The sequence below is a fragment of the Leptidea sinapis genome, chromosome 13 (assembly GCF_905404315.1).
Source record: "Leptidea sinapis chromosome 13, ilLepSina1.1, whole genome shotgun sequence".
NCBI lineage: Eukaryota > Metazoa > Arthropoda > Insecta > Lepidoptera > Pieridae > Leptidea > Leptidea sinapis.
Window position 1 is genome coordinate 9,515,956 of NC_066277.1, and position 72,089 is coordinate 9,588,044.

Sequence of the window (72,089 nt, forward strand, 5' to 3'; positions counted from 1 at the left end):
TTTGGCGGCTTAGGTTGCATTTTCTTCTTTTTTGTAGTATAACTTTAAAATATATTGAATTTCTAGTTTAGAATCATATCATTAATAAAAAAACAAGTGCAAATAAGCTGGAAACCTTAGATCATTAATACGTATAGATAGACTATGACAGCTGTGAAAACGACGAAAAAAATTAAGTTTAGTGTTAACCTCTATTTCGAACAATGCACGCACACAAACATAAATTGACATACAAATCGCGAGTGTAAGATTTACCTTGTCGCGCACACAAAAGTATAAAACCTGGCCTGTTTTCATCGTTTGTCTAACAGCAAGAGACTCCATCTAGACGTATAAATTATCAAAGCTGAAAACCGCATTTTATAATTTTTTTATTTTTCCCTAGTGTAACCTTTTTAATGTCATCAAAACCAGCTAGTACAAATAGTATTTACAAAGATTGTAATAAAATCTTTAAGTTTATACATAGAATATGCGAAAATACTTTTTCTTCGTCTATTATTCACTGCGAACAGGCAGCCGCATCTAAGTCGTCGATTTTCACAATAATAATTATTCTCACTAGGCCACTATACCCATTACTATAAATGACCAATACTTTACTTAACGATATAATCCCAAGTAATACTCCACAGTCATTAGTTTTGATATTAAACGCAGGTGCTACAACTAGAGTTTGATGACAAAATGGTTACTGGGCGTGAAGACTCGATTGATAGCTCAAACTTATGTCATTAACCTTGCACCATTAAGTTCTTTGTTAATCAATGTTTTTATGCCACTGTCTGATAGCTGATAATAAAATTGATTATTATATCAAACATGGGGCTTTCTTGATGTAAGATAAAAATTTTAATAAAAAAACAACCGACTTCAAAAACACTATTCCAAAACAATAGATATAATGCACTAATCTAATTCTAGTAACGATTATTGTTATTTTTGTAATCGGTGTCCTCCCGCCGCGGCCTGCTCTCGCCTCTCGCCTCCTCACGTCGCGTGTGCAACTCAAGCACATCTCGCCTATAACTATGTATGTATTACAAACCTACCTTGGCTGACACCGACTCCATTAAAATACGAAAAATTAATATTTTTAGTTGTAATTATTTTAGATTTTATTTTTATTTTAAAGGCATACAAGGGATTTATTTTCTTAAAATTGATTCCTTTAGTGAATACTATTTTTGAGGTCAGTTCAAACACTACCACCGCTTTGGAAACAAATGGCGCTCTGAGAGAGAAGAAACGGTGCAAGAAAATCTCAATGCATTGTACTGTCATTGTTATTGCTATAGACTAATCATAATCTAGTCCCAGGCTGTGGCTTAGATATTCAGCTGTGGAGAAGTAGGATTTACGACAGAGTTTTTTTAATAAAACATTTAAATTTATTTATATATGCCTGAACAGTGACAAGGACTTTATTATAAAAGTTTATATGTCGCAAGTATATTGTTAAAGCCGTGATATTATAATAACCCGGTAGATTGTCAATCGACTTCATTTCTTACATTTAAATTGTAAACCCAGGTTTTGGTATAGAAATATTATAATATATATAAATGTATCACAAATGAAGTTAGCAGTGTGAGACGTCGGGCGTTCTGATTGGTCAATATTTTTTCAAAACAATACAAAGTTTGAAAAGAATAATAGTAAGCAATGGAGCGTGTATGTAATTTTACAACTGAAATAGTAATGGACAAGATCCGATTCGGTTCTGGCACTTGCTCGGCTCGTGCGTTGTGATTAACAGTGTAACAACTCCCTCAACATTCATGTAAAATATTTTTTATCAATAAAACAGATACCTGCAGATTTAAGGCGAAGAGTAAGCAGAAAACACGCAAACATGGTGTTTTTAGACAAGTTTTGTGGTGAAAGTATAGCATTTCGAGCAATGAACATCACTTAATCCTGTTACACATATCCTTAACTCTTATTTGTAGGTTGCTAATGCTTGTTGTTGGTTATAGTTAACACTACCGAGCCTTTTTGAACTACCACATTTTTTAAAGTTAAACAAATTTTTTTGCCATGGCGTAACGCATTTTTTGGTACTTCTCTCGGAAAAGTTATTCTTATAGCTTATATATACTTTTTTGTGTAGGTTCATTTATTCAGATTAGTAGTGAATAACGAGGATTGTAAGCATATAAACTGTTTTCCACGCAAGAATTTTGAATATATTGGCTTTGTTACATAGTTGGCGGGCCGGCAGCCATGAACTCATATCTCTCAAGGTCGCTGGCATTTAGTGTCGCCTTAAGCAGTGGGATCTTAGGATACAATGACATTTCAGGAATCATAAAAACACAATAGTGAGAAATAAGTTTGTATACTTTATTTAGAATCACACATTTTAAACATTCAGTACAAATATTACCAAAAAATGTAATTATATTCAGATATGATGGCGTAATTATAAGAAGATATTTAATTACATACCTACTACACATATACTACGAAGTACGAACATATCAAATCTCTTTGTGCACAGCAGATTTTTAATACAGTGTGGGGCAACAATGGCGACTTTAAATGCACATACGGGTAGAACCAATTAACCGTAATCATAAAAAAAATATTCAAAAATAAAAATACATAATTCATCTATATAAATCAACTTTTCATAAAATCATTTCGGAACACCTGTAAGTAATATACTAGCCGCGAGCTAGCGTAGTCAACACCTACTACTTCGTAGCCGCGCGTAGCCGTCAGAAATCGTAGCACCCGCGTGAGGGTGATTACATTTTTGTTTTCGAATTGTACAATTTCTTTGAATGAAAATTTCAAATTTTTTAATACTTAAATTTTTGAATATTTTTTTTTATGATTAAGGCTTAGTAGCTCGACCCTTGTGTTCACTTAGTGTCGCCAATGTAGCGCCACGTATATTTCACACGAATTTAATAGAGGACATCTATAATACAGGAATACTAAACATTTTTTGTGTTACTCATGTGTAAGTACAACATATAAAAGTTTATATGTTCTTTTATACAAGAGAACCATAATTTAAGCATTAAAAAACAGTTATCTTCGTTCGTATTATAACTCTGTTTGACGTAGAGCTCTTAATCAAAAAGTGTAGCCAAACAAAATATAAAAACACTTAAATTTGTGATAATACACATATATTTATGGATAATTTATATATATGTTCGCTTCCCTTCAATATACTTATAAGCTTACAAACACATTGTTTTTGGGACAGAATGCTATAATTGGCACTCTTCTTAAATTGTAATTATTTTTCTTAGCTATACAAATACACGTAATAAGTCATTAATAACGCCATCCATATCATCAAACCATCACGACCACATAAAACATTTTTATATTGATAGCTTAGATGCTTTATGCGTCCAGATAGACTGCGACAGCTGTAAACGCGTCGAAAGAAAATAGCGGTGAACAGTTAACCTCTCTTTTCAGCAACGTACGCATACTAAAGTAATAAAACTGGCCTGTAGCCAAGCGTTGCTTTATCTAAGGCTATAAGCATACCTACAATTGATAGAGAGATAGATATATGTATAACTTTCTCAATAATATATGTACTTAGGTTGAAATAATTTATCGAATATAGACGCTACGATAAAACCTCATTTTTCAATACATATAGAGAAAAATAGCAATAGAATTATTTAGGTAAAAATTAAATTCATATTATAAATATTATGCTACAGAATATTGATTTTATGAATTGTTAAATTTATTTTTACTATATCTAGAAAAATTATACTACAACTCAACTTACTGACAAATTACTTTTATTTTCATATTATCTTTACAAAAATACTTACGAATATTTTTCATAAAATAGCTTAAAGAAAGTAAATTTGGGATTAATATAACTACACGGGTTTGTGATAAAATAAAAGCTAACTTTAAGGAACTAAGATTCTAATTTTAAAAAAAAAGGCACATTTAAACACCTGATGAATAACTTACATTAAAAAAAATGGAATAATGTACAAATATGTAATTTTAAAAGATTTTATCATTTTATTATATTAAGTTACGACTTATGACATGAAATAATACACCTAAACCGAATCCCCAAATATTTTATCAAATTTAGCGGCATTTCCCTGTTTTATTAATTAATTATTACTGATAGAAAAACCTGTTCAGAAGTACAGCTGCTCTGAATAATAATAATAATCATTTATTCAACTAATAATATGTGGTACAAAATGTTTTGTGCCCTACCCTCTGCGATAGGATACTCTGAGTTGCAGAGGCTAGGTCCCTCCGAAAGGCTGTACATTATTAAACATAATTAGCAAACTCACTAAAAAGAGGTATGTAACAGACACACGCACACATACACACACACGCACACAGCGTGTGTGTGTATGTGTGCGTGTGTGTGTAAGTGTGTGTGTGTATTTGCGTGTGTGTGTGTCTGTTTTATTTATTTTTATTAAGTCTTTGTTAGTATGTCAAACTGTGCATAAGATTAAATAAATGTTAGTAATTGAATATTAAGTTTTAATTTTAAGAACGTTTTCTGTGTCGTCGTATTTTAATACTACTAGCCATGATTTTAAAGATTTTGTTAAAGAGTATTTATTTATTTTATGCTTATGTTTATATATATTATTATATGTAAACCCTTCTGGGTTTACATATACGCTTCTGCGTTAACTGTGAAACCTATAATCATACTAGATTCATTCAATTTGATTTAATTCTTCTCCGAAAATACCAAATGATGGTCCTATATTATTTCTAGTCATTATTCTCATTCATAGTACATAATTCACATTGTATAAGTTGAGGAGTCGAGGGGTTGACATGTTGTGGTCGGTGTAAATTTCAGTAAATTAATTACACTTCACGCCCACGTGAATCCGAATTTTCGAGCCATAGTCTACCCCTGGGTATGGGACCGCGGTTAATTTGATTTGATTGATATTCTTTATAAATGAAGGATTTTAAAATTGTAATTTAATTTTATATATATTTATATTCTTTTGCTGATTTGTTTATGTTATGTAATGAAATGTCGGCTGAAGGTATAGTTTTAAATTGATGACTAAGAAAATATGAGTAATTTTAGTGCAGCCAATATTTCGCAATTAAGATCAATATATCAATATAGCGTATGTAATTGAAGAACTTATTACTAGTCCTAAACGTAAAGAACCATGTGACAATCTTGATAGAATGAATCAATTAAGTTCAGCCAATTATTCACAATGTTTAAGATCAATATAGTATAGGTATACCTATGCGTATGTAATTCAAGACCTCATTACCAGCTCAAAACGTAAAGAACCATGTGACAACCTTGGAAGATCTGAGTCAAATTATCCAATATTTCACAATTATTAAGATCAATATAGCTTAGATATACCTATACGTATGTAATTTAAGAACTTATTACTAGTCCAAAACGTAAAAAACCATGTCAGGCTCTTGGTAGAATGAATCAATTAAGTTCAGCCAATATTTCACAATGTTTAAGATCAATATAGCTTGGATATACCTATGCGTATGTAATTGAAGAACTTATTACTAGTCCAAAACGTAAAGAACCATGTGGCAATCTTGAAATGTTTGAGTCAAATGAGTACATCAAATATTTCACTAGATTCATTAGATATATCTATGTGTATGTAATTGAAGAGTTTTCACTAGCTCAAAACGTATTTCTTGTATTGTCTACTTGTGAATTAAATTGATTGAAAAAGTTAATATTTATAACTGTAATGTTATTATTATTATGTTTTAAGAGGAAGTCTAATTGGAAGTCAAGAGTTTACAATATTTAGAGCAGACGTGTCCGAATTTATTGAATGAATTTTTTCATCTCATTTGTTTTGAATTATTATAATTATGTAACTATGTTGTAACCATCACCATAGTAAAGGTTTCATCTCATTCAAAATTCCTAGAATAAATCCATTTAAAAGCAGTCAATACTCAATAGTATTTCATGTACTTTATTATTAAATTTTTGTAACAATCATAATCATAATATTTTCTATGTATAATTTAAGTATTGAGAACTGCCTACAAATTGTTTATTTTCTTCAATATTCAACGGACTGGGCTATAAATTTCTCATCCTGTTTTGGGATCCAAAGGTAGGGAGGGTGGAGCACATCATACAATCACATTTCAGCTTCTATTTCCCTCATATTAATTTTGATATTACATTATTCTTTCTTTAGTATAGGTACCAAATTAATTAAATATTTAAAAAACTTGATTAATCCCAATTGTTAGCGATAAAAGGAATTGTAATGATTAATTATTCCGGATTATGACAGATATCAAATTATATTAGATTGTCAATAGTTCAAATAACGAAAGCATCAGCTGCTAGATTCGAATAAGTGTTCTTTTATTTATTTGTTTTTCCTACACAATCAATTCCTCTCCAGAATCTCATTTTTGGTACTGATCAAAAAGCATCTGCAGATAATATTAGTATGGACTCAATTCCCTCTAAATAATGTGTGAATAACTCTTTGAATTTGAATCAAGGTATATACAAAGCACTTACCTTAAAATATTTAAAAAACTGAATGACGAGAACAAATTGTCATATATATAATACATAATATTACGTAATAATGATATATTTCAAAAACAGGAACAGTCTCACCCACCAAATCTATTTTTCTCGAATTGAAGATTTTTTCAAATTAAACTTAGGCATACTAATAAAAGGGTGGTTTACCCTTTCTACTCAATTGAACGTCCAGTAAAAATGAAGAGAATTATTATAACGCATGTGTAATCTATATATGTATATAAACGTAAAAGTCCTGACTGACTGACTGATTCACTCACTAACGAAAGTGTGGATACTTTAAGAAGGGATTTTTGAAAATTCCACCCTTAAAGGTTGAAATTTTGTATGGAGATTGAGTAAAATTTTACGTAAGAGACTTGAAACTTTGCGAACTCCTTATTACAAAACAAGAAAATGGATTTCAGCATTTTGAAAAAATTCACCCCTAAAGGGGTTAAAAAGGGGTGCAAAGTTTGTATGTTATATTTTGATGCTGATTGTAAACAATGACATTAACCTTAGCTATTATTTTGCCATGGTTCTGTTTTGTCTCATATAAAAATACTTTTATTTTTATTCCAATGCTGTATTTGTTGCGGCAAAGCGCATGTTAAATAATCAAATTACTGATTAATATTAATATGATGAAAACGTGACTACAAATCTAATTACACCAATCTCCATATTCAGTATTACATTGGTACTAATAGTTGAAAATTGTAAAATATGTCTTTCTTAATGTTTAAATTATTTAATTTCGTCCCGATAGGAATGAAGGATTGGTTTTTTTATTATCAACATCTTGATGAGGTTTTCTTATTATTAATTAATAATTATACGGAAGAATATATTTTAGACATTTTTAGACATATTATTAAATTTACTGACTACATTATGACCTCTTTGAATATAGTAAGATCTCTTTGGAAGATTAATAAAATATTTCTACTACATATAGATTTGCTTAAGAAATGATACAAGAGTTTCGTTTGCTGCCGGCGTGTCGCTCACGTATTTGTTGTAAATGGGCTAATTGTGCTGGGGAGGGAACGTGTGGAGCATTTGAAGGGCTGGAGGCAGTAGAAGACCCTGGTGGTCCCTGAGGACCCGTCGGCAAGGATTGGCGTCGTCTACGTCGAAGGGCCGGGGATAAATTGTACTTCACTTTCGCTTGCGCCAACAGCTCCTTAAATATCTGTGATACGTTGATGTTTTCCTTTGCTGAAGCTTCTACGAATCCATTCTCCCAGTCAACAGTAACCACTGATTCCGTTGTGTGAAAATCAACCTGAAATCAAAATTACTTTAGCCTATAAAAAAAAGATAAATGTAATTGATTTATTTAGTAGTTATATTATAAGTATATATATGTCAGAGGGATATGTTTAAAACAGTGATTTGGTCATGTCTCGGAGGTTGTTAAAATAACAACACGGTTTTATAATATCTCGAAACAAATCTAGTGATTAAACCAAAACTAACCAACTCTGGCAGGTTCCGTGAAATGACAAAAAATATTTTCTTTGCTATTTAAAAGGTTTATTTGGTAAGACTTAGACATAATTTTGGTAAGAATATAGTATCGTGTCGCAGGTGGAGGGGGTGAGAGGGGAAGGGGAGGAAGGGAGATGTTCTCTGTCCCCTGGCTCACTCTCATGAAAAGGTTTCGCACCATTCTCTTAAAAATCAAATTAATGTAATCTTACCTCAAAACAGGTAAAAGTTTCTCTAAAGGCCAAGTAGAAGCCCCGGTTCACTACTAACTAAATAATACTACTAACGACAAAATTAAATAGTGAACCACTTTAATGTCATTTTTCTACAGTCATAATAAACAAGTATTCGCATGAACATGCATTTCCAAAGTAACTGTTATCATTTTATTAGACATTGACAGTCCGCCAAATGTCATACAAACGTTTACGTGCAAATATAAACCTAATTGTTTTTATGATTTAAAAATATTTATCAGCTATCGGCCGTTTTCAATAATCTATCTACCCTTAGTTTAACTTCCGGATACATTGCTGTCACCGTTTAATGACAAGATCTTATCCTATCCTATCCATAGTTATGTCCAATGCTATCTGTCAATAGGTTATTGAAATGTGAGTAAGCGTAAAAGGATAGATTTGTCTACGTTTAGTAAGTTAAACTAAGGATAGATAGGTTATTGAATATATGAATCAATTGTGTCGATGGTACATGTGAAAAGAAATTATAGGTTCAAGAAATTAGAGATTGTTATAAGTAACATAAATAAAATAATAATTTATTCCAAATAAAACAAATGTAAAAGTCTAACTACCATCTACTAAAGTTGTTAGAGAGTTGAATTTTACAATTTCTTTATCACTTCAATAATTCAACAAGATTCGATTAAGATGGTCTCGATTAGATTAAAAAAAGATGGAAGACCATTTAATTGCCACAATAGAGTTGTTTACATTGAATTTTATCGTGTTTTTAAATATTATTGCAGAAGTTTCTTTATGAAATGGATTAGAATGCAATACGGTAGAAGAGAGAAGTCCTTAGAAGGTTTTGGATGAAATTTATTCAGATTTAAACTAAGATATCTCGAAATAAATAACCGTAAAGATCTCACACAATTTACTTCAGGGAAGCTCACAGCTATATGAAACAGCTAACGTCCATGTAACATTTCCGGCATAAAACGGAAATTAAATGTATGAATGAACACTCTAGAAGTTATAAATAGCTGCGCTATTTTCAATGCTTTTGTGGTATTCATGAGATTGCAAAGCGGTGAAAAGAAGTAGATCTCATTAGACCTTACACTGAAGATACTCGTAATATTTGGCGATCATAGAATATAATAGAAGTAGTTTAAAAAAACTAACAAACACGCTTTGGTTGAAAAGATAACTGTTGAAATTTAAAATGAACATCAATTCCTGCCTTATCTACGATATATGAAGAAATTATATAAATTAACAAAAATCTTATTCTTCAAATTGAGAAATGGAATAATTTTATCAAATTAATGTATTGTCATTGGTGCTCGATAAATCTACGAAGTTTGAACGAAATCTGGCCGTTTAAAGTGGATCAAAATCGCACCCAAATGAGTCGGTTACAAACAAACCCACATACAGGTGAAGCTAATAAAAAGCTCGTAAACAGAAAATAGAACATAAGAAATACAATTGTATTAATTGACTACTTCGTAATCTTTTCCGAAAGTTCAGAATTTTTTTATGACAATAAGGGTCGAGGCGATCAGGTAATTCAGCTGATGGTAATTGATACACCCTGCCAATTACAATGCAGTGCCACTCAGGATTCTTGGAAAAGCCAGAAGTTCTGAGCGGCACTACAATTGCGTTCGTCACCTTGAGACGTAAGATGTTAAGTCTCATTTGCCCGGTAATTTCACTAGTTAGGGCGCCCTTCAGAGTTCAGACCGAAACACAATAATGCTTACACATTACTGTTTCACGACGTTTGTGCTTGACCAATGAAATAATACTGGAGTGGGGTTATGTATCCCAACTTCGAAAACTTAAAGAAAAGTTTGTTCAAAGATTAAGGGTGCGTATTCGATTTTGCGGGTCAGGCACGAACTGATCGGCAAATGGTGGCGTGCGAGCATTTGTAACGTTTTTAATCAATAAAAAAATTGTAATTGTATAAAATAAATGGGTTTATAAAATTGACTGAAAAAAAAACTGTTTACTACACAATACTTTATGTACCTACATAAAATAAATATTTAAGTTATGTTTCCATTCAAATACTGGTAAAAAAATGTTAAAGTGAATCAATTCTGATTTTTTTTAATATTGCTTTTTTAATATATAGTGGCCATATTTTCGTTATTGGGCTCTGTACTGAACTTCAAGACTATATGTTCCGCTGGACAAACGCATAAAATATAACAATATAGTTCTATTCGTCCTGAAAGACAACTCTGACGTCTAAATATGAAAAGCTACGAAGGGATTGCCTTCTCTTTAAGAAACTGTCATTAAAAATTATATTTTTATGCTATAGTTCACGAAATCAAGACTTAAACATTCTAAAATTGTCGAATCCAATCATCTACTCACTTTATTCCTACATATAAAGATATATCTCAGGAAAAAATATTCATAAACATACGTTTTCGTCGCGAATCGAATACGCGCTCTTAAGGATCTTATTTTATTAGGGGAGGCCGGGGCTGGAAGTTCCCGGGGCACGTTGTTCCGACAGTAATAACTTTCTAAAGAAAAGAGGTAGCAATACACGAGAAGTGCGTCGTTTAAGCATCAGGTGACGCGCCGCGCTGGCGGCCATCTTAGTTGCTCCGACGGCGGCGGAAGAGTGGCTGTGTGCCCAATGCTATTAGAACACCATGTGAGTAAATTTTTTCGTATTTAAACTTTTTGGTCTATTTTTCTTTATTATTGGCCGATTATGTGCATCTTTCCAATTTAAGAGTGGCATTAGTTAGGTATCTTATAGCTTGAATGTTTTTTCAATGGGCTACAAGTTCCCTCCTAAAGGGGCTGGTTGTTCCCCGAAACAACTTACTCCAATCGATCTTTAAATTTTCTATACATTTTTACGGTACATATTTATTATTTTTAGGACGAACCTACAAACGGAAAACTGAGAGAGGGTAAACATCCAAAACGTTTATTGAATTAGGCGTTACTTTGCGGAAATCCATAATTATACAAATGATTTAAGTTTTCTTTAGTGTTAATTCCGCCAATATTTGTTTTGAAAACAATTCGACACGTGTTTCGCCTCTACACGAGGCATCCTCAGGACTTGTTGTCTCGCCAAAATGTGGCACGAGACTGAGTCTCCAACAAATATTGGCGGAATTAATACTAAAGAAAACTTAAATAATTTGTATAATTCAAAACGTTATTATGCCAAGCAGCAAATGCTGTAACGGTAGCCAGAGAACATGACATTACATCGATTTGTAAAAAAAAGAGAGCTGGTATCCTACCGTAGATTATAAAAGCAGATCAGTGTTTACCACGGAACAGGAAAAAGAGCTAGTTAAGTACATTTTAAGTGTTCATCAATATGCTTCGGTTTGCTGCAAGGACAGGTGTGAAAACTTGCGTATAAATGTGCACATAAATTTTCTTTGGAAAACATTCCTTCTACGTGGCATAAAAATCGAGAAGCTGGGGCAGATTGGTTCACTGGATTTATAAAAAGGAATCCACTATTGTCTATGCGAACGAAGTTCAGTTGCGATTGAAATCGATAGCCAGGAGCATCCAATATTCAAATATAACCTCAGATTAATTTGCAGCCGGAATCTATAACCATAAGCACTTCAACATCGGGTCAGATTGGTGAACCACCTCAACAATCTACAACAGATCAGGGTGATGTATCTCAGGCTGCCTTTGCGACCATTAATAGTGACCAAGAACTTCAATTAACATCAGTGAAGACAAAATATGCTTCGGCTGTGTTTAATCCTGAATTTGAAAAGCCTTTACCAAACGCACCTCCGAGATTGCAGACGGCTCGAAAACGCCGTTTAAGAAAGACGGCTGTTTTGACTGAAACGCCTGAAAAAATTGCATTAGCTGAAGAACAGATAAAGAAGAAAGCAATAATTTTTTGTATCCTTAAGAATGTAGGTAGTAAGATTTATAAGCTATTAGATCTCAATTTTTGTAAACCAATACTATGAGTGAATCTAGTTGTAGCTAGTAATGTTTTTCGTTGTTTTTTAAAGTTCATTGTATAACAACTAAATAAATGAACTTAACTATAGAAATTATTTTTTGTTTTATTTAACCAGAGAAACCATACATTATCCTTACACTTTATTAATATTATCTAAGTGGCACAAGTTCCACACATGGACCAACTCGCCCCAAAGTGGGGTTGAATGTTCCCTTCCGAAATTTTGCAAAAATATTCCTGTACAAAAAAAAAATATAGAGAAAATAGCAGAAATGACTTTACTTTTACAGAGACCGATTAAGACTTTTTAATACAATCTAATGTCAATATTGAAATCTTATCATTTTTATCATAAATTTTCATGATACTTGCAAATCGGAACTTTCAGCCCCGGTCTACCCCTGCCTACATAATTTGAACGAGAATCAAGTAAAGAGTACTTTCTTTATGTATCGTTAGTACTTTACCGGTCATACTGTATATTAATATAATATGATACCTTTATTATGACGAATAAGCATTATAAGAAAGAGAAAAATATGAAAATGAATTTCGTTTTTATTTTGATAATGAAATGTATATTATTATCCTTAGAATGGTCGACCTATTCTTGTGATGTATCTTGTTTCGCAGTAATGAGATACACTTGAGTTAGGTTCCTAACATCATTGAAGTTTAACATAAAGTAGCTTCATTATAATAAAATATGAAAAGTGCGAATATTTTCTTTCTTTTTTCGAGGAAGCCACAAGTTTCTCCCGGCACTGCTCGACGATTTCCCGAGAGAGACCTGCATGGCCCGTGTATACGGCATCACCAGTGCTGTCATCTGCATAGCAATGTATGTTGGAGGTGTCCAACATATCATTGATATGCAGAAGAAACAGCGTCGGAGATAGCACACAGCCTTGGGGCACTCCGGCATTCACGGGATTCGGGTTTCACGGCAGAAATAGGCGCGGTTGTGGAATATATTGTAAACTTGTATATAATATTGATTATCATTATGCAACTGACCTGTCTATCACCAGCTTCAGCCAAATCTACCTTGTTACCAACCACCACTATTGGTACGGCCGTGCTGTCTTTTGTTTCATGAATCTGATCTCTCAACTGCCGCACTTCAGCAAAACTGTCTGGATCAGTTATGTCGTACACCAGGATAAAGGCATCCGCCGATTGCATGGATAAGGTGCGCATTGCAGGGAATTCGAATGCTCCTGATGTATCCAAAATATCTAAAGTCAATCTCACTCCGGCGACGTTGAAGTCACCATGGTGCATCTCTTCTATGGTTCTCTTATATTTTGGCGAGAAGGTGTTGTATAGGAATTGGGATATGAGCGAAGATTTTCCTACTTTAGCAGCGCCCATCACAACTATCTTGTGTCGTACAGCATTGTTAGTAAGGTTGCTGTTACTGCCAGGTACAGAATGTTCCGCCTTTTCTGGTCTGTAACAAAAGAAAATATATCAGTATTAATTATAATATAAAGTTTTTAATAAAACTAGTAGTTGCTTTTGCAATTAAAGGATTTATCTAAATAAACTGTTTAAGTAGGGATAACAGAGAGTGTTGTAATACTGAAACATGCAGGGCAAGCCTGTCAGCCATTACGTTGGCATAGTTACATCCCATTTTGCACGGACGCACGCCAAGAAAGGGAAGATATTAAAAGCCCGCTGAGTTTCTTGCGCCCGTTTTTCTCAGGTCTGAGGTATTACATTCCGAATGGGTGGTAGTTTAAGACTTTCAATAAGTGATTTCCTATTTAAAAAATAAATAAATTATGAGATTTTAGTCTCAGGTACAAGTTTCATAATTGAATTTATAAAAATACAAAAATATTAACTTGGAGAAAATTAATTATTAATTAATTAGATTTTATATAAGAACTAGATAATTATAATAATTGCAACAATAATTATACTACCAGTGGGAACCTCCCTTGCGCAGAATGCCGGCTAGATTATAGGTACCACAACGGCGCCTATTTCTGCCGTGAAGCAATTATGTGTAGACATCATTGTATTTCGGTCTGAAGGGCGCCGTAGCTAGTTTAATTTACTGGGCAAATGAGACTTAACACCTTATGTCTCAAGGCGACTAGCGTAATTGTAGTGCCGCTCAAAATTTTTGGGGTTTTTCAAGAATCCTGAGCGGCAGTGCAATGTATTGAGGCAGGGCATATCGATTACCATTAGCTGAATAAAAAAAATACTACATTAAATTAATTATTTTATCAAAAATAATTGATTACTCATAGCCCAGTGATAAGTGACCCTTGCCACTGACCTTGAGCACAAAAATTTGCATGATTCATATTAATATTAAAATTTGTAATCTTTTATATATATTACAAGTGATAACCCGGCCAACGTTGGTTTGCAGGCAACGGTAAATTTCTCATAATATGTCCTGAAATGGCATTGACTGAATTATTTGAATTGTGAATATTTAGGTATTTCCAAGTCAAAAATATAGGTTCCGGATTACCAACAAACATATTATACTAAAACCTTTTCCGAAACATGCTGCATCTTATGGTTAAGTATTATTCCGATCAGTTACTTTTCGCAGTATTACTGAAGAAGCTCTCCAGTTTTAAGTATAAATTTTATTTAAAAGATCGTCGAGGCCTAACTATTCATTATTCGAACCTAGACACTTTGTATGAGTTTTGTCTGGGGCTAAATTACGTGCCAGATCTTGAGTCACTTCTCAAATATATATACCTACACAACTTTTAAATTAATACCAAACAATGAATGAAAATTCATCCCATCCTCAAAAGAAAGAATTAATACTTGTTCATTAGCAAGTAGGGCTACCATTTGTCCGGATTAATACAGACATGTCCGGACTTTTAGACTCTAATCCGGATTTTGTTCGGCTCTCTAACTTCGGATTTTATTTTTAATTAAATGGAATATAGTAATAAAACTACATAATTATTAACTAAAAACTAACTACATAATTATTTACAAATAAGTCTTTAATCTTAACTTATCTTAAGCGAGATTAACTTAAAAGTCCGGATTTTTTTTAATGATATTTTTATGATAATAAGGGACGAGACGAGCAGGACGTTCAGCTGATGGTATTTGATACGTCTTGCCCATTAAAATGCAGTGCCGTTCAGGATTCTCAAAAAACCCAAAAATTCTGAGCGGCACTACAATTGCGCTCGTCACCTTGAGACAAGATGTTAAGCCTCATTTGCCCAGTAATTTCACTAGCTACGGTGCCCTTCAGACCGAAACACAGTAATGCTTACACATTATGCTTCACGGCTGAAATAGGCGCCGCTGTGGTACCCATAATCTAGCCGGCTACCTGTGCAAAGGAGCCTCCCACTGGTAATATCAAAAGACGTTTATCAAAAGACTTCTTCTTTCAAAGTCAGGCTTCAGAACTATCCAAACTACTAAATGATAACCCTAACCAAATGAACCACATTTTTTCATTGAATATTTTAATTTGTATCCGCCATTGCACATGCCTCCTTTGATGTTCTTTGAAGGTCAGAGGGCGGCAGCGTGTCTACACAAGGCGCAATCCATACCATTGGCATCCCAGACAATCAGAAGGAAATACAGATTACATAATCGTAACAGATCATTTACAGTCAATGACCTTTAAAACACATATAAGGACAAAATATCATTCGCAGTCTGATAGCAAAACGGCAAAAGTGTGCTTAAAGATAATGTAGGCACACTTTTCTTCTTATCGTGTGTCAACTGTCACTGTCCGAATCAAACCTGAACTGAAAAAATGTCAAGGCTTATTATGGTGCTATTTGTGGCATGTTCCATATTTCGTCTTTACATAGGTCGTTTATTCGACGTGATTTGTTTAAATATATAGAACGTCATTGTTTACTATTCGATACTATGATGAAACAACGACGCGGAAGATGCGTGTTACAAATTTAACCATCGTATCAAAGTCAAATAAACTTTATTCAATTAGGCTTAAACTAAGTGCTTTTTAATAGTCACTATAAATATTTCTTTTATATTACAAGAAACTCAACTTTTCAATCAAATAGCAGTAGTAGAGTATTTTACAATGGTTGTAATATAAATAACAATATAATTGGTAAGGTGCTGCATCCAATATATTAATAGTGTTTAAATAATTCAAATTATTTCATAAAAAATACTAACGAATAAACTATATAAATTATCGTATATTGGATGCATCAACCTTTAGAGCTTGAATTCATTGTTTGTGCAAGTATGCTTCGTGATTACTGTCATTATTAGTAATAGTAAAACAATCTATTTATTAACTATAAGATGGACCTCTCTATATATCTATATTTCTTTTATATCTATATTGTAAGCTACCTCTAAATGCTGATGCATCATGAAGAAGCATTTCTATGAGAGTCTTACTATCTTAAACTTATATAAAGCGCAGGAAATACTCGTAGAACTGAAACATCAATATCTTCTATTCTGTATCGTGGAAAAAATTTCAAAACATTGTAACATAAGACCTGTTTCAAAATTGTTAGTAGAAACTGAAAACTTGCAATGTTACTAATTATCACTGGCGTAAATAAGTATGTATCGTCACTGTTATCTGATGTTCGCTCGATGGTACCGAGGCTTATCGCTCGGTATATCATACGACGCGCGTTCGATCAATAACGCATCGGCAACGTTACATCGAAGTATTGTTAAATTCATGAAACTTCTACAAGTTTCATTAAAAAATGCAATACAGTATAATAGTAGTAACTGTTATTGATGTACTACAAAACAACTAGACTCTTAACTTATACAGATAACATTAACGAGCGTTCCCAATATACTAACTACAGATAGAGATAAATTACTACCTACTACTGTCAGTAAGAAACTGTCAATAATCTGAAGCTGTCTCAATATACCCGATAAATCATTCTTATCGCCTTATATTGGGACGCGTGAATTGCAATTTCCATACAAACTTCTATCGCTGGTAAGCTATACGTTGTCCCAATGACAGACAGCGTGTACGGATAAGATGAGTGACAGAACAGTCAACGATAGTTACGATTTTTATCTCAAGTAGGCCACAACCGCAGATAAACTGAATATTGGGAATATCCGTAAGACATTCATTCAAATTAACACCTTATATTGTGGCATTAATGTTCAAAGTCTATAGTATACGCTCATTAGAAGCTCGGATGCGAACACGAGGCAAGAACATTTTGTTTTAGCAAAACGTCAAGTTAGTTACAAAATTTTGATAATTTGATCATTTATACGTCCAAATAGTCTATGTCCAATATACACAGCACGAATCTTTCATAAATCATCGAAATACATTGTGTTTAGAACTAACCTCTTTTGAGCACAACACGCACACTAACACAAAGTGTCATAAAATCGCGAGTGTAAGTCGTAGTTTGTCACGCACACTAAACTAATATTCTTGGCCTGTTTTTGTCGGCTCTCTAACATCAAGAGACTCTATCTAGACGTATTAATAATGTAAGCTTATTATGTCATAGAGGTAATAAAAAGGAGAGGGTCCTCCACGGGAAGAACACTATTTAAACTCAAGTGACGGATTTGACTACCGAAGCGAGGGAATCTATCCCTCGCTATTACACCCTGGATTAATAAAAACACTCTTGCCTTAAGAATTATTCTCCCTCGGCAGATAATCTACTATAGAGACGTCACATAATTTTATTTTCTAAAGCACATAAAATGTTAATGTACCTAATTTGTTTAAGGTTTAACTGTGGCGTAAAGCCTTGCTAATTTCATCCTGTTAATTTGCATAGAGTTGATTTATTTTGCTTAAAATTAAATTTTCTTCTGCTTTGGTGACGCATTTAGGTTACTTAAGGCAGTCAGCACAATAAATCTTTTAAGCCATAAACTTTCCTAACAATATATCTTAATGAGTTTTTTAAGTCCTTTGTGCGATTCCGATAGCATAGTAAATACTAACATATTGCTTAGTTGTATTTCATCATTATCATGATCATCAGCCCGAAGACGTCCACTGCTGGACAAAGGATAATTTAAATGTACTTAAAGTTAATTAGATAGGAGCAAATAACGAAAAATTCCACACTAAAATTGTTCTTTTTATAAAAGCAAAAAATAAGGTTCATTGTCCAATGCTTCCGACAATATCATTGAGAACTTCGTCTATAGCACTACGCCATAGCATCATAATATATTAAAATAATTTATTATGAAATCATTTTCCGAATCCGTGGACTAACCTTAAGTTTGTTTATTATTAGATCTTACGTGTTACACTTTATAATTTTCCTTCTTAGTACTGCTATTGTTGGAACGGTACGAAGGGATTTTCACTGGAATATCTATAATTCCCTCTTTGTAGTTTATTATGTTAAATAGCTGTTAATGCAAAACATTTATTTATTTCCAGGAATTTATAATACCTGCCCATCTTAATCCAGGTATCTCTCCCTTTATTCGCATGGACAACATTATTGCGTTTCATTGTTTTTGAACAAACTTTTGATGTAGCAGCAAATCCATTTTCATGTTAATTGACCAGAATTGTAATAACCTAGGTGTATCATACAATAGCAATAATGAGAGAATCTTCAAGATTTATGAGATGACATTTTAATTTTTGAATAGAAAAGTCAATTTCATCAGTCTTTATATAAATGTATGTATAAGAAAAAAACGTTTGTTCGGAAACTGTTGAATAAACTGTCAAGAGCTTGTGGGCAATCAGCCAAGCTGAAAGTTGTGACCGATGACGTTTGTGAGCCGATGGGTCCTCGAATAGCCTCGACAATTATCCAACTTAAGTGTCATCGCTGACAGATACGACAACATCACAGAGGTCATTAGTTAATGGTTATTTTCAAGAATATTAGAAAAATGTTCCCCAAGGCTGTATGTTTGTTTATATATTGGACGCATCCAACATAAATTGGTATGCAGACGACGGTACTGGAGATGCCGTATACACTGGCCATGCAGGTGTCTCAAGGAAAATCAAAATAGTTACATTTTCTCGTACAACTCTGAAGGAGCGGCGATATTGTAGCACGAATCTTTCATAAATCACGTTTTTTGTTTATTTTAAACCAAGCTTGTTTATCTAGCAACCCGTAACATAAACCGCATAATGATACCTCGACTATTGTAAAAACAAGTGCAAATGATGCTGCTAGACATGGTGAAGGCTTTTGATCGCGCATGACGCAGGAATCGAGAGAATATTGGAAATTAAGAATATAATATTAATAATAACAAAGTTGCGATCCAATGTAAGTTAGCAAAGACATCATTAGACCTACATTGAGCGAAGAAGAACCGGGCTATAGGGTTCAGACCTGAAACCCTCTTCCCGCCTCAACCGACAAAGACCGAACTGAAAAACCGAGAAGACAAATCGACCAGCTGATCTTCATTCTTTACATCTCTTCGAAAAAGATGATAATTATTAAGGTATCTAGTTTCCACAAAAAATATTGAAAATTCAAATTGACTTCTGTTTAAATTGATGTTACCATTATCATTTTTAAGTTTGGATATGCTGTTTTTATAATACATTTTTACTGAACACTGTCATCGCGTGGTCTTGTATTTAAAGCGTGGTCGAAACACAACTTAACAAAAACTCTGCCACTAGGTAGAACCTACGCATACGAAGGCTATCTTATTAGATGAATATTTTTGAGCGTTGTTTATTGTACATCAATAGATATTACTGTACTTAAAAAGTCAATTGAAACATTTTTTAAGACCATTGATTTCAGTGAAACCCAGGAATAATGCAAATGACCTCGCGTTGAAACTCGAGAATTCAGCAAAATAATCTATTCACAAGAACGTGAGTTATGAAGAACAATTGAATAATGCCTATACTTAAAATCACTAAACGTGTTCCCGCTCTATTTGAATTCATGGAATGAGGTTTTATTATTCTCTCTCGAAACGTAGTTGCACGATACAGATTTATCGTGTCTCATGTTTTTATAGTTGAGGGACTACAAACGTTCAATTTATGCGGTCAGTTGCTTGTGATAGAACTCAGTTTATGAAGAACACAATTCGTGCGCCACCGTTTTACCCATGTATATAAATACCTCTTGCGGCACATTTTTAGGACTTATAGAATTATTTATCAATGATAAAAAGGCTTGGGTATGAATTGCCCTTAAGTGTTTGAGCTTTTAATTTTGAATTATATGCAAATGTACACAAAATGATGGAATTATTGTAAGTAGAGGTATTTAGTCAGAATTGCATAATTTGTAAATCGGTTTCGGTTCTCGGCAGGTTTCATCATGCTCGCTTAAATACCACTACTTGTGGCGGAGTCGAGCCATTCCTTAAAATATGGTCGAGGATGGCGATAGCTGATCCATGCGTCATGCTTGAACGTACGCTACGTGTGGTGGCTAGATAATAATAATAATGACACACTCTTACACCAATTATCATGCCCCAAACTAGGCATAGCCTGTACTATGGGTGCAAGACTACGATAAATTTAATACAATATACTTACTTAATCATACATAAATACAAATAAACATCCATGACTCGTAAACAAACATTGACATTCATCATATAAATGATTGCACCTACCGGGATTCGAATCCGGGACCTATATCTCAGTAGGCAGGGTCACTAACCACTGGGTTATTAAGGGGTCATCAATAGAATAATAATACTAGTTACCAGCGGAAATCGTAAAACCAAAAGGCGTGCATGCTTACCAATCAACCTATAGGCTCCTCAGAAGATATTCACCTACAATCATTTAAGGCGAAGAGTAAGCAGAAAACACGCAAACATGGTGTTTTTAAACAAGTTTTGTGGTGAAAGTATAACATTTCGAGCTATGAACACTATTAAATCCTGTTACACATATCCTTAAGTCTTATTTGTAGGTTGCTAATGCTTGCTATTTGTTATAGTTAACACTACCGAGCCTTTTTGAACTACCACATTTCTTTGAAGTTAAAAAAGTTTTTTGGCATGACGTGACGCATTTTTTTGGTACTTCTCTCAGAAAAATTATTCTTATAGCTTGTACTTTTTTGTGTAGGTTCATTTATTCAGATAAGTAGTGAATAACGAGGATTGTAAGCATATAAACTGTTTTCCACGCAAGAATTTTGAAAATATTGGCTTTGTTACATTGATGGCGGGCCGGCAGCCGTGAACTCATATCGCTCAAGGTCGCTGGCATTTAGTGTCGCCTTAAGCTCTTCTGTAACATTTCAAACAAAATTGCTAGTTTGCTATTTCAATTTGTATTTAATTAAATTAGTTATCATAAAATATTGGTTATATTTTGCAATCACTAATTTAGGGAGATTGATTGAGTAGTTCTAATTTATTAGAAAGTAAGTGAAGTTTTCAATTAAGGCCAATGTCTTAAGATAGGTTTTCTTGAAACACATCAGATACGGCCACATCTAATTTATTGTATGAAAGCTTGTCTATGTTTGTATAAGGTTCTTTATATACAAAACATATAAATGCTATAGAAAGTGTACAAAATAAATTTATTAAAAGATTAAATTATAAGTTTCAAACTTGTAACACTCCGTTACCGTAAAATTTAATTATCTATCTTTACAACTGCGTAGAGAATGAGATCAAGTTTTCCTTTCCATGACTTAATTGATTCCAATCGTATTTTAAGTAACATTAAACTGTCCAAAACATTATACACGTTCTATAGATACATTCTTTATCCCTGTTCGTAGAACTAATTATACTAGCAATTGTTTTATTATAAGAGCATGCAACACTTATAATAATAATTATAGTCACTTAGACATTTTTCATAGCAGCTATCGAACTTATACTAAAAAAATTAAAGAATATCTTAAACATCCTTAAAATATGACCAACGGATAAATTTGATAAATTTTGTTTCATTTGTATTTTTGTGTACTTTTTTCGCCTTATGTTTAATTGTATATAAAATCGTTATATTTTGTATTATATTCACTCCTACTTTGATTATATTTAAGTGGAAACTTTATTGGCTTGTGTAATATAAATTATGTGTTACAATGTGTATTTAATTTTAGCTGTTTGTTTTTCAATAAATAAATAGCATATTTTCGTTCTTTTTAAGATATTCTGCAAGTCGTAATGTTTGAATGTTTGAATATGGAAACACAAATTTTAAACTAATTTTCTTATCATTTTTTCCCATTAACGCTTGACTTTTCTAAGTAATGGTAAATGGATTATTTAGAACTACGTTACTTTTAAACTTTATGAATGATATCTTTTAATAAATATATAAATAATTATAATTTTTTCGATTTTTATTTTATGAGATCTCTTATTTCTATCACATAAATAGCTTAAACACGATCACTCTATCGTCATCAATTAAGTTCAAATAAACTTCAAAAAATAATATCTTTTATTTAATTGTATAAATCAAGTTCTTAAATCAAATCAGAGCAATCATGCAAGGATTTTGATAGCAAATCACTGTAGTCTTTAATTATTTTTGTAAAAGGCAACACTTTATTTAAATTATCTTATTCAAAGTTAATTCTTAATTTACAGAAAGGGATGAAAAAGTTCAATAGTTAAAATAAGTTTATAGAGCGATTACAATTATTGTGAATAAAAATGAAAGTCTTTTAGATTTTATTATTTAACTCTTGGGACTAAATTTATATCAGACATTCACGTAAGCATTCATTGCGAATACTTTTTAAAGATACCAGTCATTCTTTTTTTTATGGAATAGGAGGACAAACGAGCGTACGGGTCACCTGGTGTTAAGTGATCACCGCCGCCCACATTTTCTTGCAACACCATAGGAATCACAAGAACGTTGCCAGCCTTTAAGGAAGGTGTACGCGCTTTTTTTGAAGGTACCCATGTCGTATCGTCCCGGAAACACCGCACAAGGAAGCTAATTCCACAGCTTTGTAGTACGAGGAAGAAAGCTCCTTGAAAACCGCACTGTGGAGGACCGCCACACATCCAGATGGTAGGGATGATATCCTAACTTGTGGCGTGTCGTGCGAAGGTGGAATTCGGCGAAATTATTTATGGATTTGTGAATAAGATAGATACATGACCAATTAATAAATTTGTAATATTCACCACTCTAACAGCTGTCTCTCTAGAACAATTTCCATCTCAATAAACACAATATATAATAATCCACCTACACGCTTCTATGTTCCGTGACCTTTTGAATGCCTAAATATAAATGGAAATGACTCGGAAGAGTTAATTAAGAGAACATTTGAATAGAAATAACTGTGACAATAATATAAGGTTTATGAGCGAATCGTTTTATTTGTCAGTGGGCGCTCTCATATTAAAAGTTATGGAACCATCATGAAGCAATCGAACTTTGTCACGCACCAGACATTGTTAATCGTTATTGATCGTGACCGGTGACACGTACATTATCTACTAGCTCTTACCCGCGACTTCGACCGTATTCACTGTTGTAGCCATATTATTTAATATCTCAGTGCAGTCACATGCATATGTACGAAACAATCATATTATTTTTCATGGTTAAGGCAGCGTTTCGTTCGTAGGAAACGTTTTTCGAAATCGAACTTTCTTCCACTTACTTTGCAAATCCGACTACCAATAAAAAGTTCTTTTTCGAAATAATATGTCTATGACACTCACAAATAATGTCGCTTTCTATTGGTAAAAGAATTTTCAAAATCGGTTCAGTAGGTAGCAGTAGTTTAGAGATTACCCCTTATAACTTCACAAACTTTACCTCTTAAAAAGGCATAGAAGGTATTTATATTCTCAAAATTGATTCCTTTAGAATTCTTTTTGATGTCATTTCTAATATACTAGACACTACTACCGCTTCGGAAACAAAAGGCGCTCTGAGAGAGAAGAAGTGGCGCAAAAAACTCTCCCAGCATTCTTTTTTTGCGCTCCTTGAAATGAAATATACAATATTGTACTGTCATTGCTATTGCTATAAAATAATTATAATCTAGTCCCAAGCTGTCGGGTCACTTAGATATTCATCTATGGAGTAGTAGGATTTACGAATTAAATTACGATTTAATTTTTTGAATAAAATATTTAAATTTATTTATAGATAATGCCTGAACAGTGGCTGGGTCTTTACTATAAAAGTGTATAGATTTACCCTTAAAGCTATTATGTATCTTATGAAGCCTACTAGCATTAGTTACAAGCAATCCCTTATTTGTAGTGTTATAATAATGAAAATCACTATTAAGAGCAAAAAGGTAATGATTTTGTGAACGTATATTAAATTTTCATAAATGTACTGACTATGAACAGTCATAATATTTATTTCCTTAAAATTAATTTAGACCAGCCCATTTAAGAAAGCTAGAAGTATTTTGAGAATACTACATTCTTGAGGGAGCGTTGCTGGAGATAGCTGGTTTTTTTTTTAACGTTGTTCAGCAGCGCTCCTGCAATCTTAACCCGTGCTATAGTGTTTTTCTGTCTTCATGCATGGAGCTGAACTTACTGCTCGTCTCGTCCCTTATTTTTATAAAAAAACGACTGATTTTATTCCTATGAAGGGGTAGCAAGCAGGAACTAAGGTGGAGGAAACTTAGCTACCTAGTTAGATGTTTTGTATACAAAGTTTTAAAATACGAGTGTGTTATGAAGAAGACAGACTAGTTAAAAAAGAATAATAACAATAGTTCACAGCAAAAATCGTAAATCGTTGTCCAAAAGGCGTAGATGCTTACCAATCAACCGATAGACTCCTCAAAAGATACAATCATTTGAGCTCTTCTGCAACATTTTAAACAAAATTGCTAGATTGTTATTTCAATTTGTATTTTATTCAATTTGTAATATTTCGTGATCACAAATTTAGGGAGATTGATTGAGTAGTTCTAATTTATTAGAAAGTAAGTGAAGTTACACAAACGAAGCGGACTTTTTCAATTAAGGCCACTGTCTTAAAAAAGGTTTTCTTGAAACAGATGTGGTACACATCGGCTACGACCGCATCTAATTTATTGTAGAAACGCTTGTCTATGTTTGTATGAGGCTCTTTATATTTAGCATAATATTTTCGATTTGAAGTGAAACTTCTTTGAGGGTAATTTTTTGACGGATGAAACGCAATAAAGTGTCACGAATTTAGGACGTTTGTTTTCCAAGAAGAGGAGGAGGAGGGGGTTTTTGTACAAAGGAGAAAGCAATTGACAACGATTGAGGAAGAGTGAGAAAGAGCGAACGTAATATGAAGCACATATCGCCGTTAGTAAGTAGAACATCTTCCCTACTAGCGTTGTATCGAGCAGGCTTAGCGCGCGGCCGCTAGCAAGTAGATTATCTTCCCAACTAGCGTGAAATTCTACTTGATGTGAAACTTAATTACAACAACAAAATTTGAAATAAAAAAAAATAATTAAACGAGCGCAGTTGTAGTGCCGCTCAGAATTTTTGGGGATTTTCATTAAGTTTTAGTTTAAGCGTGGACGTAGCAATCGCAATGATGATCCAAGTGAGGGACGTCCTTTAACAGCGACTACTGAAGATAACATCAGTGCTGTGCGACGCATGATAGAGGAAGATAAGAGAGTGACCTATCAGCAGATACGGGCAAGCCTAGGCATTAGAATGAGTCAAGTTCAAAAAATATTACACGAACATTTAGGCGTCAGGAAGCTTTATACCAGATGGATTCCCCATACTTTAGCCGAAGACCAGAAACACCTTCGCATGGACTGGTGTCGCCAAATGTTTGATAAGTTCAACGGCGGTGACTCAAATGCTGTATTTGATATCGTCACAGCTGATGAAAGCTAGATATATTGCTACAAATGACGTTCAACATAACATTGACGTCATATAAAAATTTTGTTTAGCCTGATCGATGACAGTTTTGACAGGTGTTTGATACATTCTACTGTTTATGACATGTAAACTCTAGTTTACATCAACTCTCTCAAAAGGTATTGGTGAAGTCCCTTTTTGTTTAATCGAGATATATAACTGAGTTTTACTAAACTCAGTTTGAAGTGTCTCAAAGTGACGAGCGCAGTTACGATGTCGCTCAGGATTTTGGGTTTTTCTAGAATTCTGAACTGCACTGCACTGCACTGAATTGTAATGGGCAGGGCGCATTACTTACTAGCAGGTGAACATTTTCCTAGTCTCGTTACTTTTTCTTTCAAAAAGAATCTTGTCCAGTTGAACCTCCATTATACTTTTACTCGTGTACAGTGACATCGGAGGGGTATTTTTGGATTTGCGTAAAGTCGTACACATCCTTAACTTCAAAGGTCTCTAGGTGGGAAGTGTGTTTAGCAGACAAAAGGCTTCGCGTGGCGGCTCTCTTATTCTTGTAAGTTAATTTAAAAAACGTGAAGAAATTGTGAGCCATTGTTAGCCTGTTGAATGTACTATTGAAATAGCCTGTGCAATGCTCAAGCGCGCCATTGTTGTATGTTTATACAGCTCAGATGCACTGTATGAATTATTTGAAAGTGTATTGGAGGTGGTTTTATTGAAATTATCTGAGTGTAAGAAGTATATTACGATACGTGATGACCACAAGTATTAGATTCATGTTAAGATCATTGATTTGTTGAGCGTTGTAGGTCTGCTCTTGCTTTTTAGACCGTCACATTACATCATTGCTGCCTACAGGCAGCAGTTGTGTTTTTGTAATACTGCTTTTGATTTGTTGTCTTATTGTTTTCCTGTTTATATTTATTTGTATTTCGTTTATTTTATTTAGTGTTTCTTTTTTTGTTTCTCATCATTTAATTTTAATTAGTTAGTAAATCGATTGATAACTTGACCAGGCTGTATCCGTGATGACGCCCAAGTAAAGATCCCACTGAAAACCAGCACTGCAGCTTGCTGCAGCACAATGCTGAGTGAGAGGCCTGTATTTGATCACATACAACAATTATTATTATATAATCATTTTTTGGCCGACGTATTCCCAGGTGAATGGAAAATGGGGCTAATATTTCCGTTGCACAAAAAAGGGACGTCGAGGGCACGTTTGCCTTATAAGCGTAAAAAATTATCGGCCAATAGCTATTTTATCTTGTCTTGCAAAAATATTCGAGTCTCTTGTATGTAAAATTTACAATATGTCAAACATTCCCTTTCAGTTAATCAACATGGATTTCTACCAGGTCGTTCCACTACAACAAATTTAGCATGTTTTTTTATCAAATCTTTGCACTACAGTAGATCGGGGCGATGGAGTAGATGCAATCTACACTGACTTTGCTAGTGCATTTGACAAAGTTGATCACAACATCCACATCAAAAAGTATAACACTTTGGAATAACTAGTTACTCCTCAGTTGGTTTCAGTCTTACCTAGTAAAAAGACTTCAGATTGTTTCAGTGAATGGTTACAATTCGCAGCCTTACTTTTGCTATGTCTGGCGTTCCTCAGAGTCTCACCTCGGTCCTATATTATTTTAAATTTTTATCAACGATATTGCCTCTAAAATACATCATTCAAAATTTTTGTTATTTGCCGACGATTTGAATGTTTATACTACTATTATATCGTCAGAGGATATAATTCAATTGCAGTCTGACCTGTGCAGAATTAAATAGTGGTGCACGAACAATAAAATGGAACTCAACACTCAAAAGTGGTATCATGTTAGATTCTCAAGGAAGAAGAAACCAATTCCATCGTATTAAAATCTCAGTACGACAACATTGCTAAAACTTAATGAAATAAAGGATAAATGTGAAATATTGGACGGAGGCCTTCGCTTTACATCTCACGTTGATCATATTATGACTAAATGTGCACAAATGCTTGGTTTTATTAAAAACTCTTTTCCTTATCTTATCCACCGAAGTTAAGTTCTTCAACACTTAAGTTCAAAGTTACTTAGAATATGCTGGTGTACTATTGAATCCCTTTTATAATATACATTTGAAGCGCATTGATAACATTCAAAGATCATTCACCAGACACTTGGCTTTTTTAGCAGGTGGAATTAACCAAAGATGTCCTTACACACAGAGCCTTTCTTTAAGATGAAATCCCTAAACACGCGCCGTAAAATGTTTGATATCTTATTTGTATCCAAAATAGTTAACAACCATGTCAATAATACGGAGCTACTCTATAAAATATCTTTCACCGTACCTTCGAATTATACGCGTAAAAGTATTCATAATACATTTAGCAGACCTCTTATAAAATCAAATTTAGGACTAAACTCCCCAATTTTCAGACCTGGTGAACAATATAACATACTTGTAAGAAAAGACTCAAATGTAAATAGATATATTCAATGACTCTCTTGGTTCACATAAAAATAAAATAATAACATACTTTTAAGTTATACTATAAAATAACTATAAACCTAGTAACATAAATTAATTTTCACATTTAATTTCACATTTGTGCTCAGTTATAGATCACTTACTTTAAATTACTATTTTTAATGCTGTGCATTTCTCTTATAGATGTGCATATTAGAATTGTTAATAATGTAAAGTTTATATTTGTAAATGTATTCTGTTGAAGTGCCCAATAAATAAATTCATCGTAACACTATTCCAAAAACAATAGACATAATATGCACTAAAGAGTATAAAAATAATTACGTATTTTTATACAATCAAATTAATAAATCTAATTCTAGTAAGGATTATTGTAATTTTTGGAGTCGGTGTCAGCCAAGGTAGGTTTGTTGCTACATACATAGTTAAAGGTGAGATGTGCTTGAGTCGCACACACTACGTGAGCAGGCGAGGGGCGAGAGCGGGGCCGCGGCGGGAGGACACCGATTCAAAAATAAAAAAAATCGTTACTAGAATTAGATTTAATAATAATATTATTATCTATTGTTTTGGAATAGTGTTTTTGAAGTCGGTTGTTTTTTTGTTAAATTTTTCTTAAGGCCTAGTGAACAATGATTATCAATATTGTAAGCCGTTAATAAAACTAATATTAAAATGTGAACAATTACATACTGCTATTTACACGTTATCACGGAAGCATCGTTACCTAGTGATAATTGATACTTATTTACATTGGAAATATGTCAAAGCTTATATTTTTCAGCTTTCCCGCACACGAGTTAATGAAAGAGAATTGGCGCCAGTTTGCAGCAAGAGAGAGATTTGAAGAAATTTACAAACCAAATAAGCATATTTATATTTCATCACTAAAGGATTTCAGTTTTTTGGATTTAATCACATTTATAATTAGTTGATGTCCGCTTACACTACGTATACCAAAAAGATATCCAAGTCTAAAAGACAAATTTTATTTAATTCAAAGAACTTAACATTTAAATAACCAGTTTAACTAATTATTTTGTGTAACTAAACATATTACATTTGAGTATGAGTTTCTATCATTAAAGGTTACCTTAACTTATTAAATCCAAATAACTTTAGAACGTAAAAAAGTAACAAATATAAACACAAGCCAATAAATAAACATACAAACTTTCCCCTTTTTATTATGAGTATGATTTTTGATTAAAAACGTAAAAAACCTCCGACTGAACAGATCTTGATCGGTAAATAGGGACAGACTGACGAAATCAAACCTCTTTTTCGTTTAGGTTTTAAAAAAATACCTCTTACTCTACTGATGTCACTGTCCAAATCGGGTTCTAAATTCAAAATTCGCAGTTGAAAATTAAATAGTGTTTATATTGCTGCCTATTGACCAATATTATTTTAAACAGCTGGAGCAAACGCAGAAATGTAACATAAACATAGTAGTCAAAGGTAACTAGGGTGTAATTTGTGACATGTGCTATATTTAGACTTTGGTTTTATATGAGGTGCATTGTCTATATGTATTGAACGTCAATGTTTGTTCCTATTAATTAAATAAATTGTACCAAGTACACCCATACGAATTAAAATAATAATCAAGCAATCAAGAAAGTTAAACCAACAAAAAGTACAAACTTTAGAATAACTATTTAATTATTATCAAATCTTTAGCAAAGATATTACTAAACTTCATACAAAACTTAAAAATAGATTTACTCAAGATTTTTGACTAAGCAAAGATGAAATTGCGTCCCATAAGATTTTGGAATGAATGTATTCATAGATAATAAACTATAGAATATATACACCTACGCACGAGTATGTACAGATAAAGCGTATACATGAATAAAATTACGTTTATGAGTCTATTCTTAGATAGTATGTATGAATAATATGGAACAATTGCACATCAAGCGTAGATGTAGCAGAAAACTGAATGAATAAATTTATTAAAGATACACAGACTCGACATTTTTAGACTTTATATATGTCGTAGGTATATTGTCAAAGCCGTGATATTACAATTTTACTAGTGATATTATAATAAAACGGTAGATTGTCAATCGACTTCATTTCTTACAATTTAACGGCCTGGTTTTAGTGACATTGTAATGTCAAGGGTACACTATAGTGATATTATAATACATCTAGGTATATTACAAATGAAGCTAGCAGTGTGAGACGTCGACCGTTCTGATTGGTAATTTTTTTCATACTTTATTTGCAAAACAATAATAGTAAATAGTGGAGCGTGTATGCAATTTTTCATCTGAAATTATTGTTGAAATAGTTACTGATACTGATTCGGTACTGGCACTCACTGGCTGCTGCCGCGGCACGCTACGCTCGACTCGTGCGTTGTCGGCCGATTCTTTTAGATAACAATGAGTTGATTATACTAATGCATTACTTGTGAAATTGTAATATCACGGCGTTGACAGTATAACTGTGACATATATAAAAATTAGTGTCACGTTGTTTGACCGCAATGAACTCCTAAACTACAGAGCCGATTTTAATAATATTTTCAAGCCAATTAAAGATACACGAGATTAGGTACGTGTGATAAAAACAACATTAAAGCTGTTTTACTTGAAGGTAATAATCTATAATTTTTATATAAAAAATTATTGAATTAGGCGTTACTTTGCGGAAATCCATAATTATACAAATGATTTAAGTTTTCTTTAGTGTTAATTCCGGCAATATTTGTTTTGCCTAAAACCTTTTAGCCAGATTTTGGCGAGACAACAAGTCCTGAGGATGCCTCTTGTAGAGGCGAAAAACGTGTCGAATAGTTTTAAAAACAAATATTGGCGGAATTAACACTAAAGAAAACTTAAATCATTTGTATATAATTCTTATGTCAATCTTCTATATTTTTATGTGAGTAGAGAGAAGATGATTCACCTTATGTATCATCTCCATTACAATGTCAATAGGATCTGAACCAATATAAAACTAGTTTTGGCGTAGCTCTACTAAGTGAGCTTAAAATTTTATAAAGATTATGAGAGACAAATAAAGTGAATTTAACTGAACAATTTTCCTGAGGTTGACATTATTTTTCCATTTTACCGTATTTGATTAATTCCAATGGATTTCTTCGAATATTTCTTTAATACCCTATTCACGGAATCGTTTTAATATGGCGAGTGTTTAATTCCACATCGGGTCAGAACCCTGACTAAGCGATTACCTTTAATACATTAATATCGGATGAATGGGCAATAATAATCTAGCTGCCGGCAAAAGGGGTGGCTTTATTTACAGTAAAAACAACATCATAATAGAAAAAAGCTTCGATGTTAATATCTACATGTAATTAAATATTATTCCTCATGCTATTTTACGTTTGTAGAAAAAACACCATTGGGAGGCTCCTTTGCACAGGATGTCGGCTAGATTATGGGTACAACGGCGCCTATTTCTGCCGTGAAGCAGTAATGTGTAAGCATTACTATGTTTCGGTCTGAAGGGCGCCGTAGCTAGTGAAATTACTGGGCAAATGAGACTTAACATCTTATGTCTCAAGGTGTTGTAGTGCCGTTCAGAATTTTTGGGGTTTTTCAAGAATCCTGAGCGGCACTGCATTGTAATGGGCAGGGCGTATCAATTACCATCAACTGAACGTCCTGCTCGTCTCATCCCTTATTTTCATAAAAAAAATTGTAATAAAGAAGGTATTACATATGAGTAATGAATATATTCTTATGCAGCATAATTTTACAGCAAAATTAAACTAAATTTAGTTAGTCATTAAATAACTTTTATACAATTAGAGAGAAATTATGTTTTTTATTTTAATATTTGTATGTAAATTGTAATTATATATTGAAATTTATTTCATCCTCGTCGATTGGTTGTGGATCAGCAGGCTAAAGAATTTACAAGAGGCTTTGTAGCTGAAGTATGCTACAAATGGTCTAAACTGTTGACCATAAAGTCAGGGTGTCGAATTTGCGTGTCAGTGTGCACGCGCATCGTAAAATTCACTCTGACAATTTTTCCCTGAGTTCAATTCAATAATTCAAAAAAAAGTTCATATAAACTCTTGTAACCAAGCTCATAAAATAAATTTTAAGATTTTTTTTGTTTGAATAATTGTGCACACTAATCTCTCTAGTTATAGTTGTGTTATAGTTCAACCGATTTGAATGCAGTTTTCACAGTTCTTATGCAAACTCCCCTTAACATTAAGAGTGACATTACAATCTGTTAATATACATAAAAGTGACGGTAATTGAAATAATACGCCGAGATTGCCAAGGTGCGCCCGATATTATTACAATTAAATTAACCCTTTCATTGTTCTAGGTACAAAAGCGAACGTGCCAAGAATATCCTAGTATAATTAATCCAAGCTACCAAACTTATCAGGATCATTGACTAGCCATTCTTAACAATTCTTAAATATTTGAACAAAATCTGTCTGCCATTTAAGGTCCAGAGGGAACATAATCTATTTAATTTATCGATTTTAATGTGACTAAAATGGCTTTAGTTCTGGTAGCCCCTAGTTGGGTTGGCTGAAGGCGTATGCAGTGCACATCATCACGATCAGTCCTAAGCATCTCTCTTGATTTCGCCCCCAGGTCTTTCCAATACCTTTCGTTTCGTGAATGATAATACCGCTAGGTTTGTATTGAACGGGCGCTAGTGCGTTGTTCTTGGGACTTCTAGTATTGGGTGTAGTAAGGCTTGCATCCGTATTCCTTGCTTGGAATTCCATCGAAGTGTGTCGCCTTTCCAGCTTCTTTGGTGGCATCTAATTTGTTAACCAATTAGGACTTCATAACAGTGTCCCAAAAGATGTTAGTTGGAGATTTCATTAGGGCAGTAAATAACGAGGAATTTGTGAAGACAACGGTTTGCCAGAGCCTGGAGTTAATCTTGGTTGGAGTCTCTCTTCCATTCTTCACGTTGGTCTGGAATATTGTGAGCTTAACTTTCCCTGTCATACAGAATGAAGCTGTGCAAAGGTTGCTCTTGTATTAGCAATCCGTGAAGTTATGTCCTTTTCTGTCCCTCTAGCCTTCTCACACGCCGTTTCCGAGATAAAGAAATTGTGGACATGATTTACCACCTCTATTCCAATGACCAACGGACCTGAGCTTGTTACCCCGAATGACTTTCTATGAGTCTTCTCGATGTTAATCTTAAGTATCACCTATGTTAATCAGAATTTTTGGGTTTTTCGAGTATTGCATTGTAATGGGCAGGACGTATCAATTACATGAAGCTGAACGTCCTGCTCGTTTCGTCCTTTATTGTCATAAAAAATCAAAATACTTGATTAAGAGTTTTTTTTTTCAACAAAAATAAGCCATTATGTGATCAAAGTATATTACAAATATGAAATAGATTGTTGCGATTTCAAGAATAGCCTTTTAGCTTAAAATAGAGAAATGATATGAGTGAATTCCATGCGGTGAAAGCAAAACGTGACTGGAATTACAGTGGAAAAAAGTGATCCCAGGAAAAGCTCTTGTTTTGTTATTTCACACAAATAAATTTATTCTCAAGCTGATTAAGCCACAAACATAGACGTATTTACATTATACGTATTTTACATTAGAATTTTTTGTTTTTTTTTTTTTACTTTGGGTATTGTTTTTAATGAATTTTATGGAAATTTTAATAAACGACCTTAAGTTTGGTTGTATTACGAATTTTTGCCTGCTCCCTTTGTGATCATTGTTTTTCAGTTTCTTTGAAATTAGTTCCCAATTGTTATGCATTGTACAAGAGCTAAAAAAAACCAAGGTCATGTTTTAGAAATAACCTGCAATTCAAGTTTCATGACGTTTTTTTGTTTTATTCAAAAAATATTGAAATAATATCGTTTTCCGCCTCGTCTTTTTAAATTTTGCCCATAATTGTTATTTTAATATTGATAAATAAGTATTGTTCAATCGCTTTTATAAAACAAAAGAAAAATAAGATTCGAACTGATACTTTTTCTTTAATACATTTTTGGTAATAGGCACAAAAATACAAATGTTGACAGGAACTAAATATGGCATGATAAAAAAATACAATATTACGAATTTTCTCCAGAAAATGATGTAATACCTATATAATTGTTAAAACAATTATGTAAGTTCTGTTTTACCACAATAAACAGAACTTTTGAAATTCGGGTTCAAATTGTATAATAAGAACAAATTTTAATAATTTGCACCAAGTACTAACTAAATAGCTGATCAGGTCTAAAAATGCGTGTTAGAATAGATACATTTACATTTTTATGAATAATAAGAGTTCAAAATTGGAAATTCTATCAATTTCCAATTAAAAAGTCCAAAACAAAACAGACAAAAATTTCACGTTCGGTATAAATGTAAATATTGGTTCACGGTAATGCGCATTTGTGTTCGTTTCAATTGTAAACTCGTGTCACAACGAGACCACAGACAGTATCATCAGACAACTTTTCAGCATGTTCGCGGTTTGACAGTAATGGCACCTCGTTGATTACACGTTATGGTCAAACAAAAACTTCGGGTTTCTATTATCAGTAGGAGGCTCCTTTGCACAGGATACTGGTTAGATTATGGGTACCAAAACGGTGCCGTGAAAGAAAAATTTCTGCCGTGAAGCAGTAATCTGTGTTTCGGTCTGAAGAGCGCTGTAGCTAGTGAAATTACTGGTCAAATGTGACGAGCGCAGTTGTAGTGCCTCTCAGAATCTTAAGGTTTTTCTAGACACCTGAGTGGTACTACATTGTAATGGCAGGGCGTATCAATTACCATTAGCTGAACGTACTACTCGTCTCGTCCCTTAGTGTCATAAAAAAAGCGCGTTGCTGAATATAAATATGGCAATACTAAAGCCGTATGTATACATGGTCTATGCAGGTCTCTCGCAGGAATGATCTCGACCAATGCCAGAAGAAACTTTTTTTTCATTGAGTTCTCTCTTACAACGGTCGCAGAATGGGGTACAATGAATCTTGTTCAATTTAACCCGCAGAAGACTCAAGTTAACGCGTTACACATAAAAAATCCATTACTCGTATCACCGTTGATCGATAACATCTCCTTAATGCCTGCTGTTTGCCAATTTCACGGTCATTTGGTAGGCAAACCCGAATTGGCTTCGAAGAAACTGAGGGTCATGAACACATCGATCCTTCAAGGCAGCCCACGTTCTAGTTCTCTACAAAGCGCAATTCATGCCACAGGGATGACCTCTGGAATGGAAGAAAGTTTGGCCACACGTACAACTAAACTATGGAATTAGCTACGGATTGAGTACAAATAATAAAAGCACGTTCACTTTTCTTAAAACAAAATTCTTCGAAATGATTATTTATTTTTATTATAATCGATTTTTGACATATCGATTAATTTTGATTAAAAAAAATCGATTTTTATTTAATCGATTCTTTTCAATTAATCTCACATCCTCAAAACGTTCGACAGCACTAATTATATATCAGAATCCTTTAATATTTATATAGCTCCACTCAATGTCACGGCCATAGAATTGAGTACTTTTCTACGAAAGGTATTAATGATGCATATTACCATCCTGATATGAAGCATTGATTTATTTTGCAAAAAAATATATGCTCATAAAGCATGAAGATGCCGATGAAAAACCGTGGCAAATTTCAAAGATAATATACTCAGAAATACCAAAGAACATTGAACTAACAATACTCACGCAAATTGCTAAATCTTATTACAAATTCCTAAAAGAACGGTTCCCTAGTATTTCTAATAATTCTTCCATTCGCAGAACATGAAAAAGCTCCTACGGAAAAAGCTCTTGACTCTAAATGAATCAATACCACACTCCCCGTACATATACTTACATCGTTTTTATTTTACAACAAGTTAAAATCAAACAAAAAAACATAATAAAATAAAATAAAATATAAATATAATTTATTATCTGTTTATAAGGAAAGAAGATTGAAATACCTTAAAAATTTTTCTTTTAAGGGTGTTTTTTCTGTAAAGGGACGTTAGAGCAGGTTCTGAGTCTAACAGCCGACATTATTATGTGTTGCAAATTAGATTACCTACATACAATTTACAAATATGAAATATTTGACGATCGGTATTTTGTAAGGAAGTCTTGATTATTGTCGCTCTAGGTTTTTGACCGATACTTTGTATGTCTATGAGATGCAAAAATATTCAAATATTAAATACTCAATCACTTTTAAGTCGAATTAGTAAGTCTTGTTTGACGATTATGCATTGTACTTCTACAACTAGTTTTTCCAAAAATAGGATATGTCCAGATCTTAAATACATTATTTATGAGGAATCTTATATGAAAAAGCATGCAAACTTAACACTTATTTATATATTAATGAATACGTTAAAAAAGCAGCCATTTAAAGTCTGGGTATAAACTTTTTCTTTGACAATATTTTGAAATCAGGATCATAAAGCTACCAACTTTACCAATTATTTATAAAATGTTTTCTTGATAATTATTAAAGAAAGATATTTGATTTGATTATGAAAGATTTTTGAAGTAATGTATGTCAAAAGGAGAGTTTGTTGGACTGTTTCTTTTCTTTAGAACATCTTTTCTGTCAGTGTCCAGTGATAGTGATATAATTGACAAGGAGTCAATTTTGAAAATATAAATGACATGACTTTTTATATAGAACATCCATATAAAAATATTTGTGATTTTGTGTAGTGCTTAAGATGTTTGTGTCCTATGTGTCTCAGCCTCCTTCGCTGTAAAAGCCTTTAGCACAGAGGAGGTTTTTAGTTTACACCCAAGCCAATATGAGGCCCGTTTCGGAGTCTTCAATACGAAAATGTATTTCCTCCTCTCCAAAAAAAATCCATAATAAATCAAAAAATTCGTAATGAGACTATATATTAGCTGTTTGTTATATTGAATCAGAACATCATGGACCTAAATTAAGAATACTTCAATTACTCTCCCTCCCTGACGAGGCGTTTGAATACGCTAAGTAAATTTACACAACATTATAATTGCTTTATACAATTTCGTTGCTTTGCAAAGAGATTTTTATGAAAGACTAACTTCCGTCAATGACTATGCTTGCATTATGTTTGTCTAAAAACAAATATGGACGGTAAACGAAAACCAGATCAAGGTTTCGACTTCATTTATAGAAATAAAAGACCGGCCACAAAGCGTTGTCAGTGTCTTAATACGTAAATAAATCGTTTGATACGTTAATGAATTTAAAACCCACTACTTGATAAAATATCCAATTATTGTTAATTATGTTTTATTAGTAGGTCTCAAAATGAACATGGACAAGACGAAGATCATGTCAAATGTCCATGTCGCACCTACTCCCATAACAATTGGGAACTGTACTCTCGAAATTGTCGACGAGTATGTCTACCATCGACAAACAATCCAGTTAGGCACGTCCAATTTCGTGAAAGAGGTCACTCGTGGAATCCAACTCGGATGGCCAGCGTTTGGAAGGCTCCGTAAAATCTTCTCATCTCAAATACCAGTGTCTGAAGACGAAGGTTTTCAACCAGTGTGTATTGCCAGTGATGTTACGGTACGCAGACGTGGTTGCTAACTATGGGCCTTATGAGAAATCTCATGGTTGCTCAGAGAGCAATGGAGAGAGGAGATCCGTAGGAGAACCAAAGTTACCGCCATAGTCCAAATGATTGCGAAACTGAAGTGGCAGTGGGCAGGGCACATAGTTCGACAGATAGATGGCCGTTGGGGCAGTAAAGTCCTCGAATGGCGACCACGTACCGGAAGACACAGTATTGATAGGCGCCCCAGAAGATAGACCAACGTTTTGGTCAAGATCACCGGAATACGTTGGATAAGGGCAGCGCAGGACCGATCGTCGTGGAAATCTTTGGGGGAGGCCTTGTCCCTTGGCAGTGGACGTCTTCCGGCTGATGATGATGTTTTTATTAACAAAGGTAAAATAAAAAAGTAACATAAAAGACTCGCGACAAAGCGTTATCAATGTTTGTTTGGATACGTTCATGAATTAAATACGCCCTCATTTTTATGTCGGTTATCAAAGAATCCAATTAATTGTTGCTTACGAAAATATGAACGTGAATCTTAAGTAACGTAAAAAACCGGCCACAAAACGTTGTCACTGTCTCTTTGAATACATTAATGAATTAAAAACATACTCCTTGTTTTAGTCGATTGATACAATATCCCTGTATATGTATTGTTAATTATTTTCGAATTCCACCTTCGCACGACACGCCACAAGTTAGGATATCATTAAAGAAAGTTAGACGGTTAACTGACATAGATACGGCGAGATTAGTATACTTTAGTTATTTTCATAGTATTATGTCCTATGGTATATTGTTATGGGGCAGTGCGGCCGATATTAATACTATATTTGTGCTGCAGAAGAGGGCTATTTTTTTTTATTTTATGGAATAGGAGAACAAACGAGCGCTCGGGTCACCTGGTGTTAAGTGATCACCGCCGCCCACACTCTCCTGCAACACCAGAGGAATCACAAGAGCGTTGCCGGCCTTTAAGGAAGGTGTACGCGCTTTTCTTGAAGGTACCCATGTCGTATAGTCCCGAAAACACCGCACAAGGAAGTTCATTCCACAGCTTCGTGGCTATTCGCGCGATTTATAACCTAGGTCCTAAAGAATCATTAAGAGAAAAATTTAAAGAAATAAACATTTTGACTGTTGCTTCTCAATACATTTTTGATAATGTTTTGTATGTTCATAAGCACATTGAGGAATTTTCTAGAACATTTTCTGTGACATTCATAATGTTAACACGAGGAACAAACAACTTGTTGTGCCTACTACTCGGTTGGGTCGAGTTAGTAAGTCTTTTGTTGGGCGATGTATATGCTTCTACAATATGATCCCAGAAAATGTACAAAACAAATGTGTTACGAAATTTAAAAGAATTGTTAAAAAACGTTTGTGTGGGAAAGGTTATTATAGCATAAACGATTTTCTTAATGACACCACGGACTGGGAATAAAGCGAACACCCTCAGGCTCTTTAATTATAAATGTTTATTGTACGATATTACATTGTAATCCATATTTTATATTAAAAAAAAAAGCCCGCTGAGTTTCTTGCGCCCATTCTTCTCAGGTCTGAGGCAGTCTCTTTTGAATGGGTGGTAGATTTTGACGTTCAATAAGTGATTTTAAATCCTATTTTGAATAAAAATATTTGAATTAGAATTTGAATTTGAATCCCCACCATCTGGATATATGGCGGTCCTCCACAGTGAGGTTTTCAAGGAGCTAGTTATCGATTGACATCTTTACATTTTAAATCGTATGGGTGCTATGTCTGTTCTGTAAATATTTCTTAAGAATAATTTGATAATTTTGTAACCCAGTCGAGTTAAATAATTTTGGGAATTTTCGCATATCCTGAAAACTTCGTTGATGTATTGTAGTAATAATTAGTGTTTGTTTGATTCTAATAAAACCACAGAAAAAATATTTTCTTTTCTCGAAATAATCCGCCGAAACCTACGCGAATAAATTCAGGTTCGCTGGCACGTAGTAGTAAAGCACTGCAGTAAATTCTTCACAAAATAGTTGTGAATGAATATTTTAAAGAAAATGATAAAGTATTTCAACTTATAGCCATTATTTTAATGTATTGTGTAGGACATTATATCAAAAAAAAAAACATTAAATTTGACAAAATGAGCTTAAAACCCAAAATTTTTCTTATATATTATATTATTAAATTGTACTTACATAATATAATTATGGTCATGTTCTATCTAAACAGCTTTTTTGTAATTTTATTTAAAAATATAGTATTTCAAAATAAATGAGTTCCTTTATACAATAGCTGCCTCAATTTATCTCATAAAATTTTCACAGAAAAATTGCACTAAATTACCATTTCATTTGCGGATAATAATTAAGATCCTTGAGACGGCTTCGAAATAATTTGGGAATTACCTCTTATATCGTTGGGTATTATCTCTATTATAGTGATACCTAGGTTATTAATTAGCTAAAAAATAAACGTGCTAAAGTTAATCTACCTAAACTTGGCAATAATTTCTGTTTATAATAACAGGTGCTACGAAATATTTTCGTAGACAAAGCTACGGACTACGATGTTACAAGACGTTCACTTATTACAGTTTTTACAGAAATAACCTGTTGATATTATCTTATATAAACTCATATATCTTTGTGTGTTATTGTTATCCTTAATAAATAAATTTAAGAACACAAAAGGATTATTTATTACCTGTGTGTTTTTCTTTCTTCCTCACCGTCGTCTTTCATAAACGACGGCTGCAGGCTGAATCTACGTCGGAATTGATGTCGCCCTTTCATTTTCAAGTTTAACTTAATACATTCTACAAAACAGCGTAGTAACTGAACAATGATTCACTAGGAGATCAAATACGTGCGCCTTCAGTAGCCGCTCAACTCTGAATGACGCCTGGGTCGTTTCACGACCGTCGTGATAGCTAATACGGCACGCAGTTTCAGAGTATTGAAAAATGAAATCATAAATCGTGGTTTGACGGCGTAATTTATGGAATCTCTCTCCATTATAACTTTGGTGTTAGTTATAAGAAAATTAGATTTTATGTTATGAAGCAAAATTGTTATATCGACCAATCGATTTTCTAACACAGAGCGCTATCGCGGTAGATAAGATTATCTTTTGGTAGTAGCTCGTCGATATAACCTTTATTTGAATATAATATCTCGTCCGTAACTTAAATTTTTTACGTGAAATAAAGGGCGTGAATGCAACGCAATGCCTGAATTCGGATCTTGAATAAGTGCTATGATAAATATTTAATAATTTCATTCATAATAAACTTTAACAATTAATCCGTCAAGAATTTATTTTGGCAACGACTATGTAACTTGGGCTTAATTGTGGCGTATCTTAAAAGTACCCACAGTAGTAGGAAGTATAGAATAGAATATAATACTACGAATATATTATAGATTTTACAATTTTAGTAAAGTAATTTATGTTGATTTAATTTACCAAAACTATGCAACAAACCTTAGATCACATAAAATTCTAGATAGACTATGACAGCTGTGAAAACGTCGAAAAAAATTGAGAGTTAACCTCTACTTTGAACGCAAAGTGTCATAGAAATCGCGAGTGTAAGACGTAGCTTTTATCACACAGTAAAGTAGTAAACCTGGCCTGTTTTTATCGGTTGTCTAACAGCAAGAGGAATATCTAGACGTATAAATTATATAAGTCACAAACAGGTACATTGTCTATAGCCTGTTGCGCCGTTCGAGCCTCGCTATTACGAGGTATACAATGTTCTTCAGTAAAGTTCAGCCTTTCTTATTCGAGGCGTTGATTGAATTTTATCCTTCGCTTTTCTACCTTCAAGAATATTTACTGGTACGTTGAAAGAAAAATAAGAATAGTATTTTTGTTAAGTTCTTTATCAGATATATATTATCACAGAGCGTCTGTTGTTTAGAAGCATTTTTTATATACAAAACCTTTGCGCAAAATCAACTTTTAGTTTAATAATCTTGTAAATTAATCAATTCAATTATCCCTTCCTTTGCTTCGGTTATGAAAATAATATACAGCCTATTTTATGTATGATTAATGGTTTTCGCGGTGCACGCAGAAATGTATAATAAAAAGGTTTTGTTATATTATTGTAATTAATAAAAGATGTTCAGAAATATTCAAACTTAATATTTCTTAAGGTAACATTGCTTAAAATATACCAGTTATATAAGACTTTGTTATCTGTAAATGTCGATATTTCTCTTCGGTTCCTGCTAGCTAAATGAAAGCATTATAGTCTCATAGAAAAAATATAGTTAAATCTTCAATATTTATTTTTGTATATATTTATTTATTACATGTTTGACATAACAATAACTAAAAAATTGTCCCACAAAACCATCTTGATGGTTTGTCTGTGGGATCAGCGTAATCTTAATAACAACATTTAGTAACTTAATATATAGTAGTATATAAATGTAAAGTCAAAGAGCTTTTTTATAAACGTGGAAGTGAAAATGATTACATGATATTGTTTAACATTACTAAGAACTAGTACTATTTAAATACTGTCAATACAATATTTATTAACATGTAATAGAGTCCTACTATAAAACCGCCTTTTTATAAAACATAGGCGCAAGTGGTCCTTCGAGCCGGACTTGCACCAACGACATTTGGACCAACGATATTTATTAAGCAAAGAAATCTGAATTTTTTTGAAGTTAAAATAAAGTTCATGCTCCCTTACAATGTAGCTTTCTGCGGTTAATATTACATAAGTATTTTATAAATGAATTTAGTATAAGTATTTTTTACGTCAATTTAGTAGTGCTTACGATATATTTACAAATCAACATAATATTGGTCTTTTGTATTTTCTATAATACTCCTGGAATTGTTATATGAAAACAAGTATTTCAGGAAATTGAATTAGCGGTAGGGCCTCAGAGGTGTACACAGCGAAGACAAATTCAAACATTAACATTTATAACGAAGCGATTCTATCAACAAAATAAACATCTACAAAGCATAATTGATGAAGTCAGACAATGGTTATTTAAATATATAATATGATAACTTAGAACTTTTGATCTAAAAGGAGAATTTTATTTAGAATCATATTTTAAGGTTGGTTTCAATTGGGTCTTTAGATCAAGAATAGAATGACAATAGTTATATCTTAATATATATAAATTACGTGACACGTTGTTTGTCCGCGATGGACTCCTAAACTTATGAACGGATTTTAATGGGAATTACTTCATGGTGTGCTGTTTGGTCCAACTTGAGAGATAGGATAGATTTTATTTCGATTCGCGACCCATAATTATTTTTATTTTCAATATTTGTTTTGTATGGACATAGTTTCTATGAGAGAATTTAGTGACGCACAGTTTGACAGTTCCGCTGTAAAACAATTTCATTATGACAACAGGGAGCTTTTTTTACGAAATAATTCTTTATGTTTTGAAATATTATTGGCAAATTCCTATAAAACAGTATTTTTTTTAACATCTACAGAACAACGTCTGTCGGGGCAGCTAGTAAACTATAATAAAAGAACTGTTGCCTCTCAATATTTTCTTAATAATGCTATGTATGTTCATATACATAATGTGCAGGTACATAAGCGAATTTTCTAGAAACTCTGATAATAATAATATCAACACCAGGAATCATACATCCACACACACCGTAAATAAATAAAGAAAAATAATGATATAAAGAAATAAAGTATAAGTTGTTTTATTCAAAGCTGTCAGTTTAACCATTTCCGGCTTCAGCTAGAAATTTGTATATTTAAATAGGTCTTGGTCAGAATCGTTTTATAATATTATTAGTTTCCTACTTTCCTTACAATTAAATAGGAAGAGTTCTGAAATGCAATAATTATTAAAACTCGATTATTTGCAGGATTCAAAATAATTACAAAAATTACTATGATATTCTAGATATCTTCATGTTAGAAAAGGATAAATTGAAGGGTGAAATTATGAAATTACACAAGTCTAAAGCAGTGCCTTACTCATTTTTTTTAAAATATATAAATATTATTATCAACTAACCACACACACATACGCTTTCACACCCACACACAAACATACACACAGTTAATAAGAAACACAAGAGGCAGTTGTTCTGTAATGTTAATATTATTATTTTAATTATTCTGTAATATTGTTGTAAAACTATTGTAAAATAATATTGTTAATATGAGCAATCTATAATGGCCTTAAGAATTATCTTTTATATTATTGTTTATTAACGTTTACTGTAACGCTGTTGATTACCAATAAATTTTTACCCTATTGTTTCTGCTGTAGCAGCTATAGAAGTTGTATAAGTTTTATATTATGAATATAGTGAGACAAGTAGGGTTGAGTTGCTGAGAATCGCAAATTACCCCACGGGGAAGCCGAGCATGATTTACTGTCGGATCATTCTGACATTGACGTGTGAAATGTGCGCATTTATCAAGAGGGGATTGTCTTGTACGAGAAACTTTCTTTTGTTTCCTTTACAATCGCGATTTGCAGCTCGAAGCAAATATAAAGATTCTTGCTTTTTAGTTGTTTGAAATTATTTCTGCTTGAATGTTTGAAAGGTGTTCAGTTCTCTTTGTGTTTCGGTTGTTTTAGTTAAGACTATTATATTTTGTACTATTTAGTGATGACAGAGACCTACTTACAATTTTATACATTTTTAATCAGTAATATGTGAGGATTAAGTAAGTGTTTCGGTCTGAAGGTCGCCGTAGCTAGTGTAATTACTGGGCAAATGAGAGTTAACATCTTATATCTGAAGGTGACGAGCACAATTGTAGTGTCACTCAGAATTTTTGAGTTCTCCAAGAATGCTGAACAGCACTGTATTGTAGGGCGTATCAATTACCATTTGCTCCTTCTAGTCTTGTCCCTTATTGTCATAAAAAAAATTCAAAACTATTGATTTCGGTCAAAACAGGATTTTAAATTACTTTTTGGAAGTCAAATCTACCTCCAATTCTAAAATATAGGTCTCAGAACTGAGAAGAAAGGGCACAAAAAACACAGCGGGCCTTTTTATAAATAAAATTCCATTATTCCACCCGAGGTATGATATTTTATAACAATTATTTGGAACTTTGTTTCTCATTTGTGTTGTACATATCGTAGGATCATGTTGTAAATACATCGTCCAAAAAAAGACTTACTAATACAACTAACCGAGTAGTAGGCATAATAAGTTTATGTTTATTTGTGGCCTATGTAGATTACATTATAAAGAATATATATTGTTGGGTAGGTAAAAATTTCAACTTCAATAACTCAATTTTAAGGTCCTCTTTGGTGAATGATTATTCATACAATTTTGTATGCCTTTCACATTGGAATTTATTTGACAAATTTTACTTTATTTAGCATATCCTTCCAGTTTGATCTCATTAAAATCTGATGATGGACACAAACATAGATTAACAGAATTCTTTTAAATAAATTTTATTTTCTGAGTCCAAATACGTCCAGGGTTTAACTATAGGAATAATGTCCCTACCTTCCGATTACAACACCTGGTGATACCATTTCTGCGACATCATTTAAAATTTACTCAAATCACTTTATTTTAATCCTGACAAAATACTTATTCTACTTCTCAGAGAGGTCCAAATGGCCTTTTTTCACCAAATTAAACTTATTTTACGCAAGTCTTAATTTCATGTAAGCTGTACGCTCAATATCTTCTTATCCATAAAATTTGGAAATATGTTCAGTTCAAATATAATAGTAATTTGTTCGAACGAGTTTTCGAGGTTATAAGTAATAATTATTTATCCACACCCATGCTTTAAATCCTCTATTAAAGATTCTGAAACAGTTAGCTTATTTCCAACATTAAAACACCCAATGTTCTAATAACCATTACATCATCCAAAAGAGTGTTGTAATGTTGTACTGAATTTCATAACAACACTCCTATGTTTTTTTTATCCCTTCATGCGCCAAGAGTTTCAACAGACAGCCACATTCTTATTGCTCGATGTGTATGGTATCTGTATGAACATTTTCGTTTACGCGCGTGCCACACTACCAGAACGTCGCGCGCCGAAAAAAAAAGGTAGATTATTCGAACCCCCGCCATTTTTCTTCGATATTTTTATTGTTTTGTTTACAAAAAATGAGCTATTCATTTTAAACGCTGCAAAAGAACATTATATTCGAGTGAATTTTAATTATTGCACTATACTAAATGTAAATTACTACTAAAATAAATAATTGTTTCATTAATACTTAGTTTATTTGTATATAATCAGTAATGAATGATATTAGGTTACTACTAGGAGTGGTGTTTTAATGTTAGCAGTAATCTAAATGTTTCAGAATTTTTTAGAGGATTCATATTCTAGGTGTAGATAAATTCTTGTTTGCAACTGTTGATAATTAGGTATTAAAACACTCATGTGATACTATTATCATATATAATAAATCCACATTCGTGTTTTAATACCCCTTATTACGCAACTTTTGCATAAATAACTATTAGATGACTTGAAAATCTTATATAGAATTCTTGAAAATCTTATATAGAATACTTCTAGTAACAATTTTCATTTTCAATAAAATCCAATCAAAATAATTTTCATAAATTTTCGTCGCGCACGAATCGATTAAAATTGGAAGTGATAAGCTTATCGTTAACACTCAGCGCTTCAATATAGTATTGAAAAATCTTAAAAGAGGAATAAACAGAAAAAAATATTTAGTTCAACAATTCCAATAGAACTGTGTACACTTATAAAATATGTAGTCTTAGAAGTTTTAATGTTAATGAGAACACGCGGAAACAACAAACATGATAAAAAATAAATCTAATATATAAAATTCTCGTGTCACGGTGTGCGGGACCGAACTCCTCCGAAACGGCTTGACCGATTCTCATGAAATTTTGCGTGCATATTGGGTAGGTCTGAGAATCGGACAACATCTATTTTTCATCCCCATAAATATTAAGGGTGGTCTACACGATTTTTTTTTTAATTTTTTTGACATGTATTTTTTTAATTTGATTGATTATGAGTCAGCATTAAAAAATACATACAACTTCAAATTTTCACCCATCTACAATCAACAGTTAGTTACTTTTGTATCGCGATTTTAATATCGGCAATACAACATTTGCTGGGTCATCTAGTAACTTATAAAAATGACTTCATTCGAATTTTAAAATATGAAATAAATATTAGTTACATTTTAAGCTAGTCGAAATAATAATGTAATACCTATAAAATTAGAGTATAGCCTTAATTAAAACAATGATAATTTAATAATTCATTAAAACGAAGGCATAAATTAAAAATTGGTAAAGAGTTGCGATAACTTTTGTACTTGGTACGTACCTAACCAACAAAATGCACTTACCTACATAAGTTATACTTGATGCGCAAGTTGCATCGTCAAACTTAATGTTACATGCATTAGGTTCGTTAATATTGGATAACTTGATCTACCAGTGGGAGACTCCTTTGCACAGGATGCCGGCTAGATTATGGGTACAACAACGGCACCTATTTCTGCCGTTAAGCAGTAATATATAAGCATTATGGTGTTTCGGTCTGGAGGGCGCCGCAGCTAGTGAAAAATTACTGGACAAATGAGCCTTAACATCTTATGTCTCAAGGTGACGAGCGCAAGAGTAGTGCCGCTTATTTTTGGGTTTTTTAAGAATCCTGAGCGGCACTGCATTGGCAGGGCGTATAAATTACCATCAGCTGACCGTCCTGCTCATCTCGTTTATTACTGTCATAAAAAAAAACACAAGATGAAACCCGTCACAAATACAAGATCATAAACAATGCTATATAGTTAATTCTTCTGCCAATTCTAATTCCTGGGATGGGGAACTATAACTGGATGACTATAAGTTTTCCTTTAATACCATTAAAAGCCTTGCATAGAATAAGCACCTGAACTCAAAGGAGAGCGTTCGTTGAACAAGACAGGTCTTTCACGAAGCTCTAATAATTAAGCTGTCTCTCCGTTGCACAGTGTTCATTAAACGTCAAAATATTTATAGTTTCCATAAACAATGGCCAGTTAACGTCATCTTAAATCTATAAGACTTTTTCTTTGTTTAAATAAGCAATTCTTTTATGTGATATATAGTTTAAACTTTTGACAAAACAAAACTCTTTGGTTGTACTATTTATATCTAGCTGTTTTGATGACATTAAAAAGGATACATTTCAAAAAAGGAACAAATTATTAAAATGTTTATCTTTCTGGCAAACTGAGTGACACTGTTAAAGAAATTCGATACATTTTAAATTTTAATAACAAAAAATGTAACGCAAGCTGCCTAACAACAATTTTAACAAATATTTGAGCGCTTTCAATCCTGAACTGTTGTTGTCAAAGATGTACCTTGCTCTGTTTACCCTGTTACGGATAAAATTGATGCCAACATAACTGACTTCAAAAAAGGAGGAGGTTCTCAATTTGTCGGTATGTTTATTTTATGTGTTACCTCAGAGCTTTCGACTGGGTGAACCAATTTTGATAACTCTTTTTTTATTTGAAAGCTGGTGCTTCCCGTGTGGTTCTATGGTGTGGTCCAGATGACAATGGCAAACATGAGAAAACCATAGAAGTCTTAAATTTGCTATAAGAATGTGCCCGATAAATTTATGAATAACTCAATATCGCGAAATCGATTTCGATGATTCTTTTTTAGATTAATTAATTAGATTGTATAACTATTACATTATTTTTAAACATTTTAGTGCTTATTATATCTATTGTTTTGAATAGTGTTTTTGAAGTCGATTTTTTTTTTGATATATTTTTTTTCAAAGAGTTACGACATTGCTTAAATTATGGAAATTGACAGTAAAACAGTTAAGACCCATTTGAAGGAGTAAGTCTTGCAAAAAACTTAATATTTCGGTGCCACACGATCTCACAAAGAGCTAATGAACTATGTGCTTATTTGCCACTATGAAACCGAACCATTTTTGAAAAGACATTTAACTGGTGATGTTAAGTGGATCACGTTCATGGTGACCAAGAACGCCCAAAAAGATACAGACGCAATAAAAACAGCTGAATCTTTATGAAGTTTAATAAAAACAAACACGTTTTTTAGTTGTATCATTAATCACTGGTATTTCATACAAATACACGGGTATCATAATTCACTGTCACATCCATCCACCGTGTAGCATTCAGAACAGCTGTGTTAATAAATGTCAGTTAACTAGGTAGCCTGCTTTTGCTAGACAATCAACTGAATATCATTAATTTTCCACATCTTTTTGGCATTCTTATAATAAAAATTGATACGCCCTTCTCATTAAAATGCTGGTCAGGATTCATGAAAAACCAAAAACTATAATTAATATGTCCTAATAGAGTCTGTAACTGTTAACACATTGAAAATAATAGCGACGAACTGTTAAACTCTATTTACAGCAACGCACGCACACTAATACAAAGTGACATACAGTGTCGCTAGAGTGATGTAGCTGTCATGCACACAAAAGTAATAAACCTGGTCTGTTGTCATGCCCTGCCTAACAGCAAAAGGTCTACACGTTTAAATTATCTTAGAAAAAATAATTAACTTCGTAATTAATAAGAATATTGGTAAAGTTTTTTTTAATTTTTACATGTTTTTTATTAGCTTCACCTGTATGTTTGTTTGTAACCGACTCATTTAGGCGCGCATTTTAACCCACTTTAAACGGCCAGATTTCGTACAAATTTCGTAGATTTATCGAGGACCGATGACAATACATTAATTTGATTAATTTAATCCATTTTTCAATTTGCGAAATAAGATTTTTGTTAATTTTTATAATGTTCATCTATCGTCTATATAGCAGGATATGATGATAATTTTAAATTTCAACCATTGTCTGTAACAGATATATTTAATATTAACTTTATAATACCAAAGAGCATTTTCAATTCAGAAATGCAAATTAAGTGCAATAAAAAAAAAACACGCTTTCATAAATAAACCAAACTAAAAAGTCTAAAGTCTAAAACTATAAATAGCGTGTTTTTTAGTTTATTGGAGATTACCCCTTAAGAATCGATATTCATATAAGGCGCCCGATATGAGAAAAATATGGAGAGTAAAACCTACTCATCAAATGGGATAGTAACGTTATTGGTGCGCATCAATTCTCGCGCACCTTTCACTTTTCAGTTGTGTGTGTGTGTGTACATATATATATACTTGTGTGTATCCATCATACACAGTAAACTGCGTGATAGCTTACGCCTGTAATATAATATATCTATTAGGGTGTGCCAAAATGTCGATGGACCTCTTAAAATTGGAATTTTGAGTTCCTCTTTCAAGAGGAGTTGTTTTTGGGCATTTCCTGACATATTTTGAGCGTTAAGGATTTATTTGATTTTTTAATTAATACGCTTTATTAGCTTCTGCTGTATGTCTGTTTGTAATTGACTCCATTCGACTTTATTTTATTTAGTACCTGTTCAAAGACAATCGTTCTTGAGGAGTAAACTCCAGTCGTGCGTCCGAGCTAACACACACACTTTTTTTAACTGATATTTATTGTATTTATACCAAACGGCAAAAACATCATTTATGTCCTTTATATTCTCGTAACTAACCTAACTAACTGATAAGTTATAAAAGTTACAGGCATGCTGTTAAGTTTGCGAAAAGAAATTTAAGAAGTCTAAGCCACGTATGTTCTTTCCAGTGCTTTAATTATGTTACAACAGAAACACCGAGAATTCTCTGTTTTTTTTTTTCAGACGAGCAACGGACTCACGCGAAGCTTTCAGTCAATTACTTTACTACACGTCCGTAGAGCTTTAAAAAAGCTTGCAGATTTTGCCTGAAGAATGATTTAACGTCTCTGTCTTAGAGCATTTATACGTCTGGAAAGACAGTGACAGCTGCGAAAACGTCGACAAAAATTGAGGTTGACAGTTAACCTCTATTTTGAGCAATACATGCACAAAAGTTATAAAAGGCATTTATTTTGTCAAAATTGATTCCTTTAGAATTCTTTTTGATGTCATATTAGAAATGACACTAGACACTACTACCGCTTCGGAAACAAATGGCGACCTGAGAGAGAAGAAGCGGCGCAAGAAACTTTCCCAGCATTTTTTTGCGCTCTTTTTAATAAAATATACAATATTGTATTGTCATTGCTATTGCTATAAAATACATACATACACACTTACATAAAGTGACATATAAATGGCCAGTGTATGACGTAGCTGGGGGGACATGAAAAGAGCCTCCCCGCGTGGTGCTTAGTTCTATACCGATCACAAGCACCCGGCGTCCCTGGAAGCAGCACTACACAAACAAAATCAGTAGGCTGACTAATCTTTTCACCACGATGGCCACCTCTAAGAACCAAGCTCGCTGTAAACGGCCCTTATTAGAGCCTGCCTTGACAGTGCTCTCTATTAACATCGAGGGCTTCTCCTCAGACAAAGCAACTTTACTTGCTGAGCTGTGCCATGTAAATAAATATGACGTAGTATGCGTACAAGAGACCCGTCAAGGCCCAGATAATCCGTGGCCAGAAATACCCAACATGACGCGCATCATCGAGCGACCACACCACAAGTACGGCAGCGCAATTTACACCCGACCCGGTGCGCATGTAAAGTCTGCCCATCTGACAGATAAAAATAACGTGGAGATCCTGACCGTAGAGTTGTCCGACACTACGGTAACGTCCATCTACAAGCCACCCAGCCACCCATTTCTTTTCACAGCCCCAATGAACTTCAGCAACACGAGTACAGGCATAATTATTGGAGACTTTAACAGCCATAGTGTCTCATGGGGCTACAGTGCAACAGATAGTAATGGAGAGGCTGTTGAAGAATGGAGCGAGGCCAACAATTTTGTACTGGTTCACGATCCGAAATTGCCCACGTCTTTCAATAGTGGAAGATGGAAAAGGGGATACAACCCAGACTTAATCTTTGTTAGTGCAAACATTAGTTCTCGAAAAACGAGTTGCAAAACCGATTCCTCGCACCCAGCATAGACCTATCTACTGTGAAGTAAGTGCCGTGGTCCAACCCATTACAGTCCCTTTCCGGAGGCGCTTCAACTTCAATAAGGCGCATTGGGACAAGTTCTCAACCACAATAGACAACAGAATCCGCACAATAGAAGCCATCCCACAGAATTATAACATCTTCATAGACATGGTAAAAGAAGTGTCCTGCAAGACCATCCCGACAGGGTGCACCACATCTTATGTGCCCGGGCTGTCTGGAGACGCCGCATGTCTCTTACAGGAATACCAAACCGCATTTGAAAGAGACCCCTTCTCCCAAGACCTGGTTGAGTCACTAGACATGACCCACAATAGCAAAAAGGCCTGGTCAACTCTCAAGAAACTAACTGTGAACCCGGAGAGTACACAAATATAACTGCAAACCAGGTCGCTCATCAACTGCTACTAAACGGAAAGACCAAATCCTCTCCAGGAGCTACTAAAATCCTAAGAGATCTAACGACAGAAACGGATGCTCTCAGCACTAACATTAGCCTAAGCGAACTAAAAGCTGCGCTCAAGAAGGTAAAGAGTGGGAAAGCGTGTGGACTTGACGATCTCACAGTCGAACAGATAAAGAATTTTGGCCCTGCAACGCTGGACTGGATTCTGAGGCTCTTCAACAAGTGCCTAGAAACTAAAAACATCCCAAAAAACTGGCGCAAAGCCCGGGTCGTTGCGTTACTTAAGCCTGGTAAACCTGCTGACGATCCTAAAAATTTCCGACCAATTTCCCTTCTTTGCCACCTGTACAAGCTGTTTGAAAGAATCCTTCTTGGCCGACTTACACCACACATCGATGAGAAGCTTATCCCCGAACAATCAGGTTTTCACCCAGGCAAGTCCTGCTCGTCGCAAATTCTCAACCTGACCCAACATATTGAGGATGGTTTCGAGAGGGGGAAAATTACCGGTGTCGCTTTTGTGGACCTTTCGGCTGCTTACGATACAGTTAACATCTGCGCAATGATCAAAAAGCTTTACGAAATCACGGCTGATTACACCTTTTGCCAGATTGTGAGGCAGCTACTGAGCAACCGCCAATTCCAGGTTGTCCTTCAAAATCAGAAGAGTCGGTGGAGGAAACAGCGCAATGGACTGCCACAGGGTAGCGTCCTGGCACCAAGTCTGTTCAATATCTACACAAACGACCAGCCTAGGGCACGGGACACAAAAAGCTTCATTTACGCAGATGACCTAGCACTAGCAGCTCAAGCGGACAGCTTCACGAGTGTAGAGGAAGCAATAACTACATCCCTGAACGAGCTCGGCGACTACTATACGGCAAATGGATTGAAACCAAACCCAAATAAAACCGAAGTCTGCGTATACCACCTACGTAATAAAGACGCAAACAGGGAACTTAACATAACATGGCAAAACACAAAATTATCCCATAATAGAATCCCCAAATACTTGGGCGTAACCCTTGACCGAAGCCTGACGATGAAACAGCACTGCATGAATACTCAGCAGAAAGTCTGCACACGCAACAACATACTGAGAAAGCTGACTACGACTTCCTAGGGGATCTAAACCAACCGTCTTGCGCACTACAGCCATTGCACTCTGCTACTCCGCAGCCGAATATACCTCCCCTGCATGGGAACGGTCAGCGCATACAAAGCTGATCGACGTAGCACTGAATGAGTCCTGTCGTTTAATAACCGGTTGTCTGAAGCCAACATCTACCGAAAAACTGTACCAGCTGGCAGGAATAGCCCCCCCTGAGGTGCGAAGAGCAGTCTCCAGCTCGGTAGAAAGAACAAAACAGACACAGGACAGACGGCACCCACTATTCAATCATATACCAGCCCGCCGTAGGCTACGCTCCAGGAATAGCTTCTAACACTCAGTGCAGCCTCTCAACCAGTCCGCTGAAACTACACGTCTTGCCATGTGGAGGTCACGGCTAAGCACCTCAAACCCGAACATCAGCGTGAAAGAGAAACTAGCCGAAGGATACAACCTCAGTTGGCCTATCTGGAAGTCGCTAAGCCGTCTCAGAGCAGGAGTGGGAAAATCTAGGGCAAACTTAGCGAGGTGGGGTTTCATCTCTGGACATGATACGGAGTGCATCTGCGGTCATCCGAGACAGACCGTTGCGCACATGACTGGGTGCCCTGCGTGCCCGACAACATGCACGAACGAGGAGCTACACGAGGCTACCGACCGAGCTATCACGGTTGCGGCTTTTTGGGCTGCCCGTATTTGAGGTGACCGTCGACTCGATAAGAAGAATACGTAGCTAGTCACGTACGATAAAGTAATAAACCTGGCCTGTTTTCATTGGTCGTCTAGCAGCAAGAGGCTCTATCTAGATGTACAAATCATCCAAGGACTCTGCATCTCCTCTACGAATGCGGCCCACTAATGCATAAATGTAACATAACTCTAAGGTAAACAGCTTACTTCCAAGTATGTACATACTTCAGGGCTTGATGACGTTGAGTTTTAGTTTGAGTGGCTAGCATAATAGTTCAAGCTTTTATTTAATGAAGAGGAGGACAAATGAGTGTACGGCTCGTATGTTAGATTATCACAGCCGCCCAAATTGTCTTGCAACATCAGAGGCAACACAGGAGCATTGCCGGCCTTTCATAAGATGTATATTGTGCTTTTACAAAATTATCCCAGAAAACGTAAGAAATGTTTTTTTAATGAAATTGTTAAAAGACGTTTTATGTGGTAAAGGTTACAGATTGGGAATCAACCTACCGCCCTCAGGCCATTAAATGACTTTTGCTGTACTAAATCTTTTTGTTGTATTATGGCTAAATTTTATTAAAAATAAAAAGGAAAACCCGCTTTCTTTCGTGCGCTCGTTCTTCTCAGTTCTGAGGCAAAAATTTTCGAATGGGTAGTAGTTTTTGACGCTTAACCAGTAAAAAAAATATATTGTATTTAACTATAAAGACTCTTCCAATTTTAAATGCAAGTAACAACTAATGGAAGTTTATTGTTTTATGGAGTAAACTTCATACTTCAGATAGTATGAAAATCTATCGTACATATGTCTACTGTGGTCGTGGCTTAGCAAAGAGAATTTATACAATTCTTTCAGTGACTTTGCAGCCAAAAGACTACAAAGTCAAAATCATCTGCCGTTTCATTTAAATATAGAACAGTTTTTTATAGATTATTTTTCATTCGTGTTATTTTACATTGAAATTATTAAACTACAAAATACGAGTACTTACTGATGATATGTGATCCCAGTGTTTTTCTTATTTCTTGTAGTATTATTTTTACAAAGTTTTACTAAGAAACCCATCATTATAGTTTCAATTATTAGCAAAGTTAAACAGAACATGTGGCACATCAACGTCACACATTGTTAGAGACTGGCTCGAGTACGCCCACTTGGGCGTAGTATTTGTTGCCGCACTTTGCGACTACGCCTGCGGTATGTAGCTGGAGCACAGCTGAGACCCTTAATTAGATTGAGCTCCAAGCTCGAAATAAAATATAACATTTAGCTGCTCAGAGAGCGAAAATTTCGTCACGTCCCAGTCGAAATAAAATTAAATTAACGAGCCAAAACAAAGCTATGCTGCAATTTACTTTGCACTTTTCGAAGTTATCGTGTATAGCCCGGTATGCGGTCTCTACAAATCCACACCATAAGTCACTAAAATATTTTTTTGTAGAAAAATTTCAATTAAGCGAATTGATAAAAAAAATAACTTCTCTTTTTGGGGTTCCGTACCTCAAACGGAAAAAATTGGAACCGTTATATTATCAGTCGGTTCGACCGTCTGTCTGTCCTTTTATCTCGAGAACGAGAGGAGGTATTGAGTTGAAAAGCTGTGAAAAACAAACTTCCAGGTTAACCTTAAAAGCGGTCGGGACACTCTGAAGGGAAACAAAAATTATAGGGTATTTCCCGTTGACCTAGAACTATGAAAGTTATCAAGTAATACAAGTTTTTTTTTATATATAAGAGTGGGCGCAAACGGGCAAGAGGCTCATGGGATGGGGAGAGGTGAGGCAACCGCCCATGGACACCCGCAACATCAAACATCGGGTGTCAAGAGATGCGTTGCCAGCCTGTTAAACTGGTGTGAAACTTATCTTTGTAAGCGACCCAACACTGTTGTTATTAATGGATTTAGTTCAAAACCCTACCTTGCAACATCTGGAGTTCCTCAGGGACCAGTGCTCGGGCCGTTATTTTTCAATATCTTTATTAACAGCATAAATAATATATTTCAATATTCAAAAGTATATTTATTTGCCGATGATCTCAAATTATTATGAGTGATTAGAAACCCTGCAGATACTCAGCTACTCCAAAGTGATATCGATCGTTTAATTCAGTGGTGCACAATCAACAACATGCAGCTCAATGCAACCAAATGCTTTCATATATCATTCACGCGCAAGATCAATCCAATAAGTAGTCAATACAGTATCCTAAATGAAAGAATCACTAAAGTCCATAGCATTCGCGATTTGGGAGTAACACTTGATTGATCGTCATGCTCGCTTAAATGCCTCTGCTTGTGGCGGCGACGTGGGGCGGGTCGTGCCCTTCCCTAAAATATGGTCGAGGGAGGCGATGGCTGGTCCATGCGTCATGCTCGTGAACGGGTGCTACTCGTGGGGGCTGGATGATCTTGTTACCGGGAGGTCTGCTTGATGTGTTTTTTTATTACTATTATTTCCTTTAAAGTTAAAGTTATTATATATTTTATTTTATGAAATGCTCACATAATGCCTCTATTTATTTACGGTATGTGTGGATTGATGTATCTACTATACTCAATAACTCTTGTGTTTATAAGTATTAATTTACTTTTTTTTTCTTTTTTTGACTTACTCATGTAAACCTTTAAGTTTTTGACATTTGAGTATTTTTGTTGCGTCACTTTGCATAAATTGTAATTGAAATGATTTTTAAAACAACTAAAATGTAAATCTTGACTTAAAAGAGTGGCAATGAGTTTCTTGCTACTTCTTCTCATTAGCTCAACCCTTCACGAAGTAGCGGTAAATTCAATAAGAAACAATATTTTTATATTTTTTTTTACATTCATAAGTGTCATTTCTATGACCTACACGAATAAAGTGTTTTTGAATTTGAATTTGGAAACTTAATTTTATTGAGCATGTTGACAACATTCTTGCATCAGCCTCTAAGTCTCTAGGATTTGTAATGAGAAACGCCAAAGATTTTAGAAAAATATCCACAATAAGAGTCCTTTTTAATAGCTTTGTGAGATCTAAGTTGGAATACTGTTCCCAAGTATGGTGCCCTGACTATAATATCCAGAGTGACAGGATTAAAGGCTTCAAAAGAAATTAATCCGCTACTTCACCTACCGTACGCCTGGCGTACGAGACTTGATCTCGTATAACGATCGTCTGCGTCATTTTCAAACCTTATCATTAAAATCCCGCCGTTTATACTTAGATATGATTTTTCTGTACAAAATAATAAACAGTAAAATTGAGTGTCCTGCTCTATTGAGTTTGTTTGACATTAATATTCCCCATCGTACTCCTCTTAAGGCAGAACGAGGCTTGGAGCCAATTCAACTTTAGTAAGCCTTTCCCGGTCATACAATTATCTATCTTCAAGGACATCTTCAACATCTTCAAGGACATCTTCAACATCTTCAAGGCTTAGACATTAACCATAATTCTGAAGGCCTGAAGTATGCTCTTTTCTTGAAGGTCCCTAAGTTGTATCTGTTCGGGAAAACCGCAGCCGGTAATTGATTCCACAAAGTGGCTGTGTGAGGCAAGAAATTCCTTGCAAAACGCGCGGTTGTGGAATTCCTGACGTCAACGTGATGCGGGTTCACATAACTTAACGATACTTTGCACGTAATGTTCGGTGGTGGAATTCAGCTGCTGGAATCAACACGAACAGCTCCTCTGAGCACTCCCCGTGATAGGGAAAAGCTTGAAAACTATAATTTGCAAATAATTTTTTTCTTCAAAATTTGAATTGAGTTAGCCGTGTTATTATCAGGGGTTATTATCGGGGTATCATATAAAAGGCTTTCATTAGCACAAGCTAAAACCTTTTTATACATGTAGGTACCGAGTCCGTACACGAGTCCAACTTACACTTGTCCAATTTTTTTTTATAAATTATAAATACAATTTAATTGTGATTTACGATTTTATGTGACAAAACGTTGGAATTTTGATTTTATACATTGCACAAGTAGGACATACTTACGCACTTGGCCTTTAAGGCATGCAAAAAAAAATTAAAAATATGTATGTTAGTAAGCCAAGATAGATACTTGATAAGAAAAAGCTAAAAGGATATTATATTAAATAATGAACATTACCAGTAGGAAAAATAATAATTATCAAATAGAAAATATTATTTTTGTATTTGTTTTATGCCAAATTAAATTATTGTACTATAACTGGATTAATAAATGGGCCACTTAGCTTACGCCGAGTAAATATATTGTAAGAATTACCTATTTCTAACCCTTGTCACCCTTTCAGACCAATAAATCATGTTGATATATTTATATAACTATCCCTACACAGGCTTTGCAGTAACTCCCTAAGTTAACTACGTAAGGATCTAATTTAATACATGCGTATTATTTATAGGGATAATAAATTAAATAAGATTATATTAAACGGGCAAAATTTCATACAATTCTTCGGTAATGTGAAGACAAGTGAATATTAATAGTTTTAATAAAAAATAAGTTATCAATCTAAAAGTATGAGCATAATACGCATAAAAACAAATGGCATACTTCTATGACTAATAAATGTCGGGTTATACAGGATGATATACAATCAGTCAGTTAGAGCTCTCAAAGAATTTTTCACGAAGCTAATTTCATATAAGTGTGATTTAATATTATGTTAAATATTTAGTGTAAATGCTAAGCATTACTATTATATTTATTTATATTTTGATGGCTGACGATGACACAAAGAGGTTTCAAATGAGACGAAATATATACTTTTACAAAAGATACATAAAAAAACTTATAAATTGTATCGCATTATCGTTTTTTCGTCCAACTATCGCATGTCGCTATGCAGTTGAGAGCAAAGTGGGGTGAACTTGAATCATTGAATTCGCCGAGTAGTCTAACGTGCCAAATTAAGCTCTGGTTCCCGAAAGGGAGCGAGGGTTCAAAACCCACACCTAACAAATTATTTAATTAATGTTTTTATTATAATATTTTTTTAATTATATGAATAAGTAAAGCATGTATATAATATACATAATAAGCATGTATTAAACGTAAAGCAAAAGGTATATAATAAACATACATTTGTTTTATTTATGTATTATTATGCAATATTAATGTATGTGAATGTTGTTTTTTGAAAAAAAAAATTAAAACCACGCAATTACTTTTTGAAGTGAAAACGTCTTTTGCGGCGTTGAGTACTTTTCTCAGGATGGGTATAAAATGTTATACTTATCAGGACACGTGACCTGAAGGTATACCATCGACTTTTAATTAGCGATGCATTTCCGATGCATTTCAGTTTAGGTACCTAAAATGAATCGCTAAAATTCGTACCATTAAGTGCCTTTTACTGAATGGCTTAGGATAGCTTGTGAAGAATGAACAAAATAAATTTGTCTGTGGTCCGCTGTTTGGGGAAGACGCTCTGCAGTCGTTGCATTAGTCTGTCTCTCTTTCTCGAACCATATGTGTTGCGTTTCGAAACCTAAAATGATATGATTTTAGCGTTTTTTTTTGCGTAGAAAATATTAAAAATACACTTTAAAAAAAAGCCCTTTTTTGTACTTATTAAATAATTGTCATACTTCTTTGAATTACAAATTAAATGTTTGCTTAGGTGTTTTCGTAAAAATAGCGAGTTATGAACGCACCTCCATTGATGTTTGATTTGACTGGAGCACAGAGTACATATTTAATTCGTTCTTGCGAACAGGCTATAGCCCAGGCCCTTACTGCCTCTTCTTTAGTATTTCCATTTTCAGTATTTTGCTTTACAAAAAAGTCCAATAAAGTAGTCTCATCTCATCTTTCATCAATTAAATATTTATTTTCTTTATGTTTTCACTATTATAGTAACAAAGACGGTGAAAAAGTGGTTGAAATTATGGATGAAAGTTGATATTTCTGAGAGATATACTTTTTAATGTAAAATAGTTGTAATCGTTCTGAGGTGTTAAATGTTTTTTTTTATTTAATATAAATTGTTATTTTTTTGTACGACATAACTGCTAGTACTTTTATCCTGATAAATAGACTTCGTGCGAAATTGCTCCAAAAATGCACAACGTTAATATGGAAATTTTCACTTCACGCCAGCACTCCCGGAATGCAACCCGTATTTTTTTTTGCATGACGATCATAAGGATTGTCCTCCTCTTCCATAGAAAAAAAGGTATGAAATTAACTGTTTTGTTTTTTATTTGCTTTCTTAGTAACAATTAAATATGTATTCAGATTTTAACTATTTCGGTTTATGACATACAGTATGCTTACAAATAGATAGACTAACAGACACCAAAGCCTGAGTAGGTTTCCTGTTGCCCTTCGCTTTAACTTTTCGCCGACATTTCAAAGTAAAAATGTTTCTAAGTAACCTAAATCCAACAGAAAAGAATAAATATTCTAATTTGTTTCTGAAATTTTGACCTGTACGTTTTGTCCTTCTTTTCTATAAAAAAAACATTTACCTGGAGCAAAAATCGTTTCTTGAAATCATGGCAACCTCTGCTTGCGGCCATTTCTTAATTGGTTACCATGGTTTATGGTAATGAAAGAAAAAAAATTACTGTAAATTATTAACAAAAATGTACCTGTTAACACCTGGCAACCCTAAGGATGCGGCTGACTGAGTGCTAGGCTATTGGTATGAGCTCCTTTGTATTATGAATATTAAACCAATATCTAACGCACACATATATGACATCATATTAAAATTGGTCAGGTGGTCTTTAATCTATGATTCGCTAACTTCTTCCCTTTGATGAATAATGCGCTACTATTGTTTAGCTGGAATGGAAAAAACGATATTACCAGTGGAATTTTTAAAACAAATGAATTTATCAAATGAACGCTTCACAAAAGAAAAGAGCTTTCACAGCTTTTTCATAGCGTTTGAATAGAGCTTCGTCAAGCGTTTGATAGACTATTGTTACTAGTTACGGTCTTTTTTTTTTTTATGGAATAGGAGGACAAACGAGCGTACGGGTCACCTGGTGTTAAGTGATCACCGCCGCCCACACTCTCCTGCAACACCAGAGGAATCACAAGAGCGTTGCCGGCCTTTAAGGAAGGTGTACGCGCTTTTCTTGAAGGTACCCATGTCGTATCGTCCAGGAAACACTGCACAAGGAAGCTCATTCCACAGCTTCGTGGTACGAGGAAGAAAGCTCCTTGAAAACCGCACTGTGGAGGACCGCCACACATCCAGATGGTGGGGATGATATCGTAACTTGTGGCGTGTCGTGCGAAGGTGAAATTCGGCGGCAGGAATCAGGTTGAAAATCAGGTCTTATTGTTTTGTTTAGTAACAGTATTAAAATATTAATTTTTTTATTTACAAGTACGAGTATATGACCCGGAAAATGTTGTTTTGCTATATAAACTAAATACCCCGCGCTCGCTCATTGTATGAATTATCTATATGTAATGAAATGTCATGTAAATGAAATGATAAATGGGGCCATTTCTCTGTCAAAGTATATACGTTTCGGATAAGTCATTACCATAATACCAATTTACCATACCAATATACGCTGCATCATAATATGATATAAGTATTATTCCGATCGGTTCAGTAGTTTTCATACGTATGTTCATATACTTAAATGTTTCTGCTATAATAATGTTGGTTGTTTTTCAGTTTTTTCCCATTTTATATGGCAACATCAGCCTTTTTCTTCTAATATTTATTTACATTTAATTACAGCTTAAGTGGATGTGTTCTTTCGCAGTCCGGTTTTCAAGGAAGTTTGTTCTACGTACAGCTAAGCTGTGGAATGAGCTTCCTTGTGCGGTGTTTCCAGGACGATACGACATGGGCACCTTCAGTAAAGCGCTACACTTTTCTAGGCTAGCAATGCTCCAGTGATTCCTCTGGTATTGCAAGATCTTGCACCTCAACACGGTATTTGTGAATGAACGATGAAAACACTAAGCTTGTTAAGAGAACGTCACTTTCAGACATAATATGTAAAGTCAGATCAGTAATTTCACTAGTTACGATGTCCTTCAAACCTAAACACAAATAGTGGCTGCATCATTGAACGAAAAGGTTTTGTTTATGAAAATAAGGGACGAGATGATCAGGACGTTCAGCTAATCGTAATTGATAAGACCTTCCCAATAGAGTGCCGCTCAGGATTCCTGAAAAAACTCAAAAATTGACGAAGTCCATTTGCCCAGTAATTGCATGAGCTACGGCGCCTTTTAGACGGAAAGACAATAATGCTTACTCATTACTGCTTCACGGCAGAAAAAGGCGACGTTGTGTTATCCATAATCTAGCCGACATCCTGTACAAAGGAACCTCGTACTGGTACCGCTAATAAAATGTGCAAAGAAGTTCCCAACTGGTCCAAACAATTGTTGTTTAATTGTAATATAAAGTACAAGTACAGACTAGGGATGGATACTTACGGTACTAAATATTATAAAAAAGACAAACACAATGAACGAAACAAAAACTGGTTTGTTATTTGTATACAAAGTAGTTCTAACATGATTGAAAATGTAAATGAAAAAAAAATTATTTACGTCAACTTACAAAAAGCATCTGTAAATAGTCAAAAAATGTTCACAAGTGCGCAAAAGCGTCAAAAAGGTTAAAGGATATGCGTGGTACCGTACTCCAAACTTTTTCGCGATTTTGACCCACTTTAAACGGCTAGATTTCGTTCAAACTTTGTAGATTTATCGAGGACCGATGACATTACACTAATTTGATAAAATTATTCAATTTTTCCATTTGCAAAATATGATTTTTGTTAATTTATATAATTTTCATCTATAATCGATAAGACAGGAATTGATGTTAAAGTACTTAATAGTTTTAAAAATACGCTTTTATAGAAAATTTAACTAAAAAATGAAATATAAATAATAGTCAAAAAAACTAAAACGCACGCTTTATATAAAATTCAACTAAAAAATAGAAAATAAATTTAAATTGAAAATAGTGTAAAAAAATATATTTTATTGTATAAAGCAATAAAGCGTTATAAAGCGTGCTTTTTAGTTTTTTTTTAACTATTATTTATTATATATGTCTTGAAGGTTTTTTCAGGAAATTCTGTTATGGTCGTGGGGAGCAGATTGCATTGAACATAAGCATCTCCAATAATATTCTTAAGTTTGCTACTATAATAATTGTTTTGATATTTCAAACTACTAATAACAATGCAAGCTAATGGAAAGTCTAAAACGTAGTTTCGTGAAATCACTCTGTTGTTAACGTAATACGATTATCAGCTTTGTGCACAGTTTAATAATGGAATACCAACTAAATAGTTACGGACTGGATAAGTTTATCGTCCTGTTTAACAATTTAGTGTGTTGTTTAATATAGTGAGAGGAATTAGGTGGTTTGTACAATTATGGCCGTGTTTAGAATCCAACCTTTAGTTTTAGATTATTTAGAGTCCATCTTCTGAGTCAAAAGTTATCTTAATTTGAATTTCAATATTTCAATCTGAATTTCTAAATCGTATCGATAAGCCACAAAAATTTCCATATGGAAAAGGGTTACTACAAAATCGAGGATTATTTTAATGATAAAAATATTTGGATTGGCTAATTACAATCTATTTATTATGTTTACTTTAAGTATTCTTTTTATTAATAAATAGTAGTTAAAAAACCTAAAAATACGCTTTTTATAGAAAACCGAGTTGGTTTATTTATAAAAGCATGTATTTTTAGGTTTTTTAAACTATTATTTGCATTGTTGAATAAATAATTCTCTTTGGTATTCGAAAATTTCTTAGTATTAGATAAATCGGTTAAAGATACTGGTTGAAATTTAAAATTAACATCAATTTCTGCCTTATCAACGATAGATGAAAATTATATAAATTAACAAAAATCTTATTTTGCAAATCATCAGTCCTCGATAAATCTACGAAGTTTGTAAGAAATCTGGCCGTTTAAGGTGGGTGAGAATCGTGCGCAAATGAGTCGGTTACAAACAAACATACATACAGGCAAAGCTAATATAAAGAGTATAAAAAAGTGTAACGTCCTAAAGAAATCTACTTTCACTAAAGAGATTTGAGTGTGACAGAATCGAAAACTTATCTCTCACATTCATATTCTTCACCAAAGCGTTCCATACAAAGTTGTTAAGATGCGAAAGGAAGGAAATGGTTTAAATATTTAATAACTACCGCCAAGTAAGGATTGTGACTAAACACGACGCGTTACAATTGTATTATATCTATAGATTTTTGTAATTATTGTACTTATTATACAATTTACATAAATATATAAATAAAATAAAAAAGTATTGTGTTTTAAGTTTTCATTAAATGTTTTAGTCTATTTACTTAACTATTACCACTCATATGGAAAATATTATTTGTTTATAGAATTTTACTGAGTATTCGTCGTGTGTATAACAATAACTTAAATATATTTGCGTTCGTAACAAGAAAAATAACAACAGTTAAAAGCTTGAATAGTCTACCTAAAAGATACATGATTCAACAAAGTTCTAAAACTGAGCTTTTACTACAATGAAAAATCGTACATAACGTTGGAACAAAAATATTGCCGTTATGCACTTAAGTCGTTAGTCTTATGCAGCAGCAATAATTTACTTGATTTAAGTTTGTGTCTGGAATGGCATAAAAGCTAGATTCAAATTTAAAACTGCTGTAGTATTTGAAACAGGTACCTATTGTTATACCTACAAAAATGAAACAAATTTACTACTTAAATTTCATTAATTGCATTTGGTATAATTGGTTTAGATATCTTAGATTTTATTAAGAGATAACTTTTAAAAAAAATATCAAAAATAAATAAATATTTTTTGATGTACTCTTGCACCTACACAAACGAAAATATCAAGAAAAGCAAAACAGAGAGACACTGATAATGAAGATATTGACCCTATTATAAAATATTTTTTTTATTTTGATTATTGATAAATGGCCACTAATGTACCGTCTAAATAAAATAATTTGTTTAGTGATGTTAATTTACTGAAAGTCTTAATGTTAGTTAACTGATAGTTATTAGCTGTAAGTCCTAATATTAGTTAACTAATAGTCTTAATATTAGTTAACTAATAGTCTTAATATTAGTAAACTGATAATTATTAACTGAAAGTCTTAATATTAGATAACGAATAATCTTAATATTAGTTTACTGATAATTATTCACTAAAAGTCTTAATATTTGTTAACTAATAGTCTTAATATTAGTTAATTGATAGTTATTCACTGAAAGTCTTCACACCGATCTGAATATGTTCACTGATTATGATGGATGTACGTGACAGAGACTAACGATGTCTGTCCTGTGTGACCTGTGTATTTCTACACGGCCTGTGATTAATGGAACAGCATTTATAAAAACCTTTCTTTGTATATACCTTTATACTAAAAACGATGTTGTTTAATATACTGCTGATATTTTACTTAAGACAAAACAATGGTTATCTTAATATGATTACATAAAGAACAAATTATCACTATGGGGAAGTGTACCGAGAATACTTTCAGCATTGCCGCGTTTGATACCCAGGCTGATCCGTTGACCGAAATAGCTGACAGCGCTTAGGTTACCAGTAGCCCTATTGAGGCCTATAGATAGTACTTTGTACATTCTCCGCGCGTCTGGGCCCTACAGGCCAAGTGTCTCGACACCAAATGGCACAAAGATGTTACTCGCTAAGGCGGCATATTTGTGATGTTTGCTGGCTAAATTTCAGAAAGAAAAAATGCATAAATATCGAATAGTTTTCCTCTACAAAATAAAAAGTAGATTACTTTAAATAATATTGAAAATACATAACGAATACGAGTTCGCGGATTTTGACAACCCTGTCTAATATAAATATCAGAATAGTGCTGCAGCACTCAATTTATAAGGTGATTTTAAATTCCTGAGACGCGTGTAAGTGTTAAGCGATCGTAGTTCGAAAAATACAGCGAAGAATTTTTGCAAGTGAGAACGATGAAGGTTGCTATGCATAAAGTAGAGCAGGCAACCATGTGATTCTCAAAGAAATAAAGGGCGCAGCCTTACCTCAATATTTATAAAATAAAATTCATTGGATGTTCGAGGATGACGGCTTACCGTCATGAAAAAATGTTACGTAAAAGATAAATAAAAGAAAGATTTACGCTAGGAAAATTCAGAACGAATAGAATCGTATTTGATACAAGAACTTTGCTTAGTGCAGAGCCACCACTCAGTACAAATAAACTGCAATGTACTGAAATATTCACAATTTAGATTATGTGTATCTTGTTAACTTTAATTATTTTGCGTGTATCTTAAGTTTGGTAATTTAAATTATTCAGTATTTCATTTCTAATCAAACATTTGGAAGTTCTTAACAAAATGAAAGTTTGGGGTGTCATATCTCAATATTTGTAACCAAGAATTGAATAGAATAAGCATTTATAAGCCTTGAAGATGAATGTTTACATATGACTACATCGACAGCACAAATATTATTTATTTTATTTTCAATTATCAACATCTATGTATATTATATATCACCTTAGTCCTTCGACTTGCTCGGATTGTACTAGACGTTCTGCCAGGTCGTATTTTGATATTCGTAGTTTGTGAGTAATTTAATGGATGAGACACATATTAAGACGACTCTTTCTCCGGATGTATTAAAATGAAAACGATTTACGTGTAGTGAAATTCTAAATGTAAATGGCCAACAAAAATAAAGTGTTATCGAGATAAAGACGAATAATCGGAAATAATGATGGGATGTTTATTCTTAATACAAAATATGGACTCAATTCTGATTGCATTTGAATACATATTTGAACGCGGCTAGATCATAGAAACTTACGCATTAATAATTAATCTAGTAAATCTAACACAATATGGCTCAGACACTCCTTCATAGCTAATAACGCACCAAACCATCACTGAAGTAGGTAGTGCCCACGTTGCACTCTGTCGACTAATTGGGAAGCTTTCATGACCTCAAAGCATTAGAGCTTTGAGCATAAATACGGTCATTTTGTTTGTTAAAATGTTGCGCAATTGTAAAAAAATCTCATCCTTAAGCAAATATTTTTTGCGTATCGCTTCTGTAGTTATTTCGACTTTACCACCCTATATTTTTTAAATTATGAGTTAATAAATAACTAGTACGTCTCTTATAGGCTGCAAGTCCTAAGTCATCTTTTAAAATACGCGACATAATTCTAGGTGCTATCTTCATCTCCCGAAAATCTGTTGATTTCGGACAGGATTGATTTATTAGATTTCTTTGTAATTAACAAGTTGATGTGCAATATATAAAATTTTTAGTATTCCATTTGAGCCCAATCTTAACACTGAGCAGGGGATGGAAACTTACGAATTAATTAATCTTAAAAACAAAAATATTATATCTGACTCCGCATAATTAGTACACGTTTCTAATTAGCCTGAATCCAATTTCTACAACAATAAATTGAACGATAACTTGGAAGAAAATTGTTTGTAATATTTCGCAAGAAGGGAAATGCCAGCTTTATTGTATAGGCTTATTCGAGAGTAATTATCTGATATATTTATTTCATAATATACAAATCTTCTGAAAGAATTAAGCACAATCGAGTCTGTCATAAATTACTACCTAATTTAAATTACTAATTTGAAAAAAAAAATGGAGTTGTCTATTTTTTATGATATAATAAGGGACGAGACGAGCAAGACGTTCAGCTGATGGTAATTGATACGCCTTGCCCATTCCAAATCCAGTGCGGCTCAGGATTCTTGAAAAAACCCAAAAATTCTGAGTGGCACTACAACTGCGCTCGTCTCCTTGAGACATAAGATCTCAACTCTCATTTGCCCAGTAATTTCACTAGCTACGGCATCCCTCAGACCGAAACACAGTAATGTTTACACATTACTGCTTCACGGCAGAAATAGGCGCCGTTGTGGTACCCATAATCTAGCCGGCATCCTGTGCAAAGGAGCCTCCCACTTTATTAAAACACAATTTCTGGGATCACACTGCAGAAGCATAAACACCGCCCAATAAATTACTTACTAACTCTTCTTAACCGAGAAGAGGCATAACAAGTTAGGCATAACATCACCTAAAACTTTAGGTACCTTTTGTTAGAAAACATCCAAAATTTTACCACCGGATCATTAGCCTGACGATATACACTGCTGGTCCAAGGCCTCCCCCAAAGATCTCTATGACGATCTGTCCTGCGCTACCCTCATCCAACCTATTCCGGCAATCTTGACCAGATCCATACCAGGTTTGCTACGTTTTTATAGCTGTCATAGTCTATCTAGACGTATAAAATATTATCTAAGGTCAATATATTTCTAGAGATAAAGCTCGTATATATTGAATAAATCAAAGTCGTGCCTATGTAAATGGAAAAACAATTGACTATTTCGTTCCAGTGCTAAAATGCATAAAATTCATGCATTCAGTTTTTGATAACTTCATTAAAATACGCTTCGGGCGCTTTTGTGTCAACAGCAAGCTTCACTTGAGTTATAAAATAAAATTCAATGAACATCCCTTTATATTCACAACCTTATGTTCTATTAAATTAATATTGTGTTTGATACTTATCATTTTAAATTATAATTACAGCTACAGACAGTGTTAAATTCTCAGGATATTCACGTTGAATATTATTCCATCATTTGCTTCTTATGTGATAGAAAAAAACAATGATTTTGGTATCTATCGAAGTGGTGATAGAGCGTGTCAGAATGCGTGGAGATCATCTGCCAGATATAATGTGATCTGAGCTACCACATCACCACCAGATGAAATACAATCCCGTTTAGGTTGCAGTACCTACGCTCATCACCCAGAGACTAAAGTTGTTAAAAAGTTAGAAACATTATCAAAGTCAATTTCATAGTCAAATTAACTTTATTAAATTAGGGTTAAAGAAAGCGCTTTTGAATCGGCACTACAAATAATTCTTATAAATTCGTTCGTAAGAAGAACGTTTAAGAAACTCAATGGCCACTCTTTTCAATCAAATAGAGTATTTTACAATGGCTGTAAAATACATAACAAATTAGTTTGTAAGGTGCTGCATCGAATATATGAATCGTGTTTCAATAATATAAAATATTTCATAAAAAGTAATATAGAATAATTAACTGTATAAATATAAATTATCGTATTTTGGATGCGTCAACATATTCATTGTTGGTTCATAGTTCATAATTAATAGTTAGATCTGCCGCTTCAATGTTGTTAAATAAAGAAAAATATTATATTAAACATCTATTAACGTTTACTCACGTAATTTTTTTAGAAATTCTTAGATTGGTATCTATCACCAGATGTCGATGATGAGATGAAACTATTGGCAAGCCAGAGAAATATTCCTGGATTCTTCTTATTAACATTAATAATATTTCTTAATTTATTCACTGTATTTTATTTATTAGTTTTATTTAGCTAAAATTAGTCTCTATTTCATATTATCTTTATCGCATCGTCACCTAATAGCGCAACGGAAGACCGGAAAACAAAATTCCACACTTTTGTTTTTGTTAAAATTTATATGTTTAAATCTTTTGTATTTACATGTAGGTACTACACGTTAAAAATAAAAATTTTTCTTTATTTCTAATGTTATGACTAATATAAAAAGTAAATAATAAAAAGAAAGGAAAGATAATTAAAAAGGTCTGTTCAAAAATAATGTTTCCTATATATTTTTATAAGTTCTCCCTCAGCTCGGTGTTCCGCTTAACGAATGTCTCTTCTTAGTTCTATTCTTTGCAGTCCTTGTCCAATATGGCCCCCAAGTTTGGCGTAAATCGTCTTCGCAGTACATCTTTGGTCGTGACTGCTTTCTGGTTTTCTTCTTCATCTTCGACTGATTTTTCTTTTGTGCTACGAAGCAAATTCCCAACCACTTCTCAGTATTAGTCAATACGAGTAATAACGTCGGTAACTTTAGTTTTATTTATATTTCTTATTTAATTCTGAGGTTTTAAACCCAACAAACTTCTTTCCATTGCACGTTAAAATTTGGCAATTTTTTTTCGATGGCTATTTATTGGTAGGCGATATATTAAACAAAGATGATATTTTCATATTTGTTACATCAGATATACTCTACCCCTCTTATTCATAATAGTCTTCTAACTTAAAGCATTGCTAATTCTCACTCTGTCTTCTTCTATTGACCTAAGTCAGAATGAGAAAAAATACTCCTAAGGGGCTATTTAAAGTGAGCGGACCATTATGAATAAGGGGGTTAATATATAAATTTTTGAAACACATTTTCAATCTACACACACATAAATGACTATATTTCTTATTAATATTTAATAAACAGGGTTACTGGAAACTCAAGCGCTGGCAGCTATTTCGGTCAAAGAATCTGCCTAGCTGTCCAACGCGAAAATGCTGCAGTATTCTTGGTACACTTCACTGTGAAGATAGTTTTAATTTAATGTTATGAATAATAATAGTATTTTATATCTAGTTATAAGATTTGTTTGTTTTTGAATAAATAAGGCTTATAAGAATAATAATAATTTATTTCTCTTAAAAACATAGTTTACAGCAGCTAGTGGCCGGAGTCACCTTTAAGGCAAATAATGCCTGTACCAGGTTTTATGGACATGGTGGTGAAATAATAATATAGTTATGAAATGAATATAATAAGGTTATGAAATGAATATAAATTTACAATTTAAATATTTGGATAGTTATTCTTGAACACCTTAACAATTACAGCGACATAGATTTACAATTACTAGTATTTAAAATACCAACCGGTATCTTTGCAATCGAAAAAATTTATGTGAAATAACTAAAATTGTTCCTTCACTCTTAGATTTATAAATGAAGTGAGATTAACCTTGGGCGCCAGAGGCATTATATCTGGAGACATAGGAGTAAATTGCACAATATACATAAATTTTTGCACAAATAAAGATGTGTACTATTGTTCAACATTTACAGGTAAAAAGTAAATCGCAATTTATATTTGCGACTCATGTGTCTCTGCATTGCAGTGATATAACAGAATTGTAAAATGCATCTCAGCATAATGTGACGTTGATGTATTCTGTATTTATATTTCATCTCATGTCAACAACATCGAAATGTAAAGTTTTCACGAGAACAATATAAAAGGTGTTCTTATTTATTCGTTGCTATTTTTACACAACTTCTTATCATGGACGTGTAATGTAAGTATAAGCAGGCTTCCCTCTCTCGCCGATTCCTACAGCTCTATGGCAATAGTCGTACAGCCGTTCCCAATATACTATCTACAGATAGAGTTAAATTACTACCTTCTACTGTCAGTAATTAGCTGTCAATAATCTGAAGCGATAAGTCATTATTATCGCCTTATATTGGGACGCATGAATTGCAATTTCTACACAAACTTCTATCCCTGGTAAGCTATACGTCGTCCCATTGATAGACAGCGTGTACGGATAAGATGAGTTACCGTCGATAAGTTTATTGGAACAGAAAAGACAGCGATAGTCACGATTTTTTATCTGAAGTAGGCCACAACCGGAAATAGACTGAATATTGGGAATGGTCGTTAGAATGACACTTCTACAACACACACACACACATACTCACGCCTTGTTCCCGTCGGGGTAGGCAGAGACAATAGAATGTCATTTGCTTCTATCCTTACAAACCTCACGCGCATCCTATACATTCATTACTCTTTTCATACATGCTCGCCGGTTGCGGGTGCTTCGGACCTCTCCTTTTCTCAAAACGTCCCCAATTTGATCGACGAATGTTCTACGAGGTCTCCCGGGACCGGCTTGCCCACACACACTTGCCTTATATATTTGATGCGTCATTCTTTCTTCACTCATTCACTCCACGTGTCCAAACCATTTAAGCATTCCTTTTTCAGTCCTTGTCACAACATCCTCTTTCAAACCACAGCGCGCTCGTATTACCGCATTTG

General features: G+C 33.7%; 1 protein-coding gene across 1 annotated transcript; it reads right to left on the reverse strand.

Annotated features, from left to right (window-relative positions):
• Positions 1–6,600: 6,600 nt before the first annotated feature.
• LOC126967585 (ras-related protein Rap-1) lies at positions 6,601–40,856 on the reverse strand. The gene is made up of 3 exons (XM_050812119.1): positions 40,684–40,856; positions 13,229–13,664; positions 6,601–7,829 (listed from the first exon to the last, which is right to left on the reverse strand). Exons 1-3 carry the CDS (start codon positions 40,770–40,772, stop codon positions 7,506–7,508), a joined length of 849 nt encoding a protein of 282 aa, XP_050668076.1. The 5' UTR covers positions 40,773–40,856; the 3' UTR covers positions 6,601–7,505.
• Positions 40,857–72,089: the final 31,233 nt, after the last annotated feature.

Coding starts and splice junctions, on each gene's coding strand:
- LOC126967585 (XM_050812119.1), bottom strand. CDS start 40,772: ATGAAAGGGCGACATCAATTCCGACGTAGATTCAGCCTGCAGCCGTCG. Junction 13,665..40,683: donor GAAGAAAGAAAAACACACAG/GTAATAAATAAT, acceptor CTTTTGTTACAG/ACCAGAAAAGGCGGAACATT. Junction 7,830..13,228: donor CTGAAGCTGGTGATAGACAG/GTCAGTTGCATA, acceptor TTTTGATTTCAG/GTTGATTTTCACACAACGGA.